The 72,089-nt window shown below is 45.1% G+C and overlaps 1 protein-coding gene across 1 annotated transcript; it reads right to left on the bottom strand.

Annotated features, from left to right (window-relative positions):
* Positions 1 to 29,677: 29,677 nt before the first annotated feature.
* On the bottom strand, positions 29,678 to 53,598 carry PSAT1 (phosphoserine aminotransferase 1). The gene is made up of 9 exons (XM_075852253.1): positions 53,409 to 53,598; positions 52,072 to 52,132; positions 49,081 to 49,150; positions 47,586 to 47,791; positions 45,098 to 45,270; positions 41,840 to 42,009; positions 36,015 to 36,143; positions 33,197 to 33,334; positions 29,678 to 30,257 (listed from the first exon to the last, which is right to left on the bottom strand). Exons 1-9 carry the CDS (start codon positions 53,466 to 53,468, stop codon positions 30,155 to 30,157), a joined length of 1,110 nt encoding a protein of 369 aa, XP_075708368.1. The 5' UTR covers positions 53,469 to 53,598; the 3' UTR covers positions 29,678 to 30,154.
* Positions 53,599 to 72,089: the final 18,491 nt, after the last annotated feature.

Below are 72,089 nucleotides of genomic sequence, written 5' to 3'. Positions count from 1 at the left end.
TAGATTCAACTGTATTTGAGTCCTGAGAACGCAGATACAGTTGAAACCGGGCAAAAACGAACCGAAAAAAAAAAATGTGCAAGATGACGTTGGTTATCTGCGCTGAATTTTGGTTCAGTTTTTTTTTTTAGATTAATTGCCCAGCCCTACTGTATACACAGTGGTCACGCTGCAATACTTGGCCGCGAGGCACACTATCTTAACTCAACCACTGTATGTAAAATCACATGCCTTGGTCAAATCATAGATTATTACCGCGATAACAGCGAAACCGTGGAAAAATGCAAAACATTTTTTTTGTTTTCGCGAAATTGTGGCAAGACCACAGAATTTTGCCTCAATTTCGATGCAATGGTGGCAATAGACCCTTAGGGTACGGCCACACGGAGCGGCCCTGACACGGTCGCAACGCGGCCAACAACCGCACTGGTACTATGTAGGAGTGGCTGTCAAATACCTTGTTAAAAAAAGAGGCCTAGTTAATGGGAAATCCCTTTTGTGTCGCTTAGCAACACTTCTGTATTTGCGGATGGCTATCCGTATTTGCAGACGCACCTCCGTAGCCATCCGCAATTTTGGCTTCCCCCATAGACTTTTATGGAGGAGTCCGTGCCGCAATTGCGGACTAAGAACGGACATGCTCCATAATTCCCGGCACAGTTTTGCGGCACGGACACTCATCCGTAGCGATACGGAAAGGTGTCCGCGTTCAATGGAAGTGAATGGGCCGGATTTGGTCCGCAAAAACGGAGGTTTTTTACGATCGTGCGCATGGGGCCTCAGTCTTGCAAATGGTCCCTTAGTCGAAACCTGTTCCCTGTGTTTCCGTGCCCTGCTACCTGTATCCTGTATCCCGTGCTGTATTTGTTCCCATACCATCTCTAGTATTGGAGTCGTGTTGTGCCGTCTACTACGCCTGCTTACTTACACCTTTTATATTGACTTGGTACACTGTTATTTGGCCAGCTGCTACCCCGCTACGGTGGTGCAGCCTTGTGAGTCCACATACCCACAGATCGTGACATTACACTCAAGCCATGTATTCCGCTGGTCAAACCAAGACCATGACGACATCACAAGTCATGCGGGCGGATATGCTAGACCTCCGGTCATGACAGGACCAACTCCTCCAGGCGGTGAACGTAATTGCACATCGTCGGGATACGCAAGCTGCAACAACAGCACCTGCTCCTATTGCTCCTGCTGTTCCTCCTATTACACCTCCTAGCACTACCGATTCACGATTCTCTCTGCCACTACCTCCTCACTACGACGGAGACGCGAGGACCTGCAGGGGATTTCTGAACCAATGTCAGATCCACTTCAGTCTACATGGCAGAGCATTTCCTTCCAATGGCGCAAGGATCGCATTCATAGTCTCACTTCTTACTGGCAAGGCCCTGGCATGGGCGAACCCTTTCTGGGAACGTCAGGGACCAGAGATCCGTGACTTAGTGTTTTCTACAAACTTTCCGCACTGTGTGGAACCTGGGCAAGTCTATTCAGCAGCTGCATCCCTGCTTACCCTTCGCCAAGGAGACACCTCTGTGGGTGAGTACGCCATTCAGTTCCGTACCCTGGCGGCAGAACTGTCCTGGAGCAACGAAGCCTTGGTGGCTACCTTCTAGCAGGGTTTATCCTCCGATATCAAAGACGAGCTTGCCGCTCGAGATCTGACTTCTACCCTAGATGACCTCATTCTTCTAGCCACTTGGATTGACATGAGGATCCAGGAACGGTGTCAAGAGGTTCGCCGGGCCAGAAGACTTCCTAGGCTGGCTCCTACATTCCAGCAACCCCTGCTGCCCTCATCAGCGGATTCACCTTAGGAGCCTATACAAGTAGACCGCCTCAAGCTGTCTGTCCAAGAGAAACAACGCAGACGCACTTCGGGACCCTGTCTGTATTGCGGCCTCGGAGGCTATTTTGTGTGTCGGTGTCCCCAAAAGCCAAAAAGACTCCAGCGCCTAGGATTGGTTGGAGAGACAACTCTAGGTGGAAAAGGACTAAATAATAAATTGTCCATTCCCATCACCATAGCATCTGGTGAGAAGACACACCGGGTCACTGCCTCCCTGGTCCGCGGCAAAGTTCATGCAATGGGACCTAGTGGATCAGCTCCAGTTGCCAACGGTTCCCTTGAAGACACCCCTGGCTGTTGCCTCAGTGAATGGAATTCCTCTGCCCGACCACATCGTGTCTGAGACCAAGCCACTGAAGCTCCAAGTGGGAGCCCTTCATACCGAGCAGATTACTTTCCTTATCTTGCCCAAAGCCATCATTCCAGTGTTGCTGAGTCTGCCTTGGCTCCGGCTTCATGCCCCGGTTTTGATACTGGAATTCCGTAGAAGTTTTCCAATGGGGCTTCAAATGTCTCCACCGCTGCCTGTCGCAGATTCAGCCTGTCCTGCCTCCTATGTCATTGATTAGCCACTAATTTTGCACAGTTTGTGAACGCATTTTGCAAGAAGGAGGCTGAGATGCTCCCCCCACACCAGGCGTACGACTGCCTGATTGAAATGGTTCCTAATGCTTCACCGCCCCGTGGACGGGTATACCCCCTCTCCTTGCCAGAGACTCAGTCCACGTTGGCCTATATCAAGGAGAATCTGGAGAGGGGTTTTATACGAAAATCCTCATCCCCGGCCGGTGCCGGGTTCATCTTTGTAAAGAAAAAATACAGATCTCTTCGACCCTGCATTGACTACCGTAGTCTCAAAGAGATCACAGTCAAAAACAAATACTCTTTGCCACTGATCTCAGAACTATTTGATCGCATACGAGGAACCAAGATCTTCTCTAAACTAGACTTGCGTGGGGCCTACAACTTAATCCAAATCCGTCAAGGTAATGAGTGGAAAACGGCATTTAACACCCTGGACGGGCACTACAAATACCTGGTGATGCCCTTTGGACTGTGTAAGGTTCCCGCGGTCTTCCAAGAATTAGTGAATGACATCTTCCGAGATCTCCTCTGTCTGTGTTGTGGTCTATCTCGATGATATTTTGATTTTCTCCCCAGATCCGATGAAACATCGGAGGCATGTCCGTCAAGTCCTGCTGCGATTAAGGGAGAATCGTATGTATGCAGGGCTGGCCTTAGGATAGATGGTGCCCTGTGCAAAATTATCTTTCGGCGCCCCATCCCATCATAAAAAATGCCCCATAAAAAAGTATAATGCCCCTCCACTGTATAATGCCCTATATAGTGGCCCCACACAGTATAATGCCCCTTCTGTGCCCCCCATACAGTAAAATAATAATATTTAATAATATAATATAGTATAACCCCTTCAAGGACACAGTATTTTGTCCTCTAATTGTGCCCACACAGTATTATGTCCCCTGTAGTGCCCCTACACAGTAGTATAGATTGTGCCATACAGCCTCCCTGTAGACAGTGCCATGATCCCCCACCTCCTCCTTGTAGATGGTGGCATAATCCCCCACCTCCTCTTTGTAGACAGTGCCATACATCCCCCCACCTCCCCCTTGTAGATCGTGCCATACAGCCCCCAATCTCCCTCATGTAGACAGTGCCATAAAGCCCCCACCTCTCCCTTGTAGAAAGTGCCCCCAAACAAAAAAAAAGTGTACTCACCTAGGCCCCGGTCCCACGACAAACTGAGCTGCTCCACGACGGGATCCTTGCGTAGGCCGGTGTGATCCTGTAGCCTAGTACAGAGCTTTACAACCTTTTCAGACTCGAGGAACACCTGGAAAAAAAAATCCTCAGAGCACCCCTACTAAAAATTGTTTAGAGACAGACAGAAAAAGGCTAAAAACAAGCACTACAATCTTAGGCTATGTTCACACGGCAAACCAAAAACGGCCGTAAAATACAGAGCTGTTTTCAGTTTTTTGAGCAACTTGTGTTTTTTTACAACCGTTTTTGGAGCTGTTTTTCTATTGAGTCAATGAAAAACGGCTCCAAAAACGGCTCAAAAAGTGACATGCACTTTTTTTTTACAAGGCATTTTTTTACACACCGTTTTAAAAAATGGCTGCGTAAAAGAGCCCTGTGGGAACGGAACGCAGTTTTTTCCCATTGAAATCAATGGGCAGATGTTTGTAGGCGTTCAGCCCCCGTATTTTTTGCCGTTTTCTGGGGCGTTTACGCCCGAAAAACGGCTGAAAATAGGTTGTGTGAACATACCCTTAGGCTATGTTCACACAGCGTTTTTTGTAAGGCACAAAAAATCTGCCTCAATATTCCTTCAGGGATTTTGAGGCAGATTTTGAATTGACAGCATTATTTGAGGGGATTTTTTAGCATTTTTTTTAAGTTGTTGAAGCTAATGTAAAAGACGCAGGCAAAAAAGCACCAAACGAGTGCCGCAAAGTATTTTCTGCCTCCTATTAATTTCAATTGGAGGTCAAAGCTGGAAACCACTTGAAGACCATCAGCCCCCCACTCACAGTAAAATCACCATCAGCCCGCCACTCGGAGTAAAATCACCATCAGCCCGCCACTCACAGTAAAATGATCATCAGCCCGCCACTCACAGTAAAATGACGATCAGCCCCCCACTCACAGTAAAATGACCATCAGCCCACCACTCACAGTAAAATGACCATCAGCCCGCCACTCTCACTAAAATGACCATCAGCCCGTCACTCACAGATTTCCCCTGTATATAGTGCCACACGGCCCCCTGTAGATAGTGACACACAGCCCCTTGTAGGTAGTGTCAGACAGCCCCATGTAAGTAGTGCCAGACAGCCCCTTGTAAGTAGTGCCACACAGCCCCTTTGCAGGTAGTGCCACACAGCCCCCTTATTGCTAGTGCCACAAAGCCCCTTGTAGGTAGTGCCACAAAGCCTCCTATAGGTAGTGTCACACAGCCCCTTGTAGGTAGTACCACACAGCCCCCTTGCAGGTAGTGCAACACAGCCCCTTTGCAGGTAGTGCCACACAGCCCCCTTGTAGGTAGTGCCACACAGCCCCCTTGTAGGTAGTGCCACACAGCCCCCTTATTGCTAGTGCCACAAAGCCCCTTGTAGGTAGTGCCACAAAGCCTCCTATAGGTAGTGTCACACAGCCCCTTGTAGGTAGTACCACACAGCCCCTTTGCAGGTAGTGCCACACAGCCCCCTTGTAGGTAGTGCCACACAGCCCCCTTGTAGGTAGTGCCACACAGCCCCCTTATTGCTAGTGCCACAAAGCCCCTTGTAGGTAGTGCCACAAAGCCTCCTATAGGTAGTGTCACACAGCCCCTTGTAGGTAGTGCCACACAGCCCCCTTGTAGGTAGTGCCACATAGCCCCCATGTAGGTAGTGCCACACACCCCATGTAGGTAGTGCCACACACCCCCATGTAGGTAGTGCCACACAGCCCCCTTGTAAGTAGTGCCACAAGGCGCCATTGTAGAGAGCCCCCCCCCCTTTCCTGTAGATAGCGCCACTGTAGCTCCCTGATGGAGCAGACTCCTCCTGTGGCTGGGGATTCCGCTACTGGATGGAGCGCTTGATGTCTCTGTCCATAGATGGACAGTGATATCAGGGGCAACTCCTGAAGTGGAATCCCCATCCACAGCGTTGCCGACTCTGTGACCAGGGATTCCACTCCAGGAGAAGCACTTGATGAAAGTAATGACAGTTTTGGAGTGGCCACGTCCTCAGGGCCTGCAATCCATACAGCTAACTTCTACCGGCAATTTATCCCAAACTTCTCTTCACTGACGGCTCCCATCTCTACCCTTACCAAGAAAGGTATGAACACCAAGGTGTGGACCACAGAGGCAGAATCAGCATTCAATATCCTCAAGAGTGCCTTCACTTCAGCCTCGATCCTCGATCATCCTGACGTGTCTCGGCAGTTCTCATTGGAGGAGGACACTTTTTCTTTTGGTGCAGGTGCACATCTGTTCCAGAGAAGCCTAAAAGGAAAGGCAGTAGCATGTGGCTATTACTCGAGACTTTTCTCCTCCGCAGAGCGCAATTACTCTATTGGGGATCGGGAGTTACTGGCCATCAAATTGGCTCTGGAGGAGTAGATACATCTGCTAGAGGGCACAGCTCACCCCATCATGATATACACCGAACGCAAGAACCTTACCTATCTCCAGCCGGCTCTACGGCTAAACCCGCGTCAAGTCAGGTGGTCGACGTTCTTCACCCATTTCCAATTTGTGCTCCACTACCGTCCCACTGACAAAAATGTGAGGGCCAATGCCCTGTCCAGGTCGTTTGAAACACAGGACACTGTGGAGACACCTCAATATATCATAGACCCGTCCTGCATTGTCACTGACAATCTTTTGCATGTTAGAGACATCCTCAGCTCCAAGCTGGCTGGGCACACTGGTGTTCGTAAGACTCGAGACCTGATAACTCGTCATTTCTGGTGGCCCACACTGATGCTGATATTGAGTACTGTCGCTTCCTGTACTGTGTGTGCCTCCAATAAGGTTGCTCAGTCCAAGCCTGCCTGTCTGCTCCAACCTCTACCTGTACCCAATGCCCCTTGGCAGCACATTTCGATGGACTTTGTCACAGACCTTCCCCCCCTCAGCAGGATTCAATACTGTCTGGGTGGTGGTGGACCGGTTCTCGAAGATGGCACATTTTATCCCGCTGACCGGCCTACCTTCTGCTCCTCGACTGGCAAATTTCTTTATTCAGCACATCTTCCGCTTGCATGGCTTGCCCCTTCACATCGTGTTCAGTTCACCTCAAAATTCTGGAAAGCCCTCTCTAAACTCCTAGATGTGAGATTTAACTTTTCTTCAGCCTATCACCCCCAGTCCAATGGTCAAGTCGAGAGGATTAACCGGATCATGGAGAATTATCTCCACCACTTCATCTCCATGCAGCATGATGACTGGGTACAGCTTCTTCCGTGGGCCGAGTTCTCATACAACAATCACACAAGTGAGTCCACCACTTTGACACCATTCTACATTGTGTACGGTCAACATCCAAGAATCCCTCTTTCTGTTTTGGCTACATCTCAGATATTCGCAGCTGACTCTGCATTTGGGGACTTTCTGCAAATCTGGCAACAGACCCGGTCCTCTATTTTGCTGGCAGTCGATCGCATGAAGCGAAAGGCGGATACAAGAAGAAGAGAGTATCTTCTGGGTACCAAAGTTTGACTTTTTTCTAGGAATTTTCATCTGAAGGTGCCTTCATACAAATTTGTCCCCAGGTTCCTTAGACTTTTTGAGATCCTGCAACAAACCCAGTCTCCTATAAGCTTCTGCTGCCTCCTACCCTCAAAATCCCCAACTCCTTTCATGTGTCCCTCCTGAAACCTGTGGTGCTGAACCGCTACAGTAAGACTCCTAGTGGTTGCTCCCAACGGTTCCTCCGATGTGTTCGAGGTAAAGGAGATCCTGGACTGCAAGAGGGTAGGAGGGACTTTCTATTTAGTGGATTGGAGAGGGTTTGGTCCTGAGGGGAGGTCCTAGGAGCCAGAAGAGAATCTTGATGCCCCTACCCTCATTAAGAAATTCCTCTCTCGCTCTGAACCCAAGAAGAAGGGCGTAAAAGGGAAAGGAACTATAACGGCCGCGGTCGCAGACCGCTCTCATTCTGCCGACATCTTCCTCCCCGGAGATGTCAGCACATGCGGCCGTCCTGTCCTGTAGTGACCATTAGGGTGCGCGCACTAGCCCATTCTTGGCTTTAAAGGGCCAGCGCGCCCTCATGTAAAGAATTAGCTAATTACTCCCAGATCATCCTGGACTATAAAATGAGCCCTGCCCTTTCACTCCTTGCCAGAGCGTTGTTTGTATTCCTCTGTTAGTCTTGCAAATGGTCCCTTAGTTGTGTAGTGTCCATGGCCGTGGACCGTCGGGTTTACTCACCCCCCGGCGGCCACAGCCATGGATCTATGAGCGCTGGCTCGCATCTCCTTCAAAGGAGACGCCAGCGCTCACTTCCGATCCAGTCCGCTGTGTCCTGTAGGGAGCGCGCACATGCTCTTGCTCGGCCTTAAAGGGCTAGTCCGCACATATGGGAAACCATCATCATCAACTGGCCCATGATTTCATGGAATATAAGAAGGGACCTGCCCCTTTGCTCATTGCCTGAGCATTGTTAGTTTTTACCTTGTCAGTCTTGCAAATGGTCCCTTTGTGTTATCCTGTTGTTACCCGTGCCATGTTACCTGTGCCTTGCTGTGTTCTTGTTCCTTTGCCTGTTAGTGTTGGAGTCGTGTCCTATTGCACCTGCTGTCGTCTGCCACGTCCTGTGTCATCTGCCACGTCCAGTGTTATCCACCACGTCTGGCGCAACCTGCTGTACCTGCTGTCATCTACCACGTCTGGCGTAACCTGCTGCACCCACCTCCATCCATGCTAAAGCCTCGGCCACTGTCTGGACTATTCAGGTACCCTAGTGCGGGACTTTGTATTGCATGGGTGCTCTGGTGTTTGGCCAGCTGCCTCCCAGCTACGGCAGTGCGGCCTAGTGGGTTCACATAGCCACAGACCGTGACAAGGCGTATTCTGTTCCCTGTGTTCCCGTGCCCTGCTACCTGCATCCCGTGCGGTATTTGTTCCTGTGTCATCTCTAGTGTTGGAGTCGTGTTGTGCCATCTACTACGCCTGCTGACTTACACCACGTCTAGTGTCATCTGCTACGTTTTGCATCACCTGCCGCTAAGCCTGTACCTAAGACATTGCTACTATTACAGGTACCCTTGTGCTTGGACTTTATATTGACTTGGTACACTGTCATTTGGCCAGCTGCCATCCCGCTACGGTGGTGCGGCCTGGTGGGTCCACATGCCCGCAGATCGTGACAAAAAGACTGATGCATCTTCATTCTTTGGTGTGCACTCCTGTGTTTGGCTCAAGAAACTGAGCCAAAAACTGCATAAAAACTAAGTGTGTGGTCCTGGCTTTAAAGTGCCTAGAAAGGGGGTGTGGCTTAGGGGAAAGGGTCGTGTCTTAAAATGTGCCAAAATGCGCCAAACAAAAACTAAGCCAACCAAGAGTTGGTTTAAAGGGAACCTGTCACCAGCATTTTAGCTATAAAGCCAGCAATACCTGGTGAAAGTGGGTGAAAAATCATTGTCATCTAAGCTATAAATATGTTCTAAGTAAGCTCTGTAGCTTTAGTATTCAGTTTTTCAGTGGTCCCACGCCATATGCAAATGAGCAGAAAAGAGTCAAATCTTCATCTGAAAAGAGTCAGGTTTTCATTCCTCCAGCATCTCAGAGTGGACTCCACCTCCTTCTTTTTGATTGACAGCTCCTTAGCCAGTCAGGGCCGGACAGGTGGTGGCAGTGGGCGTGGTTAAGAAGCTGCATCCCAGAGGGAAAAATAATTACCATAAAAGGCGGGAAAAGTTTAAACGACTATATTTACTGACAGAGGAGGACTTCAGGAAAGAAGAGAACAGGAACGCACTCTGGACAGCTGCGGCCATTGAGGGGTCAGGTGAGTTTAACAGGTAAGATGTTGATGACAGGATCCCTTTAAGGAAGAGAAGGGTCTAGCATGTCTAGCAAGATGTGACAAATGTTAGGGTATGTTCACATGCTAACCTAAAAATGGCTGTAAAATACCGTGCTGTTTTCAAGGGCAAACAGCCTCTGATTTTCAGCCGTTTTTAAAGCATCAAACATTTTTTAGAGCTGTTTCTCTATTGACACAATGAAAAACGGCTCCAAAAACGGCTCAAGAAGTGACATGCACTTCTTTTTACGGGGTATTTTTTTACGCGCCACTTTTTCAAATGGCCGCGTAAAAAAACGCCCCGTCTGAACGAAATGCTGTTTTTCCGATTGAAATCAATGGGCAGATGTTTGGAGGAGTTCACCTTCCGTTTTTCGAGGAGTTTACACCCCGAAAAATGGCTGAAAAGACAGAGTATGAAAATAGCCCTAGTGTGCACCACTGTGCTAAATTTGGGGCATCATCAGACTGCCTGGTCAAAGTTGTTGTTTAAATCTTATACAGCTTAGTAAATCTGTCCCATTGTGATTGTGCAAGTTTTCAGTCTTTGATGGCTTTTGCATCGTTCATTTTAGCAGTCTCAAGCAAAATGATAACTCCTAAGGCCATGTTCGCATAGCATATTTACAGATGTATTTTTGGAGCGTAAACTGCTCGTATTACGCTCCCAAATACACCTGATATACGCCTGCAAACAGCTTCCCATTGATTTCAATAAGGAAATGTTGTGAAGTTTTTCATCCGGAATATCTGCCGCAGAAATCCTGAAATGAAAAAAAAAGCTAAACTGACCATGGCGACGCGTCCCTCTGACGTCCTGACGTTCTGCAGCCCTGGAATGACATTTCATCCCATGTGACTGCTGACAAATGGACGAAGAAGCACACAATTCTGGGTAAGTATAAGATTTTATTTTTTGAGTTGCGATTTTTCCGCCGCAAAAATCGCAGCATCTGCTATTTGTTGCAGGTCTTACAAAAAAGCAGCGATTATGCAATTACAAAAAAAACGCACCGCAGGTAAATTTTTGAGCATTTTTCCGCTTATTATTTGTTCAAATCTCATCCACTCTGCTCCTACTGTATTATGATGGAACAAAATAAGTTGCGTAACATCCGCAGTATTTACGCTACATGTAAACTTACCATAAATCTGTTTCTTTGACCTTTCATTACTGACCATGAAAACAACTTTGAGCAATGTAATCCCAAAAGTATGAACATAATGCACAAGAAAATGCAAAAACAAAGTGTGGACTCTTGTCTACATGTACGTGTACTACAACTGACACTTTACTGTAACGGCCGGGATCGTGGCTAGCTCCAATTTTGGCTGTTTAACCCTTTAGATGCTGCGGTATCTAAGTAATTTCTTACCCCATTGTCCACCCACTCGCGACGCAACTGCGATTTGCTGATGGGTTGTTATGGCAACCAGAGCCCTGACAATGGCCTCCTGATCTGCCATATACGGAGGCGAGAGGCAGGGCCTAATAGGCATAATACATTTCACTACATACGTAGTGCAGTGTATTATACCGGCAATCAGTAGTCAAGATCTGCGAGCCCACTAGTGGGACTAAAAAAAAAAGTACAAAAAAAATAAATATTTTTTTTTTATAAATATTAAAAAATAAGTTCCAAGATATAAAATTAAGTTTTTTCCTTTATCAAGTTCTTTATTATTGGAAAAAAAATTCAAAAATTAAATAAACCATACATAATTAGTGTCGCTGCATCCATAACAAACCGAACTATAAAATTAAAATTGATCCTGCATAGTGAACGGCGTAATTTTTTAAAAAAAAACAATGCCAGCAGCCTGTGATTCACATGCAGTGGTCACATGGGATGAAACTTCATCCCAGGAGGCCTGGACTCCTGGCAAGCACAGAATTCTGGGTAAGTATAAGATTATTTTTCTTCATGAGTTGCGTTTTTTGCGGCAGAATTGCAGCTTTTCTGCCACAAAAATCGCAACATCTGCTATTTGTTGCGGGTTTTACCCACAACAAAAAAACAGCAAATACCAAATAGGATTGACATGCTGCGAATTTAAAAAAAACACACCGCAGGTCAATTTTTCCGCTTATCGTTTACGCAGCGTCTGGATACAATTTGTTCAAATCTCAATCACTCTGCTGCTAGTGTATTATGTGGGGATTTTTCGCAATGAAATCCGTTACTGAAAATCCACAGTATTTACGCTACTTGTGAGCTTACCCTAAGTGGAACATAAAGGCGATAAAAAAGTTGAATGTACCTCAAAATGATACAAATAAAAACTACAACTCATCCGGCAAAAGAAAAACCGCTACGTCAATGGAAAAATAAAAACGATGTGGCACTCAGAATATGATGTCACAAAATAGTTTTTACAAAAAAGTAAATTTATTGTGCAAAAGTTGTAAAACCTAAAAAGCTATCTAAATTTGCTATTGCTGTAATCTGACTGACCCACAGAATAAAGTTAACATGTCATTTATAGCACACAGTGTATGCCGTATTAAATAAAAATTAATAAAAAAAACAATGCTAGCACTGCTGTTTTTTGGTAATCTTGCCTTCCAAAAATTTTTAATAAAAAGTGATCAAAAAGTCGGAAGAACCCCAAAATGGTACCAAAGAAAATTACAACTTGTCCCGCAAAAAAACAGTCCTCATATGACTACATCGAAGGAAAAAAAAATAACTTATGGCTCCTAAAAGTAGAACAAAAAGTGATCAAAAAAAGTTGCACGTACCCCAAAATGATACCAATAAAAAATACAACTCATCCGGCAAAAAAACTAACGAAAAAAACACAGGTCCATCGATGGAAAAATGAAAATGTTATGGCTCTCAGAATATGATGTCACAAAATGTTTTTTTACAAAAAGTAATTTTATTGTGCAAAAAATGTAAAATATAAAAAGCTATATAAATTCACAATCTCCGTAATCTTACTGACCCACTACCCCTACGTCTTTGGAAAAAAAAATAACGTTATGGCTCTCGTAAAGGGGGGGAAACAAAAACATCCACATGTGCAGGCCATACGGGAACATTACTTCTGATTAAAGAGGTGGCTAACAAGGCCCTAATATTTCAGAACCAGTAATGGGAAGGGGCTAAGCACATCTGCTGGAAGCAAGGGCGCCCGCATTATGCCGAGGCCACACTTTCCCAGCAAATTTCCCGAAACTGCAAAGTTTCAGAGTGTGTTCCAAAAGGGGAGGACACTTCAAAGGGTACCACTCATAAAGGATTGCTTCAAAGGGTACCACTCATCTATGGCTTATTCATTTTATGATTTATTTATCTCATTAATATACCACCTTAATATGCCCTGATGTACTCCGTGCAGCTTACAGATGCACCCACAATATAATTGAAATAACAGTAAAACCTTAAACAAAACTACTACTAAGCAAAATCTGCGCTCTGAAAGCCAAATGGCGCTCCTTCCATTCATTGCCCTGCAGTGTGCCCAAACAGCAGTTTACATCTAAATATATGGCTTTGCCGTACCCAGGAGAACCCGCTTAACAATTTAGATAGTGCCCCCCATACAGCCCCCTGAAGATAGTGCCCCCATAGAGCCCCATGTAGATAGTGCCATACATAGATCCCCTGTAGATAGTAGCCCCTGTAGATAGTGCCCCACATATAGCCCCCTGTAGATAGTGCTCCACATATAGCACCCTGTAGATAGTGCCCCACATATAGTCCCCTGTAGATAATGTACCACATATAGGCCCCCTGTATATAATGCTCCACATATAGCCCCCCTGTAGATTGTGCCCCACATATAGCCCCCTGTAGATAGTAGCCTCTGTAGATAGTGCCCCACATATAGCCCCCTGTAGATAGTGCCCCACAGATAGCCCCCTGTAGATAGTGCTCCACATATAGCCCCCTTGTAGATTGTGCCCCACATATAGCCCCACTGGAGATAGTGCCCCATAGAGCCCCCTGTAGATAGTGCCCTACATAGATCCCCTGTAGATAGTAGCCCCTGTAGATAGTGCCCCACATATAGCCCGCTGTAGATAGTGCCCCACATATAGCCCCCTGTAGATAGTGCCCTACATAGATCCCCTGTAGATAGTAGCCCCTGTAGATAGTGCCCCACATATAGCCCACTGTAGATAGTGCTCCACATATAGTCCCCCTGTAGATAGTGTTCCACATATAACCCCCCTGTAAATAGAGCCTCACATATAGCCCCCCAAGTAGATAGTGCCCCACATATAGCCCCCCATAAATAGAGCCCCACATATAGCCCCCACAAGTAGATAGTGCCCCACATATAGCCCCCCAAGTAGATAATTCCCCACATATAGCCCCCTGTAGATAGAGCCCCACATATAGCCCCCCTGTAGATAAAGCCCCACATATAGCCCCCTGTAGATAGTGCCCCAAATACAGCCCCCCTGTAGACAGTGGCCCAAATATAGTCCCCCTGTAGATAGAGCCCCCCTGTAGATAGAGCCCCACATATGGCCCCCGCTGTAGATAGAGCCCCGCATACAGCCCCCCCTGTAGATAGAGCCACTCACGCTTTTAACAGAAAAAAACTTTAAATACCTGATCCTATTCCTGCTCTCTTTTGGGCAGGTCTGCTGGGACTGAACAACGCAAGCGCCGCTTGCGTCATTAAAAGGCGCTGAATGGCAGGGCAAGGCATTCTGCCCTGCCATTCAGCGCCTTTTAACGATGCAATGACGTTATCGCGCCGCTTGCATCACTGAAAGGCACTGATTCGCAGGGTGCCCTGCCCTGCCATTCAACGACTAAAGCAGCGCGATTACGTCTTCGCGCCGCTTACGTCATTGAAAGGTGCTGAATGGCAAGGCACGGAAAGTGCCCTGCCAGCACTTATGCATGTAATTGTATCTGCATCCTATAGTGCAGGAGGGGGTGGCGGCTTCATCTCACCTCATGTTGTTATCTGGGGTAGACTGGGGATGCAGTTTATCGCATATAGGGTGTTTCTACAAGTACCTTCATTATTGTGTGCTTCCATGGTATCATTCATAGTAAAGTGTAACATATCAGGTATATGATCACTGACTGAACTACTTTAGGCTGAGTTCACATCACCGTCGCTTTCCGCTGAGGGGTTTCGTCTGAAGTTTCCGTCGGGTTAACCCCTCAGTGGAAAGGCAAACGAAAACCTCAGCTTCTGTTTCCCACACCATTAAACTCAATGGTGACGGAAACCTAGCTAATGTTGACTACACTATTGGTTCCGTCAAGAATAACAGAACCCTGTCATAACGGTGACAAACGGAAACCATTAGCTAGGTTTCCATCACCATTGATATTAATGGTGAGGGAAATGGAAGCTCCGTTTGCCTTTCTGTTGAGGGGTTGACCCGACGGAAACCTCAGATGGAACCCCTCAATGGAAGGGCAACGGTGATGTGAACAGGCCCTTAGGCTGAGTTCACAGAGTTTTTTGCAGACATAAAATCTGCCTCAAAATTCAGTTTGGAATTTTGTGGCAGATTTTGCTCTGCCTGCATGCCGATTTTCGCTGTATTTTTCACACGTGGCCATTAAGCGCCGCGGGCAAAAAAACGCAGCGAAATACGCTTTCTCTGCCTTCCATTGATGTCAATCGGAGGTCAGAGAAGTAAACGCCCGAAGATAGGGCATGTCCCTTCTTTTTCCTGCGAGCCGTTTTTTCCGCTCGCGGGAAAAAAACACCTCCGCCTCCCATTGAAATCAGGGGGAGGCATTTTCAGCCGTTTTTCGGCGCGTTTTCCGACGCGGTTTCCGCGTCAAGAAACTCAGTGTGAACTGACCCTTAATGAGATGTATTGTTGAACGATTTTGTCTGGTCTCAACATGTTGTTGACCGATGCTGCTCAGTCTCAATATATCTTATATATGGGGGAATTTGTGTAAATATTGATAAATCTAGACAAAGTATTTATATAGTATCTATATTAAAATGTTACCAAATATCTAAATTTTTTCTATATTATAATGTGTTCGAACCTACTGCCATGTTTGATCTATGCGGCTACTGGTAGAGTGGCCATATAGATCGATGGAAGCAGCGGGGTTCCATGTAACCAGCTAATTCAGTGTTTTACTTGGGGGTACCAGTGTCCCATAACTTTTCATTGAGAAAATAAGCTGCGACTTAACCAGTTGACGGAATGTGTACCAGTGTCTTTCTAATCCTTATCAAGACAATACGCTGTTACACAATCAAATGACGCAGGCCGTACTCATGTTTACTGACCTGACAGCTGATGCTATGTTGCATCTAGCGCCAGGCATAGTTGTTGCTATGGTATAAAAATGGCATATCTTGATACAGGGGGCATGAACCTAAGGCTGGGTTCACACGACCTATTTTCAGGCATAAACGAGGCGTATTATGCCTCGATTTACGCCTGAAAATACGGCTCCAATACGTCGGCAAACATCTGCCCATTCATTTGAATGGGTTTGCCGACGTACTGTGCCGACGACCTGTAATTTACGCGTCGTCGTTTGACAGCTGTCAAACGACGACGTGTAAAATGACTGCCTCGTCAAAGAAGTGCAGGACACTTCTTTGGACGTTTTTGGAGCCGTTTTCTCATAGACTCCAATGAAAACAGCTCCAAAAACGGACGTAAAACACGCCGCGAAAACGCCGCGAAAAACGCCGCAAAAAACATGAGTTGCTCAAAAAACGTCTGAAAATCAGGGGCTGTTTTGCCTTGAAAACAGCTCCGTATTTTCAGACGTTTTTGGTCACTACGTGTGCACATACCCTTATACACACTGCTGATTCATTGCTCTGGTTTTGCATGAGGACCGTGGTTTTACATGACAGGTGTGTATCTACCATTCACTGCTGATTCCTTAGTTTGGTATGACATGACATATTACAACTTACAGGCTCCAGCTGATTTGCTGGTCTAGAGCGCACCAATATATGGTTAAAGAGGCTCTGTCACCACATTATAAGTGGCCTATATTGTACATGATGTGATCGGCGCTGTAATGTAGATTACAGCAGTGTTTTTTTATTTAGAAAAACGATAATTTTTGACGGAGTTATGACCTATATTAGCTTTATGCTAATGAGTTTCTCAATGGACAACTGGGCATGTTTTACTATATGGCCAAGTGGGCGTTGTGGGGAGAAGTGTATGACGCTGACCAATCAGTGACCAATCAGCGCCATACACTTCTCTCCATTCATTTACACAGCACTAGCGATATAGCTACACACTATAACATTACTGCAGTGTCCTGACAATGAATATACATTACCTCCAGCCAGGACGTGATGTGTATTCAGACTCCTGTCACTTCTCTGCACTTCTCTGTGATTTACAGCACAGCACAGCGAGATCTCGCTGTAAATGACAGCTTACAGCGTAATCTCGCGAGACTACGCCTGCTGTGCTGTAAATCACAGAGAAGTGCAGAGAAGTGACAGGAGTCTGAATACACACCACGTCCTGGCTGGAGGTAATGTATATTCATTGTCCGGACACTGCAGTAACGTTATACTGTGTTTATGTGGCAGCACATAGCGATATAGCTATATCGCTAGTGCTGTGTAAATTAATGAAGAGAAGTGTAAGACGCTGATTGGTCAGCATCATACACTTCTCTCCAAAACGCCCACTTGGCCATATAGTAAAACACGCCCAGTTGTCCATTGAGAAACTCATTAGCATTACAGCGCCGATCACATCATGTACAATATAGGCCACTTATAATGTGGTGACAGAGCCTCTTTAAGTCTACACATAGCGTAAATACCACAGATTTTCCACAATGGACTTCATTGCAGAAAATCTGCAGCGTATTACAGTAGCAGCAAAGTGGACGAGATTTGAACAAATCTCACCCACACGCTGCATAAAAAACATGCCGAAAAAACTTTCATAAAATCACCTCCGATGCAGTTTTTTAATCCGCAACCTATCCTATTACGCTGTGGAATCACTGGTTTTCTCCATTGAATGCAAAGGGGAGGTAAAACCCATAACAAACAGGATAAAAATCGCAACTCAGAGAAAAAAAAAAGCCTATACTTAGCCCCCATGCACATGACTGCAGTTTTGGTCTGCAATTACTGACCATAATTGCGGATCAAAATACGGTTTCATAGAAAGCATCCGTAAAATGATTGAATTTGATTTTACGGACCGTGCTCCCATACTTTTATAATGGGAGCACGGTCCGCAAATGCAGGTGACTGTCCGCGGCCGTAATCACGGACCGCGATTACAGGCACGTCGTGTGCATGGGGCCTTACCCAGATCTCTATGCTCCTGCGTCCAGTCTGGCCTCCAGGGATGACATTTCAACCTATGTGACTGCTGCAGCAGTCACATGGGATGAAACGTCATCCCAGGAGGCCAGGCTGCAAGACATCAGAGGGACAAGACGTGCCACCAGTATATATTTTTTTTACCTGCTGTTTTCCACAGCGGACATTCGAGCTGAAAAACTACACCACGATTTCCCTGCGCGGTCATCGTGAACATAGCCTATAAATTACACCTCCTTGCAGTAATAACAGCTGATCTTCCTTGGCGAGCACGATTCCACCTATAAGAGGAGCATGTATCATTAACTTGCGATACACTGTTATTTCTCCTGGTTTAACCCCTTCCCGACGTATGACGTATACTTACATCATAGACTGATAGGTAAAGTATGTAGCAGGCTCACCAGCTGAGTCAGCTCCATACAACATACACTTGGTACAGCCGACACTTCACTGTCAAGGTATGTTAACACGCAGTGGTTTCAGACGTAATTCGGGCGTTTTACGCCTCGAATTACGCCTGAAAAAACGCCCCTAATACGCCTACAAACATCTGCCCATTGCTTTCAATTGGAATTACGATGTTCTGTTCCCACGCGCCTTTATTTTATGTGTCGCTGTCAAAATACGGCGCGTAAAATGATGGCTCATCAAAAGAAGTGCAGGACACTTCTTGGGACGTTTTTGGAGGTGTTTTTCCATAGACTCTATTGAAAAAAGCTCCAAAAACGGCCGTAAAAAACTCTGCGAAAAACGCTGCGAAGATCGCGAGTGGCTTCAAAAACGTCTGAAAATCAGTTGCTGTTTTCCCTTGAAAACAGCTCCGCATTTTCAGAAGTTTTTGCTCACTGCTTAGCAAAATACGTCTGAAAATACGGAGCTGTTTTCAAGCGAAAACAGCTCCTGATTTTTAGACGTTTTTGTAACTACTCACATTTTTCGCGGCGTATTTTACGGACGTTATTGGAGCTGTTTTTCAATGGAGTCAATGAAAAACGGCTCCAAAAACGTCCCAAGAAGTGACATGCACTTCTTTGACGCGGGCGTCTTTTTACGCGCTGTATTTTGACAGCGACACGTAAAATAACACCTCGTGGGAACAGAACACCGTAAAACCCACTAAAAGCAATGGGCAGATGTTTGCAGGCGTAATGGAGTTGTTTTTTCAGGCGTAATTCGAGGCGTAAAATGCCCGAATTATGTCTGAAAACAGTGCGTGTGAACATACCCTAACAAGCGGGATCCTGCTCGTTTAACCCCTTAGATGCCGTAGCCAATAGCAACCGGGGCATCTAAGCAATTAGAAAGAGGGGGGCGACCCCCTCTGACAGCATTGGCCCTCTTGCAACGCGATCGTGGGGTGCCGATAGTTGGCATGGCAGCCTGGGGGCCTAGTGAATGCCCCCAGGTCTGCCATCCTTGTACTCCTATTAAGCCCTCAGGAGACTGTTAGAATCAGGATATACTGCAATACATTAGTATTGCAGTATATTGTGCAAACAATCCAATGATTGCTGGTTCAAGTCCCCTAGGGGTACTAACACCACATAATTGACATATGTAAAAGCCTGAGCTATTACAATATAACGTTATTTCATCCGCACAGTGAATGTAGAAAAAAACAATATAAAATTGGTATTGCCGCGATCGTATTGACCCACAGAATAAAAAATTAACATGTTGTTTTTATTGCATAGTGAACGCTGTAAAGACTAAACCCAAAAAACAATGGAAGAATCGTTTTTTTCCCCCATTCCACCCCACAAATATTTTTTTTTCTCGTTTCCTACTACATTATATGGTACAATAAATGGAGCCATGAAAAACTACAACTCCTCCTGCAAAAATCATGCTGTCATACAGCTAGATGGACAAGAAAATAAATAAAATAAAATAAAAAAGGAGTATTGGCTTTTGGAAACTGGGGATGGAAAAAACGATAATCAGGTAAATGGCTGCGGTAGGAAGGGATTAATCTTGTTTCAAATGTATCGGTTTGTCTCATTTGTCTATGGGGGATGTATCCATCCACATAAATAAGTTTTTACCACGTATACCATGCTGTATTACAGCCCTCTGACGAACTAAAAAGTTTTGAGAAATGCATTGAACATAATAATATACTATTTAGAACCTTTTGGGCCAGTTCACACATTGCGTAAAAACTGCGGAAAATCCGCTACAAATATAGTAGCAGCAAAGTGGATGAGATAAAACAAATCTCATCCACATGCTGCGTAAATACTGAGCGGAAAAAACGCTCAGAAATTGACCTGCGGTGCAGTTTTATTCCGCAGCATGTCAATTGTATTTACGTAAACGCTGCTGATTTGTTGCAGGATTTCCCCATTGAGTTCAATGGGGAGGTAAATCCCGCAAAAAACAGCAGTTTGAGGCGGCCGGGTGTACATTAGTTTTTCCTGTGCTTGGTCTTTTCTGGCAAGTCCGTTCATAGACGAACATACTTCCTTTTCTTTTGTATTTCCAGACTTACCAGTCTTATGGATGATCTATGCATGATCACGTAGTGATTACTTTTTTCTAGTTTAACTATTTCATGCTGTGACTTAGGCTGGATTCACACGAGCGTGGCGTTTATGCGGACGCAAAAATGCGGCGTTTTGCGCGCGCAAAAAACACTTGACAGCTTCGTGTGTCATCCGTGTATGATGCGCGGCTGCGTGATTTTCACGCAGCCGCCATCATAGAGATGAGGCTAGTAGACGTCAGTCACTGTCCAGGGTGCTGAAAGAGTTAACTGATCGGCAGTAACTCTTTCAGCACCCTCGACAGTGAATTCCGATCACCATATCGAGCAACCTGTTAAAAAAAAAAAAAAGACGTTCGTACTTACCGAGAACTTCCCTCCCGGCCGTTGCCTTGGTGACGTGTCCTTGGTGACGCGCCTCTCTTGACATCTGGCCCCACCTCCCTGGATGACGCGGCAGTCCATGTGACCGCTGCAGCCGGTGCTTGGCCTGTGATTGGCTGGAGCCGTCACTTGGACTTACTTGTCATCCCGGGAGGTCAGACTGGAGGAAGAAGCCAGGAGTTATCGGTAAGTCAGAACTTCTTTTTTTTTTACACGTTCATGTATATTATGATCGGAAGTCACTGTCCAGGGTGCTGAAACAGTTTAACTCTTTCAGCACCCTGGACAGTGACTATCTCCTGACGTCGCGTACCCGAAATTTTTTTGACGAGTTCGGCCAAAACGAGTTCGGCCGAACCCGGTGAAGTTCGGTTCGGTTGTCCGGGTTCGCTCATCTCAAAGACACTCCGTTTGGATGTTTGTAAACAGAAAAGCACGTGGTGCTTTTCTGTTTACATTCATCCTTTTGACAGCTCTTGCACGAATCACGCAGTTCGCACGGAAGTGCTTCCGTGCGGCATGCATGGTCTTCACGCACCCATTTACTTCAATGGGTGCGTGACGCGCGAAAAACGCCGAAAGAACGGACATGTCGTGACTTTTTTTCAGCGGACTCACGCTGAGGAAAAATCACGGACATGTCAGCACGGCCCCATAGACACATATAGGTCCGTGCAACGCGCGTGCAAATCACGCGCGTTGCACGGACGTTTTTCCCGTTCGTCTGAATAAAGCCTTAGTTTAAAGTTTTTCTTTTGTATATTGACATACATGTCTCTTTCCTTAAAGAGTACCTTTCACCTGCCCAATACATGTGCTGCTGAGTTCAGCATTTAATAGGCAGGGCTGCACAAACCCTGGGGCACTTTACATTTTTTCCCTACCCTCCTCCGTTATTTAGATATCAGTGCCATTATATTTGGCACCCGATATTTAAATAACCCCCTTAACTGTCAATGGGGCATGTAATGACAATGTGGCGTGTTACTATGGCTGTGACACTGTGAAAATCAGCCACGGACAGTGCCACAGCAAGAGCTGTCCGTGGCTGCGGGCTGTCAGGTTCACTCTCCCCCTGACGGCCACAGCCATGGGTCTGCGAGCGCTGGCCTCAGTCTCCTCCTGAGGAGACGCCAGTGCTCACTTCCACTCACCTTGGCCGGGTCCCGTAGGGTGCGCACCGGGCTTTAATGGTTAATCAGCCCATGAGTGCCCTGGACTATAAGAGGGGGCCAGCCCCTTTCTTCGATGCCTGAGCGTTGTTTGTCGTTTCCTAGTTTGTCTATACAAATGGTCTCCCAGACTTTTCCAGGTCCCAGTGTTTCCTGTATCCCATGCTATCCTGGTCAAGTGCCGTGCCATGCTGTGCTGTATTCTACGCCTGTCCTGCTACACCTCGTCTGACGTCTGCCTGCTGCCTAATCCCAGCCAAGCCTGCCTTGCTAGTATCCGAGCTGCCACAGATACCCTATACGAACTATAGACTTTGACCTGCGCCATTGGCCAGCTGCCAAACCGCCAAGGTGGTATGGCCCAGTGGGTCCACGAACCTAATGTGACAGTATGCTCAGGCCATGGACCCCGCTGGTCGATCCAAGACCAAGATGACGTCACAAGAGATGCGGACAGATATGCTGGACCTCCGGTCTCGACAGGACCAACTCTTCCAGGCCTTGAACATTCTCGCACGTTGGCAGGAAGCACGAACTGCCGTTCCTCCTACTACACCTCCTGGCAGTACTGATCCTCTGACTACACCTCCTGGCAGTGTTGATCCTCGTTTTTCTTTGCCACTTCCTAACCGCTATGATGGAAAAGCAGGTACCTGTCGTGGATTCTTGAACCAGTGCCAGATCCACTTCAGCCTGTATTCAAGGACATTTTCGACTTATGGCGCAAGGCTCGCTTTCATCATCTCTCTTCACACTGGCAAGGCCCTTGCATGGATCCGTCTACTCTGGATGACCTCATTCTTCTGGCTGCCCGGATTGATAGAAAGCTCCGAGAACGGCTCCAAGAGGTTAGTCGGGAGGGAGGTCTTCCTAGTCTGGTCCTTACCTTGCACCGACCCCTGCCATCCTCAGATGCCGATCCTCCTAAGGAGTCTGTGAGAATGGACCAATGTAAGCTATCTACCCAGAAGAGACAATGCAGACGCACTTCGGGACTCTGTCTTTATTGCGGCCTCGGAGGCCATCTTGTGCGTCTGCGTCCCCAAAAGCCCCAAAGACTAGGGTTGGTAGGAAAGACAACCTTGGGCAAAGAAGGACTCCCGTCTAAGTTGTCCATACCCGTGACCATAGTGTCCAATGAGAAAACGCATCAGGTCTCTGCATATCTGGACTCTGGATCCGCTGCTAATTTCATTTGTAGAGACCTGGAGGACCTTCTTCAATTACCCATTACCCCTCTGGAGAGACTGTTGATGGTTGCATCGGTAAATGGACTACCTCTGCCAGACCCAGTTATAGCTGTGACCAAGCCGCTGAGGCTACAAGTAGGGGCTGTCCACTCCAAACTTCTATCTTTCTATGTCCTATCCAAGGCCGTTAACTCCGTGCTGCTGGGCCTGCCTTGGCTCCGACTACATGCCCCAGTCCTGGACTGGAACTTTGGAGAGGTCATCCAGTGGGGTCCCGAGTGTCACAGCCGATGCCTGTTGCAGATTCATGCGGTCCAGCCTCCTCTGCCTTGGTCATTGGCAGGATTGTCTGGTCATTATGCTAAATTTTCGGATGTCTTCAACAAAAGGGAGGCTGAGACACTGCCCCCCACATCGAGCGTATGACTGTCCTATCAAGCTGATCCCTGGTGCATCCCTTCCGCATGGTAGGATATATCCTCTTTCCTTGCCAGAGACTCTGTCCAAGGTCGCTCACTCCAGACCTGCTGGCCTGCTCAAGCCATTGCCTGTGCCCGATGCTCCCTGGCAGCATATAGCTATGGACTTTATTACTGACCTGCCACTCTCTGCTGGATGCAGTAATGTCTGGGTGGTGGTGGATCGATTTTCGAAGATGGCACACTTCGTTCCTCTGACCGGTCTTCCATCTGCTCCTCAACTGGCCAAGCTGTTCATCCAACACATCTTCCGCCTGCACGGCTTGCCGCAGCATATTGTGTCTGATCGGGGGGTTAAGTTCACCTTGAAGTTCTGGAGAGCCCTCTGCGGACTCCTAGGTGTAAAATTGGACTTTTCCTCGGCCTACCATCCTCAGTCCAATAGTCAGGTCGAGAGGATCAATCAGAACTTGGAGAACTACTTACGCCACTTCATCTCCAAGCAGCATGATGACTGGGTGCAGTTGCTCCCGTGGGCTGAGTTCTCTTACAATAATCACACTAGCGAGTCCACACAGAAGACACCGCTCTTCATTGTCTACGGCCAACACCCACGAATTCCACTCCCGGTGCCTGATACATCTGAGGTACCAGCTGCTGACACGGCTTTTAGGGACTTTCTGCAGATGTGGCAGCAGGCTCTCAGTTTCTCTCTTGCTCTGGCCCAAGAAGAGGGGGGATACTGTCATGTCCGTGGCTGTGGACCGTCAGGTTCATTCTCCCCCTGACAGCCGCAGCCATCGGTCCGCGAGCGCTGGCCCCAGTCTCCTCCTCAGGAGACGCCAGCGCTCACTTCCACTCACCTTGGCCGGGTTCCGTAGGGCGCGCACCGGACTTTAATGGTTAATCAGCCCATGAGTGCCCTGGACTATAAGAGGGGCCCAGTCCCTTGCTTAGATGCCTGAGCGTTGTTTGTCGTTTCCTAGTTTGTCTATGCAAATGGTCTCCCAGTTTTTTCCAGTTCCCAGTATCCTGGTCAAGTGCCATGCCGTAGTCGTGCTGTGCTGTATTCTACGCCTGTCCTGCTACTCCACGCCGGACGTCTGCCTGCTGCCTAGTCCCAGCCAAGCCTGCCTTGCTACTGTCCACCTGCCACAGGTACCCTATACGAAATATAGACTTTGACCTGCGCCCTGTTGGCCAGCTGCCAAGGCAGTATGGCCCAGTGGGTCCACGAACCCAACGTGACACACGCTCTCACTCTTCAGCTCTAGGCAGACAAGGACAAGACTGATTTCTCACAAGAGATCACACAGTCTTGTACTTGTCTGCCGAACTGACACGGGGGCGTGTAATGGCAAGGGAGCGCGTCACTGCTATGGACAGTGCAAGAGAGAAGAGAAGAGCACAGGCACGCTCTCACTCACTCTCAAGCTCTTGGCAGACAAGTACAAGACTGTGCTCTCTAGCAAGAGATCACATTTGTCCTGGTCTGCCGAGAGCTGAAGAGTAAGAGCGCACACATGCACGCACACGCTCTCCTCTCACCAGCACTGCGATGTTACATGCCATCTATGAAGGACGCTGGGTGAAAGGATTGTATACAAGCATAGGTACAGTGGGATAGAAAAAAGCAGAAATTGGATCCAGCGCTGAGTCCTTTTGAGTCTGTTAAAATAGGAAGCTTCTTCCAAGTTTTATTAACAAAAGAGTAAAAACAAATACGGTGAATAAAGGTATTCCCAGAGTACAATAGAGGGATTTTTAGCAGTGTGAGCGGTGCCTACGCGTTTCTGACGCCAACTGCGTCCTTAGTCATGGCTTCTAAGTTGGCGTCAGAAACGCGTAGGCACCACTCACACTGCTAAAAATCCCTCTATTGTACTCTATTCACCGTATTTGTTTTTACTCTTTTGTTAATAAAACTTGGAAGAAGCTTCCTATTTTGACAGACTCAAAAGGACTCAGCGCTGGATCCAATTTCTGCTTTTTTCTATGTTTACACGTGTACCGACACGAGGACCCGTGCGCGAACGATTCTACACATCTGTGATAAGGTGAGCTGGAGGAACCCTCCCATTGTTTATAGTGGGATAGATTGGTTTCAAGATGTAGGTATAGAATGAAATAATGAGGCAAAGCGGTCACCATAATTGTATAGGCTTATACATGGGGAAGAGACAAGATTGCTTTAAAGAGCTTGGATCTGTGCACACGCTCTTTCACTCTTCAGCTCTCAGCAGACAAGGACAAGACCGTGTTGTACTTGTCTGCCAAGGGCTGAAGAGTGAGTGAGTGAGAGCACACACGCTCTCCTCTCTCCAGTTCTTGCTGTGGCACTGTCCGTAGCTGATTGGACAGTGTCACAGCGATGTTGCATGCCCCCTTGCCATTACACGCCCCAATGACAGTTCAGGGGTTTATTTAAATATCGGGTACCAAATAGAACAGCAGATGGTAGGAGAAAAATGTAAAGTGTCCCAGGGTTTGTGCAGCCCTGCCCATTACATGCTGCAAATGTATGGGCAGGTGAAAGGTTCTCTTTAAGTCAAGATTTACTTACTAGTGTGATTTATTACATCACATTTTTACTCTTCACAAGTCGGCATATCCTTATCGATATGAATGTCTATGGTTCCTAGAGCTCTTTCTAGTGACACCTGGCTTTGTCCCTATCCATCTATGTTATTTATTTCATGCATTAACGCAATTAATAAAATATACCTTTTAACGTATCAGTGATCTGTTTATGCCCATTTTTCTCTGTAGGAGCTTCGGATAAGTATAACAAATACAATTGTTGCGTTTTTGGCAGAGGGTTCGCAGCGTTTCCGCTGCAAAAAAATGCAACTCAGAAAAACAACCAAAAATAAATAACTTATATTTACCCAGGAGTCTGTGTTACTTCCTCCAGGCTGGCCTCTTGGGATGAAGTTTCATCCCATGTGACCGCTGCAGCCAATCACATGCTGTACCAGCAGCCACACGGGACGATACGTCTTCCCAGGAGGCCAGCCTGGATGACTACAGAGGGCCGGCTGCCTGGGATGATGCCTTATCCCATGTGACCGCTGCTGCAGCCAACCGCATGCTGCAGCGGTCTCCTGTGATGAAACATCACCCCAGGGCTTTTAGGGACCAGGCAGGCCAGTTAATGCAGCAGTTTGCTGTAGCGGACGTTCCGGCCGAAAAACACACCATAGTTTGGTGTGGTTTTTCACCCGAAATCCTCTGCGGCGTACAGGGTGAATCCGCCCAGCGTGAACCCCGGCCTTAGGCGAGTACTACAGCTACACCTTTTTGTAGCACTAGCAATTGATTTTAACTGTTGAGCTACAGCTGAATGTCCAAATGTGTACATTGAAATTGCATGGGGCTGCTGCTGTTAAAAATCAATCAGTAACACTACAAAAAGTCAAGGTGTAGCTATGGCCTAAGGGTATGTTCCAACACACAGGATACACTGCAGTTTTTCTGCAACAGAAAATCTGCAGCAGAATCTCTAGAAAACCGCACCAAATAGTGTGTTTTTCCTGCTCATATTGCTGCGGAAACTGTTTTTCTTTCAGGTGGATTTAGTGTTAAACATTGGTTATAGCAAAATATATATGCACCAACGTAAACGCTGTAAAAACTGCAACTAAAGAAAAAGAAATCCGATGCGGAATTTTTGCACCTTATTGAAGTCTATGGGCCAAAAACGCAGCATCTCTGCACGGAACACGCAGCATAGATTGACATGCTGCGGAATTGAAAACCGCACCACAGAACACTTTCCGTACAACTTGTGCGTTGTTTTTTTGTTTTTTTTTCCCCCACAGAGTGGGCATGAGATTTTCTAAATCTCATTCACTTTGCTGCTACTGTAAATACTGCGGAATTTCCGCACAGAATTCCGTTGCAGAATTTACGCTACATGGGAACCCAGCCTTAGGCCTGATTTACACGAGCGTGTGCGTTTTGCGCACGCAAAAAACGCAGCGTTTTGCGCGCGTTGGTATTGCGTATACGCAGCGTTGTTGCGTTTAAAACGCGTGCACGACTAGCGTTTGCATCGCGCGTAAAAAACGCCGAGGGGATTAATGCAACGCCAGCCTACAAATAGGCCAGCTGGCCGAACCCCTGCTTGCTGGGAGGAGCCTGTTTTGAACCTTATTTCCGACTCTGCAGAAACCACAGTGTGTTTCTCCCTTGACATTGGAATCGCCTTGACACGCCACAATTATGCCTTCTCAGTCGCTGGCACGTGTGCTTCTTGCCTGGATGATCTCACGTCGGTTTGGGGAGCGCCGACCCATGCTGCAGCACCAGACGCCTGTAAGATGTCGCATTTGAGTTCATCCACTTGTGGCCCAACGTACGATAAAAGGCCATTTCCATACCCTGTATGAGGACTTACGACGGCATCCTGAAAAATTTCGAGCCTTCTGCCGCATGTCTGTGGCCACATTTGACCTTCTGCTTGAACAAACTCGCTCTGGTCTCACCTACAAGAATACGAACAGGAGACGCTGCATTTCGGCCGAGGAACGGCTGCTTGTGACCTTGAGGTATGTGTGCAGCTGCTATTACTTAGTCAAGACGCCGTCTGCTTTACCAGCCCCCCCCCCCCCCTAACATGTGTTGTGGCTTTCTTTTTCTTTCTCGTTGTTTTCTAGATTTCTGGCCACAGGCAATAGTTATCATTCGTTACATTTTGAATTTCTTTTGGGAGTGACCACCATTTCGTTCATTGTCACATCCACCTGTGTCGTGTTGTGGCAGAGGTTAAAGACCACGGTCATGCCTCAGCCCACGACAGAACAGTGGCTAAGTATTGCAGAGGGATTTCTTAGAGCAAGTGATTTTCCAAATTGCATTGGTGCCCTAGACGGCAAACACATTCGTGTGAGAAAGCCCCCACGCAGTGGCTCGCAATACTATAACTACAAGCAGTATTTTTCAATCGTATTGTTAGCCTTGGCGGACACTAATTATTGTTTCACTATTGTTGACATTGGCTCGTATGAAAGCTCGGCAGATGCCCGCATATTCCGTTCATCAAGAATGGGGAAGCGACTCATGAATAATCGACTGGCGGTGCCGGAACCTTCCATCCTCCCGGGCTCCAGCGGCCCCCCAATCCCGTATGTCATCGTGGCGGATGAGGGGTTTGCACTGACAAGGCAAGTCATGCGTCCTTTTGCGAGAAGGGGCTTGGATGACCGTCGGCGCATGTTCAATCTCCGCCTAGGCCGAGCTCGTCAATGTGTGGAATGTGCCTTTGGCATTATGTCGAACAGTACATCAGCATAGTCTATGATCTTGCAATCCACAGTCAGATTCATGGTTGCTTTTGAGAATTAGCTGGTGTAGTCAGATAAATACACGGAAGGGAGCATGATGACGTTATCAGGGGTTCCCATGAAAATGAAAAGAGATATTTACCCAGAACTCTGCTTCTGTGTCCAGCCCGGCCTCCAGGGATGGGGTTCCAATCACAGGCTGCAGCAGTCACATGGGATGAAATGTCATCCCAGGAGGCTGGGCTGCAGGATGTTAGAGGGATATTATCCGCAGTGGATGTTCTGGCTGAAAAATAGAACAATTTGGTGCGTATTTTCAGCCGGAATTCCCTGCGGCGCGCAGGGCGGATACACACTATGCTTTTACGCAGTGTATCTGCCCTGTGTGAACATGGCCATAGCCTTTTCCCTTTCTTGCCATATCATTGTACTGGTGCTCCGTGCAAACGCATCCTTCTCATATATAGTTTTACCTCACATATAGGTGTTTTGACAAATGTATAAAGATTTATAAGTATTTATGTGCCTAAATTATTTTTAGAGTACTTATTAAAAGGTTATATTTGAGTAATTTTCCACTTGTTTATTACCAAACATGACACCACTGAGAACACAGCTACTTATAGAAGTCTTGTATTTGCAGTTTTGTGCATTCTATTTTTTTTTCCCAGGGATATGGTAACAAAAAAAAAACAAAAAAAACACACAACTCACTATAAGCGACAGAAAAAACAAAGTTATGACTTAGGAGGGAATAACAAAAACATGAAAAATAGCCAAACTCTTAACCCTTTAAAGACCAGGCTAAGCTGAGAGTTATCTTAACGACATTGGAGTTGGTAGAACACAATGGCATGACCTGGTCCAGAAAGAAAGGAAAGTAGGACAAAGCATAATAGATATGAATTCATGCATTTCACCCACTTATGTACTCAATAGTGTCGAACTGTATGATCTGCTGTGTTTTTTATTAGCTATGCATTTTTGCAGCCAGTCTCTTATTTAAAGACCTTTCTGCGTGCAACGTAACCCAAAAATTAAAGCAGAATACTCAATATATACTACAATACACATTTTATTTTCAGTGCATAAAAATGCGCAGGTACATTAATGGACAATACATTTGACCTCTATTTACAGACAACACATAAAAAAAAAAATATGAGCAGTCTGACCAAAGATATGGAATTATTGTCACCAAACAAATAGCCACAGGAACGTGTACAATTAGAAACCTCAACACTGGCTGAAAAAGTCTTCAACAGTTGGCACATATCTTGAGCTATATACAAGAAGCCAGTGTTGGGTAGTTCTACTACAACATAATCTTATTGAAGAGGTTATTGCAAACACCACTCATGACAACAAAGAGAAGGCAAATACTATTGGTTTGTTCTCTTAGTATAAAATAAAGTGACTAGTTTACAAACATTCATCTATACACTATGAAAATAGCATATTTGGTAAGTACCATATTTTATACAGTAGTGATAGGAAAATAAAAAGCAGAACAAGATGCTTTGCCGTCTGTTCATCACTGGCGAGTCTCCTTGAAATGTCTCATGAAATCTGCTAGTTTTTCAACTTCATCCACAGTGACAGCATTGTAGAGAGAAGCTCTGATTCCTCCTACAGATCTAAAGACAGACACAAAAACTTACAATATGGAAGTCCCAACTAGACATTTCACATTCAGCCTGGTTATACATGCATTGTGAATTACTAGTAAAGGGGTTCTCACAAAGGCAACCTCCTGTATTAGGGCATTAGGATAGATGGGTGTCCTCCACTTGGGACCCCCTATATGAGCCAGAGAAAAGAACCCCAAACAAACAGTGGTTCTCACTCTGGCAGGCTCACGCAGGCTATGTATTACATGGACAGGCAATTATGTATTTCTTTTTTTGCAAACCCAATAGGCCTTTTTACTTTAGGAAAAAAAAAAAAATCTATATATATGCCCTCAGAATATGGCAACAAAACCAAATGTTCTTTAACAAATTCGTTTTTCCCTTGTAAAACGAAAATATATATATATATTTTTTTTATTAATTTAATTACATTTATTTATTTATTAGGTACCCCCGTAATCATATTGACCCGCAGAATATAGTGAACACCATAAAAACAAAACCCCCAAAAGATCGAGGATCGCTGTTTTTTTCCTATTCCACCGAACAAATATTTTTTCCCCAGTTTCCCACTACATTATATAGTACAATAAACAGTGCCGTGAAAATCTACACCTCATCCACAAAAAACACAAGCTGTCACACAGCAATAGTGATGGAAAAAAAAAGTTATGGCTTTTGGAAGGTGTGGAGGAAAAAACTAAAGTGAAAACCCGAAAAATAGCTGCGTCAGGAAAGGGTTAATATATAGTTTTGTAGTAAAATATTTAATCTAACTTGTGACTTATTGATCCAAACCAGGGGTGAGGAACGTCCGGCCCGCGAGATCATTTGGTATGGCCCAGCCTCACTCAGACCGCCGCTGAGTCATTCGCTACTTGGCTCCGTCCATTATTGCGGCGGCCTGAGTGAGGTCAGTGCATGCCGGGCCAAGAGTGGACCAGTCGAGTCACCAGACTGGTCCACTCCCATCACAGCACACCCGACGTCACTGACCACCGCTGCCGCTCTGTTATTCCCTCCTTGGCTTAGTCAGCCCTACTCCCATTTAGGAGCAGGAGGAGGGCGGCGGTCTGAGCGAGTCCAGTGCATGCCGTCCCGGGAGTGGACCAGTCCAGTCACCTGACGGGAGACACATGACGTGAGGTCAGGTGACTGGACCACTTGGAGCTGGCACACACTGACATCCTCACTCAGACCGCCGTGAATGACAGTACTTGGCTCCAGCTGCCCTTCTCCTGCTCTAGATGCGGGTCCCACATCTATCTCTGGAACGGGGCCCCCTAAACCCTGTTCTACCTCTTTGTATGAGGTCAGACTCGTTTGATTTCCAACCATGAAGAAAACCGCGTAGCCCGCTGAGCTACGCGGTTTCCATAAGTCCCATAGAACTGAATAGTAGTTACGAAAACCGCATAACTTGCATGCTGCGATGCTTCCGTAACTGCCATTCACTACTATGGGAGTTACGGTAACTGCGTAGCTCAGCGAGCTACGCAGTTTTCTTCTTCATGGTTGGAAATCAGCCGGAACACAGAGGTAAAACGGGGTTTAGGGGCCCCGTTCTAGAGATAAAACTGGGACCCGCATCTGACATTTATGACATACCCTGTGGCTGTCAAAAATGTCCCTTATGGGAAAACCTCTTTAAGTTAGTCAGAAAAACCTACTGCTGCGAGCAGTTTTTCAAAACTTACCATTGCAAAGAGTCGATTGCGCTCCATTCAGACCAACATCATGAATACCGGCTAACATCACACGCTTCAAAGTGAAGCAGTTCCAGCCATCACATTAGGGGTGAGTGAGATAAAGGTTTGACCAAATATAGCAGGGTAATTTTCAAGTTAATAATTCTGTATGACCCGCAAATGATTTTATAAACATCCAAATGGCCCTTGGCAGAAAAAAAAAAAGTTCACCACCCCTGATCTAAACCTTTACACATTCTGAGCTTAAGAGTCCAGTGGGCGGTCTTACTCCATGATTAACAGCCATCCCTCTGAGTGTACATGCAGAGAAAGTGGTCAATCACTGACTAGGACAACCTACTGGAATCCTAAGCATAGAAAGAGCAGGGATTTAGATCAATAAATTACAAGTTTTACGGAATCTTTTACTACAAAATGACATATCAATCTGTTCAGCTCCTCCTACTCTAACATGCTACATGTAGATTGGACTGCATTTTTAACATGAAAGGTCTTTTTTAAAGTAAAGTAGTCTTAATTATGGTTTGTGTCACAGTAAAACATTTTTTTGCACCTTCAATGTAGTAGGCATGTTGTGTAAATAGAATGTTAGAAACACCCCAAAAAAAAAAAAAAAATCTATTTTAACTCAAGGTTGTAATGCAAAAAATAACAATTTTGCAAAGCACCATTTCTTCCTTTGCCCTGGCATAGAATAGACAAAAACTTATTTTACACCATTGTAGCTCAGGTTAGCAGAAGCAAACGATCTGCGTGTTCCCAGCTGTCCCCATATATAGATCACTGATTGCAGCCCATTAGCAGTTATCTGTATACAGAAATGAAGAGGGTTGGGTCTTGTCTGAATGCCCTCCAGCCACCAAAAAATCCGTGAGGTCAGTGATTATTCAGGTTCCTGATCACAGTACAGTGTTACAGTGTGTGAGCCCGGTCCACCTGATCGCACGGTGCACAGAGGCTAATGGCACAGAGACAGCACTATTAGCACGTTAAATTATATGGCTGGGAAGTGGTTAAAGCACTTAATCTTGATCTTATGCATACACCTCCAGTCAGCCAAAGGCGCAACAAATTATAATATTTTGGAAAAATGTAAATAATGAAAGGAGAGGCAATTCTGTTATTTTGATGTGGCCCTGGAATCCCATCTTCTCACTAAAGATATTTCAGCAGATGTTACAACTTCTAAAAGACATACGCAAGTTACCTAAAATCATCCTGAGAAGTAATTTTTACCTGTGACCTTTCAGAGACATCATGCCAAGTGCTGCAGCTTTGTCAAGAAATTCTCTCTCTAAGGCACTGTCACCCTTGATACTTCCGATACGGAAAGGAATATTCATTCTGCTCCTGCTTTTTTTCTCTACAGGACACCTGTAAGAAAACGCGGTCCTTGTTAGATAAATCACTAGATAAAATCCGGGAGAAATCTAAGATTTTTCCAGCTATTAAGGAACATAGTTTGGGCAGGAGACCTTTTTCCATCGCAAATACGTTTTTCACCATTTCTTACATTTTTAACGTTACAAGTTAACTTGTTCAGAAGACACTTATGGTTTGTAAATCAACCTCAGCGTATTTAGCAAAGCACAGAATTGTTAATGTAAGCTCCACATTGCTTCCCATAAAATAGCAGTTTAACCCGTTTACACGAATGGGCGTACCATTAAGTCCTAATTGCAGTCTATTAACCGAACACAGGAGATTTGCTCGCGCCATCCGCAGTGGAATGTTGGCTGTAATATACAACCCGCAATGGCTGGGATCAGAGATGCCTTTGATTCTGGCCGTTTAACCCCTTCGTTGCCATGGTCAATGGCAACCGAGGGAGGTGGCTCTATTGGTCATCCCCATCAGTGCTCTGCAACACGATCAGGTGGTCCTAACAAAGACCCCCCCCCCTAGCCTGCCAGGCTTTATGGCCATTAGGCCTTGCTGAAGGCACGGTCTAATAGATGGCCAGATTTACACTGATTATAACAAAGCATTATTGCCCCAGTATAACAAAGCATTATAGAAGCGACCAGAAGATGACATTTTGAAGTCCCCTGGCGGGATTACACACACACACACACACACACACTTTAACTTTAGTCTGCGGGTTATTTTGATTACAGCAATTACAAAATTAATTTGTAATTTTTAACACACGGAACGCCGCAAAAACAAGGCACAGTAAGGACTTATTCACACGAGCGTGTGCGTTTTGCAAGTGTAGCAGTATTTGGTGCGTGCTCGAGTGATTTTCGCACATATCGCATAGTTATGACACTGTTTTTATGTTTACAAACATAAAAGCAGGAGGTGCTTTTAAGTTCTCATTTATTTTACAACTGTAGCAAATCACACACAGCACACAGAAGCACTTCCGTGGGACAAGCGTGATTCGCGCAACAGCTGTGAAAAGGATGAATGAAAACAGAAAAGCACCACGTGCTTTTCGGTTTACAAACATCCTAACGGAGTGTCATAATAATGGCGGCTGCGCAAAAAGCAACGCAGCCGTGCATCATACGAGGCTGACACGGAGCCGTCAAGAGCCTTTTGCGTGCACAAAACGCCGCGTTTTTTGCGCATGCAAAACGCACACGCTCGTGTGAATCCAGCCTAAATATCAGTTTTTCCCATCCCCCCCTTAAATTTTTAGAACACATATGAATCACACAGTAGTGCCACTAAAAAAAAAAAAAAAAAATAGAACTTGTCCCGCAAAATACAATCCCTCATAGGGTTGGGTCGACTATAAAATTACAACGATATGACCCTTGGAACGCAGTGATGAAGGTGTAAACAAAAAAAAAAAAAGAAAAAACCACTGTCCTCAAGGGCCAAAACTAACAGAATAAGTATGCTGCGGTTTAGTCGTGAAAACGCAGCCTGCTGTAATATTAGTCCGGAAAACATTCAGCATCATGTGGGTGAGATTTGTTCAAATCTCATACACATGGCTGGGGCTGTAATATGCTGCAGATTCTCCGAACGGAAAATCAGCAGCATTTCCGGCTTTTGTGAATCCGGCCCTAAATCTTAAGATTTCACTTCACATACAAGTGCTGACTATGAATAAAATAATAGCGATCATGGAGGCAGATATTTTTTCTGGACTTCCATCAGTAACCCCACGGAAGAACATTAGTCAGCTTCTAGCTAGCCTAAAGTCTTCTTATTTGGAACAAGACCATGTTTAACTGCACAGTAAATTTAGAGATTTTAGGTTTAATGCCCCCTTAAAAAGGCTATGTACACCTTTGAAATGCTGTTTAATAATAAAAAAATATATAATTTACTTTTTCAGATACGACTGCTGTGTATCCTGGATACACAGCACCTGTATCTTGCGGAGACCTGAATCAGCCAGGTCAGTGGGACTGACAGATTCAGTGACAGCGGGTCCTGTGTGTCCACCGGTTATCAATCACATCTAAGGGTATGTGCACACACATTAATTACGTCCGTAATTGACGGACGTATTTCGGCCGCAAGTACCGGACCGAACACAGTGCAGGGAGCCGGGCTCCTAGCGTCATACTTATGTACGATGCTAGGAGTCCCTGCCTCGCTGCAGGACAACTGTCCCGTACTAAAAACATGATTACAGTACGGGACAGTTGTCCTGCAGCGAGGCAGGGACTCCTAGCATCGTACATAACTATGATGCTAGGAGCCCCGCTCCCTGCACTGTGTTCGGTCCGGTACTTGCGGCCGAAATACGTCCGTCAATTACGGACGTAATTAGTGTGTGTGCACATACCCTAAGTCATAACCTTAGATGTGATCAATAACAGCTCGATCCTGCGTGTCAGAAACACGCAGGACACTGAACCCGTCAGTCCCACTGACCTGACAGATTCAGGTCTTAGAACTAGATACAGACAGACACTCTGTATACAGGATACAAAGCAGCTGTATCTGAAAAAGTAAAAAATACATTTTAATAAAAAGTAATTACAAAAGTTGCACCAAACACACGGATTAAAATTAACATTTCAGCACCGTGTGTGCTACTAAACCCCCTTCAGCAATGAATGCAAATAAGTTACATTTGACAACTTACACGAACAATCCATTGGATTCATCTATAATATTGTAAATCATTTCTGATTTGATGATGCTCAGTTTCTCCATACATGCTGCACCTCCATTATTCTTAATCCATTCTAACACCAATTCCATTATATAGATGCTAAAACACAATGACAAACAGTATGTTAGTCGAACATTCCCAAAATCGGCTTGTTTTATTGGGCAAGACTACCAAATGCTAAAAACTGATACATAGCCAAGAAAAAACTAAAATAAAAAAGGAACAGAGACCAGTAGAAAAATGACAAAGACAGTGAAAATAGTCTAAATACATTTCTTTTCTAAGAGAAAAACTTTCTAGCCTGCTTGCTATATTCTAAAACCAAGAGTAGACTGGCCATCCGGGCTCAACGTTGAAGAACAGGGCCTCTAAGCACTTTAACCCCTTCAAGACACAGCCTGTTTTGGCCTTCAGGACACAGCCAATTTTTTCAAATCTGACATGTTTCCCTTTATGTGGTAATAACTTCGGAATGCTTTTACCTATCCAAGCGATTCTGTGAAGATTTTCTCGTGACACATTGGACTTAAATCGAGCAAATTTTGCCAGTAACAAAGTATTTAATTGTGAAAAACACCAAAATGTAGCGAAAAATTGCAAAAATTAGCATTTTTCTAAATTTATATGTATCTGCTTGTAAGACAGATAGTAATATCACACAAAATTGTTGCTAATTAACATCCCCCATATGTCTACTTTAGATTGGCATTGTTTTTAGAACATCCTTTTATTTTTCTATGACATCACAAGGATTAAAACTTTAGCAGCAATTTCTCACATTCAAGAAAATTTCAAAAGGCTATTTTTACAGGGGCCAGTTCAGTTGTGAAGTGGATTTTAGGGCCTTACATATTAGAAACCCTCGATAAGTCACCCCATTTTAAAAACTTCACCCCTCAAAGTATTCAAAACAGCATTTAGAAAGTTTATTAACCCTTTAGATGTTTCACAGGAATTAAGGCAAAGTAGATGTGAAATGTTCAAATTTCTTTTTTTGTTGCAGAAATTCATTTTTCATCTATTTTTTTGTAACACAGAAAGTTTTACCAGAGAAACGCAACTCAATATCTATTGCCCAGATTCTGAAGTTTTTAGAAATACCCCACATGTGGCCCTAGTGCACTTATTGACTGAAGCACAGGCCTCAGAAGCAAAGGAGCACCTAGAGGATTTTGGGGCCTCCTTTTTATTAGAAAATATTTTAGGCACCATGTCGGGTCTGAAAGGCTCTTGCGGCACCAAAACAGTGGAAACCCCCCAAAAGTGACCCTATTTTGGAAACTATACCCCTTGAGCAAATTATCTAGGGGTATAGTGAGCATTTTGACCCTGCAGGTTATTTGCAGAAATTATTGTAAGTAGGCCATGAAAATGAAAATCTATATTCTTTCAAAGAAAACGTAGGTTTAGCAAATTTCCACAAGGACTAAAAGGAGAAAATGCACCACTACTTTTGTAAAGCAATTTCTCCCGAGTAAGACAATACCCCACACGTGGTCATAAATGGCTGTTTGGACACACGGCAGAGCTTAGAAGGGAAAGAGCGCCATTTGGCTTTTGGAGCTCAAATTTAGCAGGAATGGTTTGCGGAGACCATGTCGCATTTGCAAAGCCCCTAAGGGACCAAAACAGTGAAAACACCAAAAAAGTGACTCCATTTAGGAAACTACACCCCTTGAAGAATCCATCTAGGGGTGTAGTGAGCATTTTGAACTCACAGGGGTTTCATAGATTTTATTAGAATTGGGCAGTGAAGATAAAAAAAAAAAAAAATCTTTTTTCCAATAAGACATAGCTTTAGCTCAAAATTTCTCATTTTCTCAACAAATAAAGGAATAAAAGAAACCCAACATTTGTAAAGCAACTTCTCTGGAGTACGGCAATACCCCATTTGTGGTCATAAACTGCTGTTTGGGCATACGGCAGGGATCAGAAGAGAAGGAGTGCCATTTGGCTTTTGGAGCACAGATTTTGCTGGATTGGTTTCTGGACACCATGTCACTTTTGCAAAGCTCCTAAGGTACCAGTACAGTCTAAACTACCCAAAAGGGACTAGATTCACGAAACTACACCCCTTGAGGAATTTATCTAGGGGTGTAGTGAGCATTTTGACCCCACAGGTGTTTCATAGATTTTATTAGAATTGGGCAGTGAAAATAAAAAAATCCTTTCTTCAATAAGACGTAGTTTTAGCTGAAAATGTTTCATATTCTCAACAAATAAATGAAAAAAAAAGCACCCCAACACTTGTAAAGCAACTTCTCCTGTGTACGGCAGTACCAAATATGTGGTCATAAACTGCTGTTTGGTCACAGAGTAGGGCTCAGAAGGGAAGGAGCGCCATTTGGCTTTTGGAGTACAGATTTTGCTTGATTGGTTTTGCTTGATGTCGCATTTGCAAAGTCCCTGTGGGACCAAAACAGTGGAAACCCCCCAGAAGTGACCCCATTTTGGAAACTACACCCCTCAAGGTATTCACCTAGGGGTGTAGTGAGCATATTAACCCCACAGGTGAATGGCAGAAATTGGTGTGCACTCGATGTTGCAGAGTGAAAATGGTTTTTCAATAGATATGCCAATATGTGGCGCCCAGCTTGTGCCACTGGAGACACACCCCGAAAATTGTTAAAAGGGTTCTCCCGGGTATGGCGATGTCATATATGTGGAAGGAAACTGCTGTTTGGGCACACTGTAGGGTTCAGAAGGGAGGTAGCGCCATTTGGCTTGGAGCGTGGATTTTGCTTGTAGTAGTTTTGTGTCTTACTGGTGTTTCCGTTTATAATGTGGGGGTACATGCAAGCCGGGCAGAGTATATAAGGGGCATAGTCAGGTGGTATAGTGGGGTAAAAAAAATAAACAATAAAATAATCCATAGATGTGTGTTATGCTGTGACACAATCCTTTCTGCACAGGTCGGTGTCGCACTAATAAATGGTCTTTACTTATTCCCCTTTTGGTCCGCACCTTTGAAGTTCGGGGAATTTTGATGGGACGTGTTGTCCTGGTATAATATGGGCACCTTCGCTTCCAGCAGATATGTTTGGGCCCTCCCCTTCCTGGTTCCCTAATTTTAGGGGCCTTGATAATTCGCCACTTGAAACAGAAGAAACGTTCCCCTCGGGCCGGCACAACTGCATATTTTTATTTCCTGGCTTATTGGTGCCTTGACTAATTTTATTTTTTCATAGACGTAGTGGTATGAGGGCTGTTTTTTTTGTGTGACGAGCTGTAGTTTTTATTGGTACCATTTTGGGGTACCTGCGAATTTTTGATCACTTATCCTTTTTTTTGGGGAGGCAAGGTGACCAAAACACAGCAATTCTGGCATATTTTTTTAGTTCTTTTTATACAGCGTTCACCACGCATTATAAATTACATGTTAGCTTTATTCCGCGGGTCAGTCCGATTCCGGTGATACCCAATTTAAAGCACTTTTTATGTTTTACAACTTTTTGCACAATAAAATAACTTATGTAAAGAGAATGGATTTTTTCTTTCGCCAAGTTGTGAGAACCATAACGGTTTTACATTTTTCGTCGACGGAGCTGTATGAGGGCTGGTTTTTAGCGAGACGAGTTATAGTTTTTATAGGTACCATTTTTAGGTACATGCGACTTTGATCACTTTATTTCAATTTTTGGAAGACAAAGTGACCAAAAAATAGCAATTATGTCAGTATTTTTTAGTTATTTTTTTTACTGCGTTTTTTATAGTTAAGGTCGTTACGGTCGCAGCGATACCAAATATGTATGGCTTTATTATTTTTTTCAATAATAAATGACTTGATAAGGGAAAAAGGGCGATTGTGTTTTGTGTTATTTGAAACTTTTATTGTATTTTTTACAACTTTTATTTTTACTTTTTTTACACTTTTCTTTAGTCCCACTAGGGGACTTGAAGGTCCAACTGTTTGTTTGATGTTCGAATACATTGCACTACCTATGTAGTGCAATGTATTAGAACTGTCAGTTGTTCACTGACAGCAAGCCGATCAGGCTCCGCCTCCGGGCGGGGCCTAATCGGCTAACGTAATGGCAGATAGGAAGCCATTGTTAGGCATCCTGTTGCCATAGTAATAGTCGCCAGCCTTGCCATCGTATGGCAGGGCTGCCGATTTCATACAAACCACTTTGATGCAGCAATTGCATTGAAAACGCTGCATTCAAGGGGTTAATGGCAGGAATCGGAGCTAGCTCCGGTTCCTGCCGATAGATCGGGGTGTCCGCTGTAACATACAGCGGACACCAACTGCTGATGACGTCGGCTCAGCTTCTGAGCCGGAAGCTGAGCCGGCACCATCTTGCCGATGGTACCGGAAGCCTCCTGGGCCCCGCCGCCGACGGGGCATAGGAGGATTCCGTTACTGGCGGACCGGGAGGTAAGTATTAGCCCTCCGATCGCCTTTTCAGCCACCGGCAACCCAGCGATCACGTTGCTGGGGCGCCGGTGGCTATAAACTACTCACATGCTGCGATCTCTATTGAACACAGCATGTGAGGGGTTAATCGGTCGGATCGGAGGCTAGCTCCGGTCCTGGCCGATACCTCAGGGTGCCAGCTGTAACATACAGCTGTCAACCGGTGGTGATGTCTCTTGCTCAGCTCCATCTGTTTCACGTAGTTACGTGGAGATGCGGGAAAAGGCCATCTCCCATCACGTAACTGTCCATCAAATTGCGGGAAGGGGTTAAAATTGCATTTTTTTTTTAAAGCCAAACCAATTTTAAATCACAGCTACACAGTGGTAAGGTGATCATAACCTTTGAGGCCCGTGGGCACAGAGAATACGGTGTCTACCCCTGGTTATACCTATGAACATTCCCTATGCTGCAGATAAACAAAATAAAGAAAAAAAAAAAAAAATTGACGAAAGTCTGCTAAGGCTTAATTGTAATAGCCAACAAGACTAGGGTACATTTAGTAGAAGTTAAAACCTTATTTTCTTGCCCCTCATTAAATTTACTTTAAAAATCTAAGCTACACCTTTGCTGAACCTTGGCCAAATAGAGAAAACATAATTTATTTCTCCTGTTTGCAGTTTTCTTTAAGGGCATGCTCACACGGCTTATTTTCGGCCATAAACTCGGAAGCAGAACGCCTCCAAACATTTGCCCAGTGATTTCAAATGGTAAAAACGGTGTTCTGTTCCAACGGGGCGTTTTTTTACGCAGCCGTTTTGAAAAACGGCCGTGCAAAAAAAAAAACGCCCGCGAAAAAGAAGAAGTGCATGCCACTTCGAGCCGTTTTTGGAGCAGTTTTTCATGGACTATAGAAAAAAAAAACAGAACGGCGTTTTTCCATTGCAATCAATGGGCAGATGTTTGGAGGCGTTCCAATTCTTCGGACCTTTTTTAAAAATAGGCCGTGTGAACATACCCTAACTGTTCTACTGACGGCAGTGTAGACAAGACACGCTCCGTTGCTACCCGAAAACCATCAACAAGGTGCTCGGCCGATCTGTTATACTTTTCTATTTAGTACAGCGATTAGATATCGGTGTCCTGCTGTAAACTGGCAGATATTAATGGGTTGCAGTGTGGAATACAAAAAAAGTAAAAATAAAATTAAAAATAAATAAAAAAGTGCTATGTTTTGTGAGGTTTTTATTGCCTGGAGCATGGCATAGTGAACGTACCCCAGTAAAGGTAAAAGAAAAAAAATTGTTAGTTAAAGGGATGTGGGATTCTGTGAAAATAGTGGCATAGCTCCCAGCTATAAGATATTATGCAAACCCTGTTACCATGAAGCTCATGCCCTGGTTCAACAGGTAATAAAAGTTCCTTAAAATGTACATACCTGAAACACGGAGGAGTGTTATATAGAGAGCCATTTCCCACCTGGGTTTTGTAGTCTAGGATAGTAGGGCATTCTTTTAATGCAAAACCCAATAAATCTTCCCTCACTATTACTACTGTAACTCCGGCACAGCCAACATTCTTTTGAGCTCCAGCAAAAATAAGTCCAAACTAAAAAGCAAAAAGTAGAGATTCAAATAAATATATTTTTTTTTTCCTTCAGTCTGTAAACCAGTGGCAGGGACCAGCACAGAATTTCAAATGCAAGTATGTTACAAAGTTTATTATTTTTCACTATAGGGATGGCTTTAGAGGGGTTTTTCCACAAAGCACATGTATCCCCTTATCCACAGGATAGGCAAGATGTGTCATCGCTGGGGGTCCGACCGCTGGGACCCCGAGCGATGTGAACAGGGGACCAAAAGTACCCCAAAGTGCTCCATGAGAATTAAGTGCATGCTCGACCAGTACTCCATTCATTTCTATGTTACCGCTGTCTCCTGCAGCTCAATAGAAATGAATGGAGAGCTGGCCGAGGATGCTAACCAGCGCTTCGTTCTCATGGAGCACTGTCGGTCCCCCATTCTTCTCATCGCTAGGGGTCCAAGTAGTTGGACCCCAGCGACCACACATGTATTAGGAGAGAATGTATTGCTGTGGATAGGGGATACATGTGTTTGTGGGAAAACCCCTTTAATATTGAAGAAAAAAAAAAGTAATTATTCTATAATCCAAATCTGCGCTATTGGTCTGGAAAAATTAAAGTTGCACTGAATGGTTGCAATGGGCAACAAGCCTAATGTCACTGTAGTTTTGCTAAATGAGGTTCATAGTATCCAGTCTAAGCAATCCCCTGTGATTAAGCTTTATTTACAGAAAACTGGAAGCAATAAGGTTCTGATCACACTGGTGTTATCTTTCATGGCTCCTGGAAAAACTGAAGCAATAAGTCATTGACATAAATCAGATTGAGTTACAATGGGTCCCTCAAGAATTTTTTGTACTTTATAGAATAACGCTGCATGCTTTACATTTCTGGCTGTAAGAGAACAATGGAAACCTGGCAGAACGGAATGGTGAATAAAGCCTAATATAATGAAGAACTTGGGCCCACAGTTACTAATGAAGTCTAATGGTTAAAAGAGCATAAACTTGTACTTTTGTAGCGTTTTTTTGCGACTGCCTGGTCTAAAAAAAAAAAAAAATTCCCACATCTTGCAAGAGGTGTTAAGGCCCTTTTACACTGACCAAACGAGTGTTCATAGCACAAACAAGCGCCGATCACTGAGCTGCCTCGATGATCAGGGCTCGTTTACACGGCCGAAGTCGGGACGAGTAATATCTTCAGACACTTTTCTCTTCCTTACACCACCTTTAATTTGGCCTTCGTATTTTTTGTTGCATCTAAGCCAATCCCCTTTGAGATACTTAAAAGGTGTCTAGGGAAGTGCAAACATCAATTCACGCCAAGATTTGGAGCATTTTCCACACAGCCTAGACTCAGACAGTAGTAAATCTGCCCCACTGTGTTTAGAATAACGCTGCAAAGTTAGTAACTAATACTCCAACAAATAATTTTGCTCACAAAAGACAAGAACCAAAAGCTAAGCAGGAAGAACCAAGAGGACTCCTCTGTTTAGATAGAAAAAAATAATTGATTGTACCGTATTTTGTATTAGCATATTATTTTGGGCTCTCTTGTAAATATTTTTCTATGACCAGCAGAATATTTGATAAACCAGAACCAACTAGGGCCCATTTTATTTATTCACTGCCCACTAATGTAAGATTACAGTCATGTTCAAACGTAGAGGAATTACCGCGGATTTTCCATCTGGATTTGCGGGTGGAAATTCTGCAGCATATGACTGTGGCAGCACAGTGCATGAGATTTTGCTAAATCTCACCCTCACAAGCTACAGACAATTTCAGAGAAGAAATTCATCCGTGGAGCAGAATTTTAAATCTGCAGCATGGTTACACATCTCTTGCAGGTTTGGTCCATAGAAGTCGATGGGAAAGTGAAAAATTAAAAAAAAAACAAAAGAAAAAAACCTCATACTCTTCTCCCGTTGCAGTGCTTCCCTGTGAAGCCAACCTCTTGGGATGACATTTTGTCCCATGTCACAGCTGGAGTACCACATGGGGCGAAATGACATTCCAGGAGGAATCAAATATCAGCCAATGGAAGAGTCGACGGGAACGCCAGGGGATAAGAGTACAGGTTTTTTTTTACTCATCCTGTTGCCCGCAGTGGCAAATCTGGCCAAAAAACGCCACCAAATCAAACATGATATGGTGCGGACTGCAGTCAGAATTCACTCAGAATCTGGGTTGGATTCTGCAGAAAATTCAACCCGTGTGAACTTACCCTTAGGGTACCCAGACACGTAGTGGATTTGTTATGGATATTACCCCTTCTACAAAAAGATTAAATCCGCAGTGAACATTCAGAATCGAATGAGCATGATGCATATTTGAAAATCCACAGCATGCTCGGATTTCCCTGTGGAAAATGTTCAGCAGCACGTGGATGAGATTTTTTTAAATCTCATACACCCGCTAATCCAGACGGAAAATCTGGGGTCATGCGATAGTCATTCTGTATCCTAAAGCCTCCGCTTAAGGGACCGGAAGCCAGGCCCTCAATGCAAATCTATGAGAGCATTAAAGAGGATCTGTCACTAGTTATATTAATTAGGAGGGAATTAATAAATAGGCGCTATGATGCTGATAAGTACAGTGTACCTAGGTGGTCCACAGCCCAAGACATGGAAATTTGAAGTGATCCCCCTTCCCTTCAGCCTCAGTCTCTCACAATGTGTGAAGTAGCTTCATGCGGATAGGACAGCGTCGGAGGCTGTGCGGTAGCTCCACCTCAGGAGAATCGCTGCTGTGGATGCTCATTTGTTAAGTATAGGCTCATTTGCATATTTAGAAAAAAAGCTCAGAACTTTAATAAAAACGTTTTGGGACAATTTTGACTAGCATTATTAGCGCCTATTAGATTAGAGATGAGATCGTGACAGATCCGCTTTAATGTAAGTGTCAGATTCGCATTGAGAGACTGTCCTCCAGTTTCTATAGTAGATGCTGCAGGATTTGGGTTGTCAGAGTACAGATCACATGACTAGACGGCGGCCCAGAACAGAGTGGCTACCCGTGAATTAAAGCACCAGGTAAGTCAATACACGTCTACATTACGCTACATTTGCATAGTGATGCTTCAACATTATATGGAACCAAAAGGGATATATACCTTAGAAATATCAATTGGTCTGGACATGAAGTTTGAAGACATATCGCAAACTAGTACTGCTCCCTTCACATCAGGAATATCCTGGAACTCCACGCCATGTACGGTTTCATTGGCACAGTAGTAAACATAGGAAGCTTCTGGGTTAAGATTCCAGGTGTGTTCATCTGGTATTTCTGAAAATGGAAACAAATATTAATTCTTATCTCCTAATAAGCCAGCATTATTAAAAAGGGGCTCTCTGGATTAAAAAAAAAAGTGTCACCAAAAGTATTTAACAAGTTAAAGAATTATGACCCAGAAATATTTAAAGGCGTTGTCTTAAGAAAACACCAGCCTGTATGCCTCATTAAACATTTGGTGCCACAGAGACTGTTCCCCCAGTCAGGACCCTTTATTAGCTGGAGCCTCTAACAAAGAGCAGCTTCCGCTCTGGCAATCTCAGACAAGAAATACAATGCATTCAGAAAGTCTTCAGATCCGGTCAATCTTTTCACATTTTGTTATGTTGAAGCCTTGTGCTAAAAAAAAGAAGAAAAAAAAAAGAACGTTTTTCCTTTATCATTCTGCACTCAATATCCCATAACGACAAAGTGAACACAGAACGTTAATAACTTTCGCTAATTTATTGAAAAGGAAAAACTCAAATATTGCATCGATGCAAGTATTCAGACCCTTTACTCAGTACTTAGTTGAATAGCATTTGACAGTGATAACAGCCTCCAGTTGTCTTGGGTATGTGGTCACAAACAAGGTGATTTCCTGCCATTCTTCTCTGCAGATCCTCTCAAGCTCTGACTGGTTGGATGGGGACCGCCGGTGGACAGCCATTTTCAGGTCTCTTCGGAGATGTTCGATTGGGTTAAAGTCAGGCTCTGTCTGGGTCACTCAAGGACATTCAGAGTTGTCCCTAATCCACTCCAGTGTTGTCTTGGCTGTGACCTTAGGGTCATTGTCTTCCAGGTGAACCTTCAGCCCAGTCTAATGTCCAGAGCACTCTGGGTCAGGTTTTCATTAAGAATATCTCTGTACTCCATTCATTTTGCCCCTCACCCCTTCCCAGTCCCAGCCACTGAAAGACACCCCCACAGCAGGATGCTGCGACCATCATGCTTCACAGTAGGGATGGTATTGGGAAGGTGACGAGCAGTGCCTGGTTTCCGCCAGACACGACACTTAGCATTGAGGCCAAAGAGTTCAATCTTGGTTTCATCAGACCACAGAACCTGGTTTCTCATATTCAGAGTCCTTTAGGTGCTTTTTTCCAACTCCAGATGGGCTTTCATGTGCCTTTTCCTAAGGAGAGGCTTCTTTCTGGCCACTCTGCCATAAAGCCCAGATTGTTGGAGTCCTGCAGTGATGGCGGACCTTCTGGTTTCTCCATTCTGCACACAGGATCTTTGGAGCTCAGCCAGAGTGACCATTGAGTTATTGGTCACCCCTCTTACCAAGGCCCTTCTCTCCCGATTACTTAGTTTGGTGGGTCAGCTAGTTCTAAGAAAAGTCCTGGTTGTTCCAAATTTCTTCGATTTAAGAATTATGCACGCCACTGTGCTCTTTCAGTGCAGCAGAAGTTTTTTTGTAACCTTCTCCAGTTCTGTGCCTCCACACAATCCTGTCTCTGAGCTCTACATGCAGTTCTTTTCTCCATATGGCTTGGTTTTTGCTCTGATATGAATTGTCAGCTGTAAGACCTTATATAGACAGGGGTGTGTCTTTCCAAATCATGTCCAATCAAATGAATTCACCACAGGTGGACTCCAATCAAGGTGTAGAAACATTTCAAAGATGGTCTAGAGAAATGGGAGGACCAAGAGCTAAATTTCAAGGGTCATAGCACAAATATCCATGCAAAATTTGTGTTTTTTTAAATAAATTTGTAAAATGTAAAAAATAAATAAATAAAAAAATTCTGTTTTCACTTTATTATGGAGTATCGAGTGCAGAACGATGGGGAAAAAAAACTTTTTTCCTTTCGCACAGGGCCTCAACAGAACAAAATATGAAAAAAAAAGGGAATGGGTCTGAAGAAATTCCAAATGCATTGTATATTACGTGGTTGTCCATTCATTGGAATAGGACTTATGTAATGGCCACACGCAACATTAGTGGTTTCCGGGGAGGGGGGTGATCCGCTAGTGTTGCGTAAAAAGGGTTTTTAAAAGGTCATAGATACACGTAAGAGGACTATTTGTGAAGTTAGATCTTGTACCACCACAGATTTCCACAGCTCTATAGAGAGCATTTTGGCACTGCTCAGATTTTGTTACATTCTGAGCAAACTGCCTTCCATTAATGGTCAGAAATGCCGAAGGAGTCTCAGCTATCTATATAGCTCTTGTCAAAGACTCAGCGGTGATCTGTGTACAGACTTCATCCATGTGAACTTCACATGTATTGATTCATATCATTAGATAGTTTTGACTGGATTTTCTCTTGAATTTAACTGAAAACCTGAAACGCTGGATATCATTGAGAGTTGATGTTGTACCTGTGTAACTTGCAAGCTTTGGGTGGACAAGGTTTACTTTTCCATATTTCTCCGCTTCCTTAGCAGCTTTTGCTGACCAGGCACCAGTAACTATGTAGTCTGCACATTTGGCTTCTTTAAAACCAATTAGATTAAGAGGAATGGCACTAAACTGTCCACTTCCACCTCCTTGAAGGAAAAGCACTTTATAATTGTCTGGAATATTTCTGTTCAAAACAAAAATAATGCATAAATATGTTAAATTAATATATTAAAATGTTATCAATTTTTTTAAATTATGTGCAGATTGTTTACGTGCAGGAAGATCTATCACCAATTAATGTACTGTCTGTAGCTGAAAGGTCTCTGTAAGCTAGTTTCACTTGCAGTCACATTACCAGGCTCCTGCTTGTGCGATGTTTCGTATTCGGACCATGTGATTATCTCCCCTCTTTAAAGAACGAAATGTCACATCACATGACTCATGTCCTTTGCTCTCTGCTATGCCCCTGCCCTGTCCTACTTCACTGGCTGGACAGCAGCAGATCTGCGTTGTGTGAAGACAGTGAGAAATGACAGCACTACTATCCACCTTTTAACAGAGGGGCAGGAGGACAGCTGTGAAGAGAGGCAATGTCTGTAGGAGAGGGGAATTATGGGATCTGTAGTCTTTTACAGGATAATAGCACCCATAGCAGGTCTTGCCAAAATCAAAACAGCAGTACTGTACAGAGCTTGGAAATATAATTACTTGTGAGCTATCGTGGTATCCCCTGATGACCATTCAGATACATACAGGTACTTTTCATAATCTCTGATAACCCCTTTAAGAGAGGATTTGGGATTTAAGAAGTGATTTGTAAGGCCCATCATAAAGTCCTACGTGAAGGCAGAATGTGGTAGAGGATGTGCAACGGAGAAGATTAATAGGCTGTATTACAATTAGTAGAAACGTTTCAGGAATTCCCTCGACCACAGAGATTGACAGATTTTCCGGTAGGAGTGTATATACCAAGGAAGCAATCACTCATGGTGTGTCGGTGGGGGTAACCACCCTCAAGACTCACTAGAACTAAAAAGCGAGCGCAGGAGCATGGATTTAAAAAAAAAAAAAATATTTGCACTTAAAGACATAGTAACCCTCTTGTCAGCACCGGTTGTATAACATAGTGCCTTCAGATAGGACAGCATGATCATCCCAGCGGATCATGTCTAACAATAACCCTTCGCTCATGCAAACAACTAGCTCTGAGACATAAAAGTACTAGAACCAAATGGGCAGCCGCATGTTCTATACAGGTAATCAAATCAGTCTTCTGCTGCTATTTGCGCTGGTATACTTCGCTCACAATCCAGAATTATGTGGGCAAAGTGGCATCAAAGACAGTTACAGCAAACTTTTTTTTTTTTTTTTATAAAACAAGTTACCTTATTTACAGTATATAAAGGCTGCATACTGAACATTGTTTAAACATTAATCAGAAAACCTTCAAAGCGAAAATTCACAAGGACTTACAGTAATTCTCTCATGAAAATCTCTGTAGTATTTAAAATCTTTGTGAAATCAGATGATCTGTGGCTCATTTCTGTAGAAGAAAAAAAAATACAAATGATGCAGGTTCATTTGAAAACCCTATCCCTGTTAAGATCCGGTAGATCATAGGGCATGTTATGTTTTTGCTTTTAATATTTTCTGTGTTTTGCCTATCATTGTCTAAACTGGGAAAGAAATACAGAGTTCTAAGCGTTGTTAATGCAAGGGAAATATTATTTACTAAAATACAGGTTAGGACAGCTGATAAGGCCATGTTCAAATCACGTTTTTGAATCCACGTTTAGGCACCATGCACACGACCGTAGATTTCATTCCTATGGCCGACGGACACCTGCCCGTATATTCATAGGAAGGTGTCCGTGCCATAGAAAGGCTCCGCAAAAGATAGAACATGTCCTATTTTTTGCTTTTTACGAACCGCGCTCCCATACTTTATATGGGAGCACAGCCCACAAATGCAGGTGGTTGCCCGCGGTCGGCCGTGCCCATGGGGCCTTATCATGTACATCAGGAAAGCTTCCTCCGTACACAATAAACGTGTCCACAGGGCTTTATTAGCCATATGGCATAGTGAGATATGTCGCCCAGAGTACTCTGGCCATGGGGAAACTACCAAGTCACTGTCCATATATGGACAGTGACGTCAGTAGCTTCCACAGCGCCGTAGTCCCCAGGCAAACCACTAGCGGATAAATCCCCTGGACGACGTATCCCACTGCATGCCATACAGTGGGATACGTTGCAGTCTTCCGACTGAGGTATGCGTCGTGAGTCACCCCGACTTATACCTCTGACGGAAGCTCAAATCGCAATGTGAAGAGGGCCTAAGTCATCTTGCTTACAGGCCCACAGGGCATCCATGTGCCACCATACAGGTCATGTGCATAAACCTTTGCCATGTGTAGGAGCACTTACACAAAAGTCATAAAGTGATTCCATTAAACTATAACTTTTAGAGAACAAATCCAGCAATTAAAGCTATATAAAACAATTTTGCGCAAGGGTAGGAACACTAGGAGTAAACACTGCGGATTTTCAGAAATTGATTTCATTGAAGGAAATCCGCAGCGTAGTACAATAGCAGCAGTGTGGATGAGATTTGAATAAATCTGATCTACACCGCAAAAAAAATAATCTGTCGAAAAACCATTCATAAATTGACCTTTGGTGCAATTTTTTTAAGCCGCAGAATGTCCATTTATGCTGCAGAATCACTGCTATCCTGTTGTGGTAAAACCCACAACAAAGAGGAATGGGTTGTGACTTTTGCGGCGCCTACATAATCTGATTGGCGCTGTAATGTAGATAAGTGGTTTTTATTTTGAAAAAGTATCAATTTTGACCAAGTTATGAACAATTTTAGATTTATGCAAATTCGTTTCTTAACCCCTTCCTGCCGCAGCCTTTTCAGATTTTCATTTTCGTTCCCCCCCCCCCCCATTCCAAAAGCCATAACTTTTTTATTTTTCCGTCGATATAGTCCTAGCAGGGATTTATTTTTGCAGGACGAGTTGTAGTTTTTCGTAGCACCATTTATTGTGCCATATAATGTACTAGGAAACTGGAAAAAAAAATTATTTGTGGGGTAGAAAATAGAAAAAAAAAAAACCAGAGATTCCGCCATTGTTTTTTGCGCATAGTTTTTACGGAGGTCACTGTGCAATTAAAACAACATGTTAACTTTATTCTGTGGCTCAATACGATTATGGCGATACCAAATATATATAGTTTTTTCTATATTTCACGAGTAAACACCTAATAAATTTATTTTGTGTCGCCAAATTCCGAGAGCCATAACTGTTTTTATTGTTCCGTCGATTAGTTTTTAATGATACCATTTTGGGGTACATGCGACGGTTTGATCACTTTTTATTTCATTTTTTGTGGGAAATGAGGTGACCAAAAAAATAGAGATTCTAGCGATTACAATTTTAACCCGTTAGTGACCGGCCCATAGTGTTTCTACGTTGGTCACGAACGGGCCTTATTCCGATGCAATAAACTTTTTACATCGCTGCATCGGAACAAGCAAACAGAGCAGGGAGCTGTCAAACCTCCCTGCTCTCAGCTGCCAGAGGTAGCTGGGGGCTGCAGCGGTCACATAGACTGACGCGTCATCCCAGGAGGCCAGACTGGAAGAAGAAGCAGGGAGTTCTGGGTAAGTATGAACGTCTTTTTTTTTTACAGGTTGATCTATATTGTGATGGGTAGTCACTGTCCCGGATGATGAAAGAGTTACTGCCGATCATTTAACTCTTTCAGCACCCTGGACAGTGACTATCCCCTATCCGCCTAGCAACGATCCCGTAATTAGGTGAGCCCCATAGACTTCTATGGGCCTGCCCGTAACGTTATTACGCCCTGAAATAGGACATGCTCTATATTTTTCAACGACACGGGCACCTACCCGTAAGCATACGGGGAGGTATCCGTGGCCAATAGAAGTCTATGGGCCCGTAATTACAGGCGTTTTTTACGTTCGTGTGCATGAGGCCTAAGTGTCGGGAGTGTGAATAGACATCGCATCCTGGCTGGAGGTGATGTCTATTCACTCTCAAGACACTTCGGTAAACTTAATGTGGGAGTACGTGACAGTACAGCGTGATCTCGCAAGATCACGCAGTGTTGTGAGTACTGCTAAAAATAAATGCAGGGAAGTGTATGACGCTGATTGGTCACTGATTGGTCAGCGTCATACATTTCACAACGCTCAGTTGGTAAAAAGTAAAAAACACGCCCAGTTGGTCATTAAGAGACTCATTAGCATAAATCTAAAATTGCTTATAACTTGCTCAAAATTGACTGTTTTTCAAAATAAAAACCACTGCTGTTATCTACATTACAGCGCCGATCAGATGATGTAGGAGATAGGGCACTTACAATCTGGTGACAGAGCCTCTTTAACCGTAAAATGTTAAAAGAAAAATCACTTTAAACAATCGGTATACTTACCAAGAACACTTATACCAAGTCCTTTATAGTTAACGAATTCTTTCTGAGCTTCCAGCAAAACCTGCAGTTCGGAGAAAAATAAAATAAAAAATACATAAATAGATCTATAGCCTTCATTAAAAAGATATTAACCAGCTATGTTAGTCATTAGTCCTTATTCTGCAATCTACAATGAGTTACTAAACATGCAATGCTGCTATGTACAGCAAGCTAGGCCTGAAATACTGGAAACTACCGAAATGTATCTGATTAAAGTGAAGGAATATATATATATATATATATATATATATATATATATATATATATATAAAAAATACTCTCAAGATAGCCTGTATATTGTCGATTGATCATAAATCTCTGTAGCATCAATTAGCACGGCTTTTCATACCATAATATTTTACAAGAACCATCTTGGCACAAAAACATGTTTTTACAAGAAGTGAACTTATCAAAGCAGAACTCAAATACATTGAGCCAATAATGGGCATAGCTGGGGAATAAACGCTGACAGAGCAGAAGCATTGTGAACTGGGTAGATATATTGGAGAAAGCCACGCCCCCACTTGTGTTCCTCCTCTGATTGGTCAGAGGGTGACAGCTGATGCAATGTCCCTTTACAGTCTCACACAAGTCACCATTGTCTAGCCTGGTGCCAACATTATAAAAAGCATTCCAGAAAATCTTTACATTTATCAGTATTTGCGTTTCCATGACTTATGCATCAAACATAATCTATGTAGTCCTGGCCCATTACTGCACTACCATCTGAACGCTAAATCTTCCCTGCCATGGTACGATCGGTGCAGAGAGATAAACACATCATCAAGAATCTCGTACTCATTGGGAATTAACCATTTACTGTAACATACAACAACATATTTCTGACGTGGCATGGTACATTTCCAATTATCATGCACGTGTAGCAGCACTAGAGAAATAGTAACCAGGTTCTTACAGCATGCGATCCACCATATATTCAGACAGCCTGCTATCGATCATACACAGATCGGTCCCTTTTCCCTATTATAATACCTTGTAATAAATCCAATATGTTTACTAAACCATAATCCATTTCCTACGTGTCGATTGCATTTACATCCCCAGTAGATGCCATGGGCACAACATAGAAGCTACTGTATAGAGTTGCAAGCTGCAGGGTGCCAGGAGATGCTCCACGTAGAAGAGAACACTCTAGATCGTCAAATGTTACCGAGCTTTCCTCTATTGGTAAATTTGTTATATCACACCCGCATAAAATGACATGTAAACAATAAATCCTTCTGCATTATAATAAATCATGAATCCGGATCATACCCCGTGATCACTGCAGTACTTACAGATGGTGGCAGCTTAGCTGGTCCAGCACCAAAATTAAGAACCTGGGTGATGATGTCCATGTCTGGAGTGGGACTGGTGATTAGGGAATTTCGGGGTGCCAGGACTCTGCAGCGCTCGTACGGTACTGGTGCAAACTTCACTGCTCTGCATTTCGGTCTCAGTAAATATAAAGCAGAGGGACCTGTTCTCATTGGTCAATTTCACATGGTGCCTTTTGCTCCCGAGCGATGGTTGGACAAGCGTTGCAGCAGGGCTTCTGATTAGCTGATTTTCCACGACTTCGGCGCGTGATCGGTCTGTAGCGATGCAAGGCTGAAATGAGATTGCACCATCCAGCAACAAACCTGCATGTGGAGGGGGCGGGACCTTACCTCAACACACAAGTATGAGACCCATATATACATCCAGCAACAAACCTGCATGTGGAGGGGGCAGGACCTTACCTCAACACACAAGTATGAGACCCATATATACATCCAGCAACAAACCTGCATGTGGAGGGGGCGGGACCTTACCTCAACACACAAGTATGAGACCCATATATACATCCAGCAACAAACCTGCATGTGGAGGGGGCAGGACCTTACCTCAACACACAAGTATGAGACCCATATATACATCCAGCAACAAACCTGCATGTGGAGGGGGCGGGACCTTACCTCAACACACAAGTATGAGACCCATATATACATCCAGCAACAAACCTGCATGTGGAGGGGGCGGGACCTTACCTCAATACACAAGTATAAGACCCTCATATACATTACATATATACATCCAGCAACAAACCTGCATGTGGAGGGGGCAGGGCCTTACCTTAACACACAAGTATGAGACACATATACATATATACATCCAGCAACAAACCTGCATGTGGAGGGGGCGGGACCTTACCTCAACACACAAGTATGAGACCCATATATACATCCAGCAACAAACCTGCATGTGGAGGGGGCAGGACCTTACCTCAACACACAAGTATGAGACCCATATATACATCCAGCAACAAACCTGCATGTGGAGGGGGCGGGACCTTACCTCAATACACAAGTATAAGACCCTCATATACATTACATATATACATCCAGCAACAAACCTGCATGTGGAGGGGGCAGGGCCTTACCTTAACACACAAGTATGAGACACATATACATATATACATCCAGCAACAAACCTGCATGTGGAGGGGGCGGGACCTTACCTCAACACACAAGTATAAGACACATATACATATATACATCCAGCAACAAACCTGCATGTGGAGGGGACGGGACCTTACCTCAACACACAAGTATAAGACACATATATACATCCAGCAACAAACCTGCATGTGGAGGGGGCGGGACCTTACCTCAACACACAAGTATAAGACACACATATACATATATACATCCAGCAACAAACCTGCATGTGGAGGGGGCAGGACCTTACCTCAACACACAAGTATGAGACACATATACATATATACATCCAGCAACAAACCTGCATGTGGAGGGGGCGGGACCTTACCTCAATACACAAGTATGAAACCCACATATACATATATACATTCAGCAACAAACCTGCATGTGGAGGGGGCGGGACCTTACCTCAACACACAAGTATGAGACACACATATACATATATACATCCAGCAACAAGCCTGCATGTGGAGGGGGCGGGACCTTACCTCAACACACAAGTATGAGACACACATATACATATATACATCCAGCAACAAACCTGCATGTGGAGGGGGCGGGACCTTACCTCAACACACAAGTATAAGACACACATATACATATATACATCCAGCAACAAACCTGCATGTGGAGGGGGCAGGACCTTACCTCAACACACAAGTATGAGACCCACATATACATTACATATATACATCCAGCAGCACACCTGCATATGGAGGGGGTGGGACCTTACCTCAATACACAAGTATGAGACCCATATATACATCCAGCAACAAACCTGCATGTGGAGGGGGCAGGACCTTACCTCAACACACAAGTATGAGACCCACATATACATTACATATATACATCCAGCAACAAACCTGCATGTGGAGGGGGCGGGACCTTACCTCAACACACAAGTATGAGACCCATATATACATCCAGCAACAAACCTGCATGTGGAGGGGGCGGGACCTTACCTCAATACACAAGTATAAGACCCTCATATACATTACATATATACATCCAGCAACAAACCTGCATGTGGGGGGGGGGGGACGGGACCTTACCTCAACACACAAGTATAAGACACACATACATATATACACATCCAGCAACAAACCTGCATGTGGAGGGGGCGGGACCTTACCTCAACACACAAGTATAAGACACACATATACATATATACATCCAGCAACAAACCTGCATGTGGAGGGGGCGGGACCTTACCTCAACACATAAGTATGAGACCCACATATACATTACATATATACATCCAGCAACAAACCTGCATGTGGAGGGGGCAGGGCCTTACCTGAACACACAAGTATAAGACACATATACATATATACATCCAGCAACAAACCTGCATGTGGAGGGGACGGGACCTTACCTCAACACACAAGTATAAGACACACATATACATATATACATCCAGCAACAAACCTGCATGTGGAGGGGGCGGGACCTTACCTCAACACACAAGTATAAGACACACATATACATATATACATCCAGCAACAAACCTGCATGTGGAGGGGGCAGGACCTTACCTCAACACACAAGTATGAGACACATATACATATATACATCCAGCAACAAACCTGCATGTGGAGGGGGCGGGACCTTACCTCAATACACAAGTATGAAACCCACATATACATATATACATCCAGCAACAAACCTGCATGTGGAGGGGGCGGGACCTTACCTCAACACACAAGTATGAGACACACATATACATATATACATCCAGCAACAAGCCTGCATGTGGAGGGGGCGGGACCTTACCTCAACACACAAGTATGAGACACACATATACATATATACATCCAGCAACAAACCTGCATGTGGAGGGGGCGGGACCTTACCTCAATACACAAGTATGAGACCCACATATACATATATACATCCAGCAACAAACCTGCATGTGGAGGGGGCAGGGCCTTACCTCAACACACAAGTATGAGACACACATATACATATATACATCCAGCAACAAACCTGCATGTGGAGGGGGCGGGACCTTACCTCAACACACAAGTATAAGACACACATATACATATATACATCCAGCAACAAACCTGCATGTGGAGGGGGCAGGACCTTACCTCAACACACAAGTATGAGACCCACATATACATTACATATATACATCCAGCAGCACACCTGCATATGGAGGGGGCAGGACCTTACCTCAACACACAAGTATGAGACCCACATATACATATATACATCCAGCAACGAACCTGCATGTGGAGGGGGCAGGACCTTACCTCAACACACAAGTATGAGACCCACATATACATATATACATCCAGCAACGAACCTGCATGTGGAGGGGGCAGGACCTTACCTCAGCCCACAAGTATGAGACCCTCATATGCATTACATATATACATCCAGCAACAAACCTGCATGTGGAGGGGGCGGGACCTACCTCAACACATATGTATGAGACCCTCATATACATTACATATATACATCCAGCAACAAACCTGCATGTGGAGGGGGTGGGACCTTACCTCAATACACAAGTATGAGACCCATATATACATCCAGCAACAAACCTGCATGTGGAGGGGGCAGGACCTTACCTCAACACACAAGTATGAGACCCACGTATACATTACATATATACATCCAGCAACAAACCTGCATGTGGAGGGGGCGGGACCTTACCTCAACACATAAGTATGAGACCCACATATACATATATACATCCAGCAACAAACCTGCATGTGGAGGGGGCGGGACCTACCTCAACACATATGTATGAGACCCACACATACATTACATATATACATCCAGCAACAAACCTGCATGTGGAGGGGGCAGGACCTTACCTCAACACATAAGTATGAGACCCACATATACATATATATATCCAGCAACAAACCTGCATGTGGAGGGGGCGGGACCTTACCTCAACACACAAGTATAAGACACACATATACATATATACATCCAGCAACAAACCTGCATGTGGAGGGGGCAGGACCTTACCTCAACACACAAGTATGAGACACATATACATATATACATCCAGCAACAAACCTGCATGTGGAGGGGGCGGGACCTTACCTCAATACACAAGTATGAAACCCACATATACATATATACATCCAGCAACAAACCTGCATGTGGAGGGGGCGGGACCTTACCTCAACACACAAGTATGAGACACACATATACATATATACATCCAGCAACAAGCCTGCATGTGGAGGGGGCGGGACCTTACCTCAACACACAAGTATGAGACACACATATACATATATACATCCAGCAACAAACCTGCATGTGGAGGGGGCGGGACCTTACCTCAACACACAAGTATAAGACACACATATACATATATACATCCAGCAACAAACCTGCATGTGGAGGGGGCAGGACCTTACCTCAACACACAAGTATGAGACCCACATATACATTACATATATACATCCAGCAGCACACCTGCATATGGAGGGGGCAGGACCTTACCTCAACACACAAGTATGAGACCCACATATACATATATACATCCAGCAACGAACCTGCATGTGGAGGGGGCAGGACCTTACCTCAACACACAAGTATGAGACCCACATATACATATATACATCCAGCAACGAACCTGCATGTGGAGGGGGCAGGACCTTACCTCAGCCCACAAGTATGAGACCCTCATATGCATTACATATATACATCCAGCAACCAACCTGCATGTGGAGGGGGCAGGACCTTACCTCAACACACATGTATGAGACCCTCATATACATTACATATATACATCCAGCAACAAACCTGCATGTGGAGGGGGTGGGACCTTACCTCAATACACAAGTATGAGACCCATATATACATCCAGCAACAAACCTGCATGTGGAGGGGGCAGGACCTTACCTCAACACACAAGTATGAGACCCACGTATACATTACATATATACATCCAGCAACAAACCTGCATGTGGAGGGGGCGGGACCTTACCTCAACACACAAGTATGAGACCCACATATACATTACATATATACATCCAGCAACAAACCTGCATGTGGAGGGGGCGGGACCTTACCTCAACACATAAGTATGAGACCCACATATACATATATACATCCAGCAACAAACCTGCATGTGGAGGGGGCGGGACCTACCTCAACACATATGTATGAGACCCACACATACATTACATATATACATCCAGCAACAAACCTGCATGTGGAGGGGGCAGGACCTTACCTCAACACATAAGTATGAGACCCACATATACATATATATATCCAGCAACAAACCTGCATGTGGAGGGGGTGGGACCTTACCTCAACACACAAGTATGAGACACACATATACATATATACATCCAGCAACAAACCTGCATGTGGAGGGGGCAGGACCTTACCTCAACACACAAGTATGAGACACACATATACATATATATATCCAGCAACAAACCTGCATGTGGAGGGGGCGGGACCTTACCTCAACACACAAGTATGAGACACACATATACATATATACATCCAGCAACAAACCTGCATGTGGAGGGGGCAGGACCTTACCTCAACACACAAGTATGAGACCCACATATACATTACATATATACATCCAGCAACAAACCTGCATGTGGAGGGGGCGGGACCATACCTCAACACACAAGTATGAGACCCACATATACATGTATACATCCAGCAGCAAACCTGCATGTGGAGGGGGCAGGACCTTACCTCAACACACAAGTATGAGACCCACATATACATATATACATCCAGCAGCAAACCTGCATGTGGAGGGGGCGGGACCTTACCTCAACACACAAGTATGAGACCCACATATACATTACATATATACATCCAGCAACAAACCTGCATGTGGAGGGGGCAGGACCTTACCTCAACACATAAGTATGAGACCCACATATACATATATACATCCAACAGCAAACCTGCATGTGGAGGGGACATGACCTTACCTCAACACACAAGTATGAGACCCACATATACATATATACATCCAGCAGCAAACCTGCATGTGGAGGGGGCAGGACCTTACCTCAATACACAAGTATGAGACCCATATATACATCCAGCAACAAACCTGCATGTGGAGGGGGCAGGACCTTACCTCAACACACAAGTATGAGACCCACATATACATGTATACATCCAGCAGCAAACCTGCATGTGGAGGGGGCAGGACCTTACCTCAACACACAAGTATGAGACCCACATATACATATATACATCCAGCAGCAAACCTGCATGTGGAGGGGGCGGGACCTTACCTCAACACACAAGTATGAGACCCACATATACATTACATATATACATCCAGCAACAAACCTGCATGTGGAGGGGGCAGGACCTTACCTCAACACATAAGTATGAGACCCACATATACATATATACATCCAACAGCAAACCTGCATGTGGAGGGGGCATGACCTTACCTCAACACACAAGTATGAGACCCACATATACATATATACATCCAGCAGCAAACCTGCATGTGGAGGGGGCAGGACCTTACCTCAATACACAAGTATGAGACCCATATATACATCCAGCAACAAACCTGCATGTGGAGGGGGCAGGACCTTACCTCAACACACAAGTATGAGACCCACATATACATTACATATATACATCCAGCAACAAACCTACATGTGGAGGGGGCGGGACCTTACCTCAACACACAAGTATGAGACCCACATATACATTACATATATACATCCAGCAACAAACCTGCATGTGGAGGGGGCGGGACCTTACCTCAACACACAAGTATGAGACCCACATATACATTACATATATACATCCAGCAACAAACCTGCATGTGGAGGGGGCGGGACCTTACCTCAACACACAAGTATGAGACCCACATATACATTACATATATACATCCAGCAACAAACCTGCATGTGGAGGGGGCGGGACCTTACCTCAACACATAAGTATGAGACCCACATATACATATATACATCCAGCAACAAACCTGCATGTGGAGGGGGCGGGACCTTACCTCAACACATATGTATGAGACCCACACATACATTACATATATACATCCAGCAACAAACCTGCATGTGGAGGGGGCAGGACCTTACCTCAACACATAAGTATGATACCCACATATACATATATATATCCAGCAACAAACCTGCATGTGGAGGGGGTGGGACCTTACCTCAACACACAAGTATGAGACACACATATACATATATACATCCAGCAACAAACCTGCATGTGGAGGGGGCAGGACCTTACCTCAACACACAAGTATGAGACACACATATACATATATATATCCAGCAACAAACCTGCATGTGGAGGGGGCGCGGGACCTTACCTCAATACACAAGTATGAGACCCACATATACATATATACATCCAGCAACGAACCTGCATGTGGAGGGGGCGGGACCTTACCTCAACACACAAGTATGAGACCCACATATACATATATACATCCAGCAGCAAACCTGCATGTGGAGGGGGCGGGACCTTACCTCAACACACAAGTATGAGACCCACATATACATTACATATATACATCCAGCAACAAACCTGCATGTGGAGGGGGCGGGACCTTACCTCAACACACAAGTATGAGTCCCACATATACATGTATACATCCAGCAGCAAACCTGCATGTGGAGGGGGCAGGACCTTACCTCAACACACAAGTATGAGACCCACATATACATATATACATCCAGCAGCAAACCTGCATGTGGAGGGGGCGGGACCTTACCTCAACACACAAGTATGAGACCCACATATACATTACATATATACATCCAGCAACAAACCTGCATGTGGAGGGGGCAGGACCTTACCTCAACACATAAGTATGAGACCCACATATACATATATACATCCAACAGCAAACCTGCATGTGGAGGGGGCATGACCTTACCTCAACACACAAGTATGAGACCCACATATACATATATACATCCAGCAGCAAACCTGCATGTGGAGGGGGCAGGACCTTACCTCAATACACAAGTATGAGACCCATATATACATCCAGCAACAAACCTGCATGTGGAGGGGGCAGGACCTTACCTCAACACACAAGTATGAGACCCACATATACATTACATATATACATCCAGCAACAAACCTACATGTGGAGGGGGCGGGACCTTACCTCAACACACAAGTATGAGACCCACATATACATTACATATATACATCCAGCAACAAACCTGCATGTGGAGGGGGCGGGACCTTACCTCAACACACAAGTATGAGACCCACATATACATGTATACATCCAGCAGCAAACCTGCATGTGGAGGGGGCAGGACCTTACCTCAACACACAAGTATGAGACCCACATATACATATATACATCCAGCAGCAAACCTGCATGTGGAGGGGGCGGGACCTTACCTCAACACACAAGTATGAGACGCACATATACATTACATATATACATCCAGCAACAAACCTGCATGTGGAGGGGGCAGGACCTTACCTCAACACATAAGTATGAGACCCACATATACATATATACATCCAACAGCAAACCTGCATGTGGAGGGGGCATGACCTTACCTCAACACACAAGTATGAGACCCACATATACATATATACATCCAGCAGCAAACCTGCATGTGGAGGGGGCAGGACCTTACCTCAATACACAAGTATGAGACCCATATATACATCCAGCAACAAACCTGCATGTGGAGGGGGCAGGACCTTACCTCAACACACAAGTATGAGACCCACATATACATTACATATATACATCCAGCAACAAACCTACATGTGGAGGGGGCGGGACCTTACCTCAACACACAAGTATGAGACCCACATATACATTACATATATACATCCAGCAGCAAACCTGCATGTGGAGCGGGCAGGACCTTACCTCAACACACAAGTATGAGACCCTCATATACATTACATATATACATCCAGCAACCAAGCTGCATGTGGAGGGGGCGGAGCCTTACCTCAACACATAAGTATGAGACCCACATATACATATATACATCCAGCAACAAACCTGCATGTGGAGGGGGCAGGACCTTACCTCAACACATAAGTATGACACCCACATATACATATATACAGGGTGGGCCATTTATATGGATACACCTAAATAAAATGGGAATGGTTGGTGATATTAACTTCCTGTTTGTGGCACATTAGTATATGGGAGGGGGGAAACTTTTCAAGCTGGGTGTTGACCATGGTGGCCATTTTGAAGTCGGCCATTTTGTATCCAACTTTAGTTTTTTCAATGGGAAGAGGGTCATGTGACACATTAAACTTATCGAGAATTTCACAAGAAAAACAATGGGGTGCTTGGTTTTAACAATACTTTATTCTTTCTTGAGTTATTTACAAGTTTCTGACCACTTATAAAATGTGTTCAAAGTGCTGCCCATTGTGTTGGATTGTCAATGCAACCCTCTTCTCCCACTCTTCACACACTGATAGCAACACCGCAGAAGAATTGCTAGCACAGGCTTCCAGTATCCGTAGTTTCAGTTGCTGCACATCTCGTATCTTTACAGCATAGACAATTGCCTTCAGATGACCCCAAAGATAAAAGTGTAAGGGGGTCAGATCGGGAGACCTAGGGGGCCATTCAACTGGCCCACGATGACCAATCCACTTTCCAGGAAACTGTTCATCTAGGAATGCCCGGACCTGACACCCATAATGACATAAATAACTCATGAAAGAATAAAGTAACGTTAAAACCAAGCACACCATTGTTTTTCTTGTGAAATTCTAGATAAGTTTGATGTGTCACATGACCCTCTTCCCATTGAAAAAACTAAAGTTGGATACAAAATGGCCGACTTCAAAATGGCCACCATGGTCAGCACCCAGCTTGAAAAGTTTCCCCCCTCCATTTGGAGGGGGCGGGACCTTACCTCAATGCACAAGTATGAGACCCACATATACATATATACATCCAGCAACAAACCTGCATGTGGAGAGGGCAGGACCTTACCTCAACACACAGGTATGAGACCCACATATACATTACATACAGTGAAGGAAATAAGTATTTGATCCCTTGTTGCTGATTTTGTAAGTTTGCCCACTGTCAAAGACATGAACAGTCTAGAATTTTTAGGCTAGGTTAATTTTACCAGTGAGAGATAGATTATATTAAAAAAAAACTGAAAATCACATTGTCAAAATTATATATATTTATTTGCATTGTGCACAGAGAAATAAGTATTTGATCCCTTTGGCAAACAAGACTTAATACTTCGTGGCAAAACCCTTGTTGGCAAGCACAGCAGTCAGACGTTTTTTGTAGTTGATGAGGTTTGCACACATGTTAGATGGAATTTTGGCCCACTCCTCTTTGCAGATCATCTGTAAATCATTAAGATTTTGCGGCTGTCGCTTGGCAACTCGGATCTTCAGCTCCCTCTATAAGTTTTCGATGGGATTAAGGTCTGGAGACTGGCTAGGCCACTCCATGACCTTAATGTGCTTCTTTTTGAGCCACTCCTTTGTTGCCTTGGCTGTATGTTTCGGGTCATTGTCGTGCTGGAAGACCCAACCACGAGCCATTTTTAATGTCCTGGTGGAGGGAAGGAGGTTGTCACTCAGGATTTGACGGTACATGGCTCCATCCATTCTCCCATTGATGCGGTGAAGTAGTCCTGTGCCCTTAGCAGAGAAACACCCCCAAAACATAATGTTTCCACCTCCATGCTTGACAGTGGGGACGGTGTTCTTTGGGTCATAGGCAGCATTTCTCTTCCTCCAAACACGGCGAGTTGAGTTAATGCCAAAGAGCTCAATTTTAGTCTCATCTGACCACAGCACCTTCTCCCAATCACTCTCAGAATCATCCAGATGTTCATTTGCAAACTTCAGACGGGCCTGCACATGTGCCTTATTGAGCAGGGGGACCTTGCGGGCACTGCAGGATTTTAATCCATTACGGCGTAATGTGTTACCAATGGTTTTCTTGGTGACTGTGGTCCCAGCTGCCTTGAGATCATTAACAAGTTCCCCCCGTGTAGTTTTCGGCTGAGCTCTCACCTTCCTCAGGATCAAGGATACCCCACGAGGTGAGATTTTGCATGGAGCCCCAGATCGATGTCGATTGACAGTCATTTTGAATGTCTTCCATTTTCTTACTATTGCACCAACAGTTGTTTCCTTCTCACCCAGCGTCTTACTTATGGTTTTGTGGCCCATTCCAGCCTTGTGCAGGTCTATGATCTTGTCCCTGACATCCTTAGAAAGCTCTTTGGTCTTGCCCATGTTGTAGAGGTTAGAGTCAGACTGATTAATTGAGTCTGTGGACAGGAGTCTTTTATACAGGTGACCATTTAAGACAGCTGTCTTTAATGCAGGCACCAAGTTGATTTGGAGCGTGTAACTGGTCTGGAGGAGGCTGAACTCTTAATGGTTGGTAGGGGATCAAATACTTATTTCTTTGTGCACAATGCAAATAAATAGATATAATTTTGACTATGTGATTTTCAGTTTTTTTTTTATATATATAATCTATCTCTCACTGGTAAAATTAACCTAGCCTAAAAATTCTAGACTGTTCATGTCTTTGACAGTGGGCAAACTTACAAAATCAGCAAGGGATCAAATACTTATTTCCTTCACAGTATATACATCCAGCAACAAACCTGCATGTGGAGGGGACAGGAGCTTACCTCAACATATAAGTATGAGACCCACATACACATATATACATCCAGCAACAAACCCGCATGTGGAGGGGGCGGGACCTTACCTCAACACACAAGTTTGAGACCCACATATACATATATACATCCAGCAACAAACCTGCATGTGGAGGGGGCGGGACCTTACCTCAACACACAAGTATGAGACCCACATATACATATATACATCCAGCAATAAACATACATGTGGAGGGGGCGGGACCTTACCTCAACACATAAGTATGACCAGTGGCATAACTACCGCCGTAGCGGCTGCTACGGGGCCTGCGGCATGAGGGGGCCTGTGTCGCCCGCCGGCACGGGCCCCCACCATGGCCGGTGGCTCCGCTAGCAGCCGCTATGGCTGCTACAGCGCGACGCCACTGAACACTATGGCAGAGCAGGGAGGTATCTCCCCGCTCTGCCAATAAACAAAATACATGTATCCCCTATTCACAGGATTGCGGATACATGTGTGATCGCTGGCTTTGATAGGGAGAACGGGGGACTGAAAGTCCCCTGAAGTTCTCCATGTCAAACCTCCGTCTTCTGGGGTCTGTGTCGGCAGCTCCGTAGAAATGAATGGAGCGCCGGTCGCGCTTGTGCGCATGCGTGACCAGCGCTCCTTTCATTTTTATTGAGCTGCGCAGACGCCGAAAGTCAGAGGTTAGTCATGGAGAACTTCGGGGGACTTTCGGTCCCCCGTTCTCCCTATCGCTGCCAGCGATCACACATGTATCCCCTATCCTGTGGATAGGGGATACATGTCTTTTGTAGGACACACTGTAGGTCAGATTTTTTTGGGGGGCTGGGGCTGCATGGCGTTACCTACAGGGGGGGGCTGTATAGCGTTACCTACAGGGGGGCTGTATGGCGTTCTCTACAGTGGGGGCTGTGTGGCGTTCCCTACAGTGGAGGCTGTATGGTGTTAGCGCCATACAGTCCCCTCTGTAGATAAGGCCATACAGCCCCCCTGTAGATAACGCCATACAGCCCCTTCTGTAGATAACGCCATACAGCCCCCTCTGTAGATAACGCCATACAGCCCCCTCTGTAGATAACTCCATACAGCCCCCTTTGTAGATAGCGCCATATAGCCCCCTGTAGATAACGCCATACAGCCCCCACTGTAGAGAACACCATACAGCCCCCACTGTAGAGAACGCCATACAGCCCCCACTATAGAGAACGCCATACAGCCCCCACTGTAGAGAACACCATACAGAGTCCCCCCTGTAGATAACGCCATACAGCCCCCTTTGTAGATAACGCCATACAGCCCCCTCTGTAGATATCTACAAAGGGCTGTATGGCGTTATCTACAGGGGGCACTCTGTATGGCGTTATCTAAAGGGGGTCTGTATGGCGTTCTCTACAAGGGAGCTGTATGGCGTTCTCTACAGGGGGGCTGCATGGCGTTACCTACAGAGGGGGCTGTATGGCGCTATCTACAGAGGGGGCTGTATGACGCTATCTACAGAGGGGGCTGTATGGCGTTCTCTACAGGGGGGGCTGCATGGTGTTATCTACAGAGGGGGCTGTATTGCGCTATCTACAGAGGGGGCTGTATGGAGTTATCTACAGAGGGGGCTGTATGGTGTTATCTACAGGGGGGCTGTATGGCGTTATCTACAGGGGGGCTGTAAAAAAGGCACTATCTACAAGGGGGGTTGTGTGACACCCAGGGGAGGGGGACCCCAGTCAAAAGTTTGCTATGGGGCCCAGTCTTTCCTAGTTACGCCCCTGAGTATGACACCCACATATACATATATACATCCAGCAACCAACCTGCATGTGGAGGGGCAGGATCTTACCTCAACACACAAGTATGAGACCCACATATACATATATACATCCAGCAACAAACCTGCATGTGGATGGGGCAGGACCTTACCTCAACACATAAGTGTGAGACCCACATATACATTACATATATACATCCAGCAACAAACCTGCATGTGGAGGGGGCGGGACCTTACCTCAACACATATGTATGACACCCACATATACATATATACATCCAGCAACAAACCTGCATGTGGAGAGGGAGGGACCTTACCTCAACACATAAGTATGAGACCCACATATACATTACATATATACATCCAGCAAAAAACCTGCATGTGGAAGGGGCGGGACCTTACCTCAACACATAAGTATGATACCCACATATACATATATACATCCAGCAACAAACATACATGTGGAGGGGGCGGGACTTTACCTCAACACACAAGTATGAGACCCACATATACATATATACATCCTGCAACAAACCTGCATGTGGAGGGGGCGGGACCTTACCTCAACACATAAGTATGAGACCCACATATACATATATACATCCAGCAACAAACATACATGTGGAGGGGGCGGGACCTTACCTCAACACACAAGTATGAGACCCACATATACATATATACATCCTGCAACAAACCTGCATGTGGAGGGGGCGGGACCTTACCTCAACACATAAGTATGAGACCCAAATATACATTTATACATCCAGCAACAAACATACATGTGGAGGGGGCGGGACCTTACCTCAAAACACAAGTATGAGACCCACATATACATATATACATCCAGCATCAAACCTGCATATGGAGAGGGCGGGACCTTACCTCAACACATAAGTATGAGACCCACATATACATATATACATCCAGCAACAAACCTTCATGTGGAGGGGGCAGGACCTTACCTCAACACACAAGTATGAGACCCACATATACATTATATATATACATCCAGCAACAAACCTGCATGTGGAGGGGGCAGGACCTTACCTCAGCACATAAGTATGAGACCCACATATACATATATACAGCCAGCAACAAACCTGCATGTGGAGGGGGCAGGACCTTACCTCAACACATACACTCGTGTTCAAAAGTTTGGGGTCACCCAGAGAATTTTGTGTTTTCCATGAAAACTCACACTTATATTTATCAAATGAGTTGCAAAATGACTAGAAAATATAGTTAATATATTGACAAGGTTAGAAATAATGATTTTTATTTGAAATAATAATTTTCTCCTTCAAACTTTGCTTTCGTCAAAGAATGCAGCATTTGCAGCAATTACAGCATTGCAGACCTTTGGCATTCTAGCTGTTAATTTGCTGAGGTAATCGGGAGAAATTTCACCCCATGCTTCCAGAAGCCCCTCCCACAAGTTGGATTGGCTTGATGGGCACTTCTTGCGTACCATACGGTCAAGCTGCTCCCACAACAGCTCTATGGGGTTGAGATCTGGTGACTGCGCTGGCCACTCCATTACAGATAGAATACCAGCTGCCTGCTTCTTCCCTAAATAGTTCTTGCATAATTTGGAGGTGTGCTTTGGGTCATTGTCCTGCTGTAGGATGAAATTGGCTCCAATCAAGCGCTGTCCACAGGGTATGGCATGGCGTTGCAAAATGGAGTGATAGCCTTCCTTATTCAAAATCCCTTTTACCTTGTACAAATCTCGCACTTTACCAGCACCAAAGCAACCCCAGACCATCACATTGCCTCCACCATGCTTGACAGATGGCGTTAGGCGCTCTTCTAGCATCTTTTCAGTTGTTCTGCGTCTCACAAATGTTCTTCTGTGTGATCCAAACACCTCAAACTTCGATTCGTCTGTCCATAACACTTTTTTCCAATCTTCCTCTGTCCAATGTCTGTGTGCTTTTGCCCATATTAATCTTTTCCTTTTATTAGCCAGTCTGAGATTTGCCACTCTGCCCTGAGGGCCAGCATCCCGGAGTCGCCTCTTCACTGTAGACGTTGACACTGGCATTTTGCGGGTACTATTTAATGAAGCTGCCAGTTGAGGACCTGTGAGGCGTCTATTTCTCAAACTAGAGACTCTAATGTACTCTTCTTGTGGCTCAGTTGTGCAGCGGGGCCTCCCACTTCTCTTTCTACTCTGGTTAGAGCCTGTTTGTGCTGTCCTCTGAAGGGAGTAGTACACACCGTTGTAGGAAATCTTCAGTTTCTTGGCAATTTCTCGCATGGAATAGCCTTCATTTCTAAGAACAAGACTAGACTGTCGAGTTTCACATGAAAGCTCTCTTTTTCTAGCCACTTGGAGAGTTTAATCGAACCCACAAATGTAATGCTCCAGATTCTCAACAAGCAAAGGAAGGTCAGTTTTATAGCTCCTCTAAACAGCAAAACTGTTTACAGCGGTGCTAACATAATTGCACAAGGGTTTTCAAGTGTTTTATAATCATCCATTAGCCTTCTAACACAGTTAGCAAAAAAAATGTACCATTAGAACACTGGAGTGATGGTTGCTGGAAATGGGCCTCTATACACCTATGTAGATATTGCATTAAAAACCAGACTGTAACGTCCATGGCCGCGGGCCGTCGGGTTTACTCACCCCCCGACGCCCGCAGCCATGGATCCGTGAGCGCTGGTCCCTGTCTCCTTCCTAGGAGACGCCAGCGCTCACTTCCGCTCCGACCTGCTGTGTCCCGTAGGGTTTGCGCGCTCGATCGCGCACGGCCTTAAAGGGCCAGCGCGCGCACAAATTATTCATCATCATCATCAACTGCCCTTATTTCCTGGTCTATAAGAAGGCCCCAGGCCTTCTGATCCTTGCCTGAGCGTTGTTAGTCTATCCCAGTCTGTCTCGCAAATAGTCCCTTAGTATTTCCCGTTCCAGCTGTTACCCGTGCCCTGTTACCCGTTCCTGTATTCCGTATTGGTCTAGTTCCTGTGCCTACCTGCGTTGGAGTAGTGTCGTTTGCCACGTCCCGTGTCTTCTTCTAAGTCCAGTGTCTTCTGCCACGTCCAGTGTCTTCTGCCACGTCCAGTGTCTTCTGCCACGTCCAGTGTCTTCTGCTTCATCGGATACTGCCTGCCACGTCTGGCGCGGCCTGCCACACCAGCCTCCATCCGTGCTGAAGCCACAGCCACCGCCCGGACTATTTCAGGTACCCAAGGGTTACTGTCTGCCATTGACTTTCGCATAGACTGTGACCTGGTCAGCTGCCTCTCCGCTACGGCGGAGCGGCCTAGTGGGTCCACATACCCTGTGTCCGTGACAGTACGCTCAGGCCATGGAACCCGCTGGCCAGCCCAAGACCGCAGTCCAGAAGATTCAGACAGAGATGCATGACCTACGCACACGTCAGGATCAACTCCTTGAGGCGGTGAATTCTATCCTGGTCCGCCTGGATCTACTCGCTGTTCCACCTCCGGTTCTTCCTCCTGAAGCTGTTGCTGTGCCACTGCCTGTTGCTCCCCCTGTTTGTTCCGGATCCACAGTTCCTCTGCCTCTTCCTCCTCGCTACGACGGTGACCCCAGAGCATGTAGAGGATTTCTCAATCAATGCACGGTGCATTTTAGGCTATGGCCTCATCTCTTCCCCTCCGAGGATGCCAAAGTGGCGTTCATTATCTCCCTCCTCGCTGGCAAGGCCCTCGCATGGGCAAACCCAATCTTGGAGCAACAAGGACCTGTATCCACGGACCTAGCCTTGTTCCTGGAGTCCTTTCGTGCCGTGTTCGAGGAGCCGGGTCGAACATCCTCTGCCGCAGCCACTCTGTTGACCCTCAAGCAAGAAGGCTCCACAGTAGGGGAGTATGCTATCTCCTTCCGTACCCTAGCAGCCGAGCTGGCATGGAACAATGAGGCACTGGTGGCGACCTTCTGGCAGGGACTGTCCTCTCACATCAAGGACGAATTGGCAGCCCGCGACCTTCCTTCTACCTTGGATGCCATCATCCTGTTAGCCACCCGGGTTGATATGAGAATCCGGGAGCGCTCTCAAGAGGTTTGTCAGGGGAGCCGGGTCCACAGACCAGCACCCTCTGTCCAGAGACCACTATTGTCCACTCCTAGTGCGCTACCTGAAGAACCCATGCAGGTAGACAGAGTCCGGTTATCTGAACAGGAGAAGCAGCGCAGACGCTCCTCTGGACTTTGTATGTATTGTGGCCTCAAGGGTCATTTTGTGCGCCAATGCCCACAGAAACCGGGAAACTCCAGTACCTAGGGTTGATTGGAGAGGCAACTCTAGGTGGAACGTCTCCAAACGTTAAAACCTCTTCCAGATTATCGATTCCAGTGGCCATCGTCACCGGAGAGACATTACATCCTTCCTCCGCCTATCTTTACTCTGAAGCGGCTGCTAATTTTATCCAGCAGGATCTAGTGGATTGGTTTTGTCTACCCACAGTCCGTCTGGAGAGACCCCTGGCTGTTGCCTCTGTGAATGGTCTACCATTGCCTGATCCGATCATGCTCATCACAGAGCCGTTGACACTACGGGTCGGAGCTCTTCACTCAGAACAGATCACCTTCCTGGTACTACCCAAGGCTATCAATCCTATCCTGCTGGGTCTGCCATGGCTCCGTCTACACGTCCCGACACTTGACTGGAATTCTGGAGAGGTTCTTCAATGGGGTTCCAGATGCCATAGCCATTGCCTGTCACAAGTCCGTCCTGTTGTGCCCCCTCTGCCTCAGTCACTTTCCGGCCTACCATCTCAATATGTCAGTTTTGCTGATGTCTTTTGCAAACGAGAGGCTGAGACGTTGCCTCCACATCGGAATTATGACTGTCCCATTGAACTGGTTCCCAATGCTTCTCTTCCCCGTGGACGAGTATATCCTCTCTCCTTGCCAGAGACTTTATCGATGTCTGCCTATATCAAGGAGAACTTGGAAAGGGGTTTTATTCTAAAATCTTCCTCCCCGGTCGGGGCAGGCTTCTTCTTCGTTAAAAAGAGAGATGGATCTCTTCGACCCTGCATTGACTACTGTGGTCTCAATCAGATCACGGTCAAGAACAAATACCCATTGCCACTTATTTCCGAGCTCTTCGATCACATACGAGGAGCCAAAAAATTTT

This window comes from Rhinoderma darwinii, chromosome 1 (genome assembly GCF_050947455.1).
Source record: "Rhinoderma darwinii isolate aRhiDar2 chromosome 1, aRhiDar2.hap1, whole genome shotgun sequence".
NCBI classification, from domain to species: domain Eukaryota; kingdom Metazoa; phylum Chordata; class Amphibia; order Anura; family Rhinodermatidae; genus Rhinoderma; species Rhinoderma darwinii.
This window is presented reverse-complemented; position numbering and strand designations above follow the sequence as displayed.

What these genes read in the sequence shown, in the direction of transcription:
- PSAT1 (XM_075852253.1), bottom strand. Translation starts at nt 53,468, where the DNA reads ATGGACATCATCACCCAGGTTCTTAATTTTGGTGCTGGACCAGCTAAG. An exon ending in AACACTCCTCCGTGTTTCAG is followed by an intron (nt 36,144 to 41,839) that starts GTATGTACATTT and finishes ATTGTGTTTTAG; the next exon opens with CATCTATATAATGGAATTGG. An exon ending in GAATCCAATGGATTGTTCGT is followed by an intron (nt 33,335 to 36,014) that starts GTAAGTTGTCAA and finishes GTTTTCTTACAG; the next exon opens with GTGTCCTGTAGAGAAAAAAA.